General features: G+C 30.7%; 3 protein-coding genes and 1 pseudogene across 7 annotated transcripts; 3 read left to right on the top strand and 1 right to left on the bottom strand.

Annotated features, from left to right (window-relative positions):
- Nucleotides 1-8,595: 8,595 nt before the first annotated feature.
- Nucleotides 8,596-15,625, top strand: LOC114717641 (trehalose-phosphate phosphatase A). Of its 5 annotated transcripts, XM_028902850.1 has the most exons (13): nucleotides 8,596-9,049; nucleotides 9,254-9,420; nucleotides 12,116-12,590; nucleotides 12,698-12,838; nucleotides 12,937-13,008; nucleotides 13,131-13,256; nucleotides 13,363-13,419; nucleotides 13,511-13,612; nucleotides 13,700-13,777; nucleotides 14,082-14,151; nucleotides 14,249-14,319; nucleotides 14,426-14,518; nucleotides 15,163-15,625. In XM_028902850.1, exons 3-13 carry the CDS (start codon nucleotides 12,300-12,302, stop codon nucleotides 15,223-15,225), a joined length of 1,164 nt encoding a protein of 387 aa, XP_028758683.1. In that variant the 5' UTR covers nucleotides 8,596-9,049; nucleotides 9,254-9,420; nucleotides 12,116-12,299; the 3' UTR covers nucleotides 15,226-15,625. The 5 variants fall into 5 exon arrangements, with proteins under 5 accessions (XP_028758683.1, XP_028758682.1, XP_028758686.1 ...); XM_028902849.1 differs by lacking the exon at nucleotides 9,254-9,420; XM_028902852.1 differs by lacking the exons at nucleotides 8,596-9,049; nucleotides 9,254-9,420 and adding an exon at nucleotides 9,455-9,614.
- A 15,749-nt stretch (nucleotides 15,626-31,374) lies between these two features.
- LOC114717639 (beta-fructofuranosidase, soluble isoenzyme I-like) lies at nucleotides 31,375-40,959 on the top strand. The gene is given in 8 exon segments (XM_028902848.1): nucleotides 31,375-31,821; nucleotides 33,787-33,795; nucleotides 37,037-37,893; nucleotides 38,438-38,599; nucleotides 39,007-39,230; nucleotides 40,360-40,424; nucleotides 40,427-40,446; nucleotides 40,612-40,959. Coding segments are annotated over 8 exon segments (1,893 nt in total). The 5' UTR covers nucleotides 31,375-31,469; the 3' UTR covers nucleotides 40,816-40,959.
- A 1,168-nt stretch (nucleotides 40,960-42,127) lies between these two features.
- LOC114717638 (uncharacterized) lies at nucleotides 42,128-53,511 on the top strand. Its single transcript, XM_028902847.1, has 8 exons — nucleotides 42,128-42,845; nucleotides 46,543-46,854; nucleotides 47,245-47,296; nucleotides 47,402-47,690; nucleotides 48,257-48,335; nucleotides 52,235-52,399; nucleotides 52,976-53,035; nucleotides 53,500-53,511. The coding sequence occupies exons 1-8, from the start codon at nucleotides 42,501-42,503 to the stop codon at nucleotides 53,509-53,511; spliced, it is 1,314 nt and encodes a 437-aa protein (XP_028758680.1). The 5' UTR covers nucleotides 42,128-42,500.
- A 1,263-nt stretch (nucleotides 53,512-54,774) lies between these two features.
- On the bottom strand, nucleotides 54,775-55,673 carry LOC114717640 (probable methyltransferase At1g27930; annotated as a pseudogene).
- Nucleotides 55,674-55,748: the final 75 nt, after the last annotated feature.

Here is a 55,748-nt window from a genome sequence, read left to right as displayed (position 1 = left end):
TTTATTTATTATAGTGTAGGTAATTATCTTCTTTAAATGTTGTATATATTAAATAGAGGTAAAGTTATAAAGTTGATACTTCTCTGATCGTATTTATAAGTCGCATTTAACATGTTCACACAGACTAAAAAAAACCTTAAACTTCATTAACTCTCATTTAAAATTAATAATTTTTCAACTTTATCCCTATTTAATATATATTATACTTTATGTAAAAAAAAAAATTTATTCAATACTTTATAAATATGATAAAAAAAAAATTTTTAATCTTTTTGTCCTATAAATTGAACTAAAAATATATTTTAATAAAAATTAACACAGTTAAGTGTTTTTTTGGAGTCATCGTGAAACATATTTAAAATATCTCATAAATAGACCAAATACGTTGAACCGATGCGCACACAGATTATTTTAAATAAGGCGACAGATAACAACTTCTTTTTTCTTTTTTTAAAATAAATTTGTGAAAACCCATGTTGTAGTTACGAATCAAACTTCAATGGCAACAAACGATATAAGGGTCCTCTCAGGAATGACACCGCACGCGTTATGTGAACTGAAAAAAGAATATCCCTAGCCAATGCCTAATGGTAATACTCTAGACAATATAAAATCAGTTAGAAAAATTCTAGATTAATTTCTCATAAAAAAACTAAAAAGAAAGTTGAGTTATTGAAATTTATTATTGCGTTTGTATGTTATCAAAGCTCAATATGAGTTTGTTAGTCAAACTAGTGAACTAATCAATGGTACCTGATCGATTTGGTCAAAAAGATCCTCAATTATGCCTAACAATATTTGCCTTAAATTTTAATACTAGTATTAATTACTAAATTATTAATTACTAAATAATTATGTTAAAACTAAAAATTTGTTAATACATTTAAATTTAAAATATTTCTAAATTTTAATTTTAATCTTTTTATTTGATTAAAAATAAGTATTCTGAACATATAATTTTATATAAAAAAAGCTTAAGTGAATTAATAGATTAATCAAATATTTCATAACGCTGATAAATTGACAACCTATTACTTAAATAGAGATTTAAAAAGATGTCTGGTATCAATTACGGCAAACCGATTTTTAAATTCCTAGTTTGAATTGTAGCAATAACACTTAAGAATTCTAAACAAGAGAAGTAAAGGCTTGTTTGGTTTTTTCTTTTAAAAGCAAAGCAAAGAAATAAAGAAAACTTGTTTGATAAGCTATTTTTAGTTGTTATGTTTAAAAAAAAACAGTAATATGTTTTAAAAACTGAAAAACCAAAACAATTTCTAGATTTTTTTTGTTTTTATATTTTGTATTTTTTGTTTTGGAAATTAAAGTAATCCTTTGCTCTTTCTTTAATTTTAAAAACTTGACCGAAACCGGTCGGTTTAGACCAGAAATTGGTCCGGTTTATGGGAGATCTGCGACTCGTTGGGTCGAGCAGTTTACGGAGTCTTCCTTTTTCATCCAAGAGACCAGCATGGATGAAATTTTTTTTACGGCTTTGGAGACGATGATGGCACAAGAAAAAGAAGGGGGAAGTATAACCAGGTGGAAATTGAAGGCTTTATTAACCAACAATTGTACCTGGAAGAGATTTGGTGAAATCTTCAACTGATAACGATGTGTGATGGTGAGAGAGAAAGATTGACAAGTGGGTGAAAGCACAAGCCACCCTAAGAAGTCATGATGGTTAGCGAGATTGAGATTGGAAGAGATGTTTAGCAGAGAGATTGGATCTAACAGAAGAGATTAGTTTTTCACAACGTGATGAATTAATGTTTGAATCTTATTGGGAGAAGTGTCTATGTTTAATAGACGACAATTTTCAAATAAGATTGTTTTCAATAGAAATATATTTATGTTTTAGCGGAAAAAAAAGAGACAATTGCTTGTGAGGGAAAGGAGGAAATTCTTTAGAAAACCGAGCAACAGAGACGGAGTTTTTCTTCCTTCGCTTCGAATTCGTCTTTCGTCTTCTTCCTCTCTGTTTATGTTGTTCGTTTTTCTTCAGTCGGCGGCCGCCGTCTCTACCTTTTTTGTTCTTTTTTCCTCCGTTCTCTAATCGCTAGAGTTTCGACACATCATCCCCACAAAAGAACCCAACATGAAATATGAAAATAGCAAAAATATCCTTAGACTCCGTAATTCGAATTTACCCAAGAGGAAAAAAAATTAGGATAATAAAATCAATCCATTTAAATCTAATTGATAAGAATCATTGATTTTCAATTATTTCCTAGAGATTTGCACTAGATCAATTATTCACTGAAAATCGGCACTAAATATAACTAATTATTTCTCACAAAATGTAAAACGGCTAATACAATAGAATTTAATTTAATTCTCCATTAACACAGTTTATTACTAAAGAGTTAAATCAAGAGAATAAAAATATCTATAAATAGGATTCATCAATATATCTAACAACTTATTATAACTTCATTTGTTAATAATTCATAAACTTAATTAGAAGTTGTCTTTTTATAGACAAATATGGATATTTTAATACATTTTATTTAAATTATATTTTTTAATGATCACCGGTCTGCTTCGTAGTTGACTCTGATATAATCTATTAACCTTTGACTCACTATCTCGACCGGTTTGATTTTTAATACTTTGCTTTTCTCACTGACCACCTATCCAGCCACACCCTGTCAAATGTGATTTTTTTTATTTTGTATCAAATGTAATTTTTTTAAAAATAATTATTCAAACATAAGTTTTTTGTTTTTTTATTCTGAATACTTCTTTTAAAAAAATTTTATAAAATTTTTTTGGAAATAAAGAAACAAAAAAACCGCAACAAACGATTGTAAGCACTCTTTCCCAACTCCAAAAGGCCAGATTACATGACATGTAATATCCTATTTCTTTCATTATTTTTCAATCTATATATTCAACGTCACATCAGCCGATATAATTAAAAAAAATTACACAATCATTAATTATTTTAAACGATTTTCAACTTGCCTTAATTTTGTGGTTGGTGTGTGGTCCACTTAGAATTGAAAGCCATCACTATTTGATATTGAAATGGGATTTGGAATATATGGGGTCACCTCCACCCTTATAAAAAATGTCAAAATTAATTAAATATTAGTAATTTATTTCAATATTTTTCATATGATTGATACATGTGAATATTTTACTTTTTTTGCCTCGTAGAAGAATCATTTTCCCCAACACATAATTTTGAAAGTGTTCACAGCCTAAAATTTCAGTATTTGATAGGGACTGCCAACTGAAGAGGCATCATTGAAATGAAACTGAGATAGTGGACGTTTCAAATCCAGGCTAGCCATGGTTTCATATTTTATTTTAAAATAAAAATCAAATAAAAATTTTAATTTTTAAAGAAAATTGCAGTTAAGAGTCCTGAATAAAAGTATTTACATAAAAACTTCAAATTTTAAAATTAGGTTAGAATACCAGAATGTTAAAATCAAAACCATACAAAAAATTAAGCTTTAATTTTAAATTATTAGTTCTTGATGGTCTCAAACTAATATTTTCATTAATATATTTCTGTGTAAAGACTTTAAATTATAGTTTTTACATGGATTTTATTATTATAAATATTGTGAAATATTTATTTGTTTTGAATAGTCTCAAATTGACTGATAATTTATTTAATAAAAATTTATATGTTTTTAATGTAAATAAAATAACACAAAAAAAAGAATCTTTTCAATTTCAAATTAAAAAAAAGTAATATTATCTAAATCTTATATTTACTGTTATTCCTTTCTAATATATTTTGAAATAAATTTAAAATGGCGTAGAATTTTTTTTTTGTTATGAAAAAGTATCAATGATATGAAATGATATAAGAGCTCATTATAATTAATTATAAATAATGGCAGTTTTTTTAGTCGCAATTTATGAAAGGGGTAGACCATAGATAGTTAGATACGCCCGTGTGAAGAGTTCATGTTTCATGCCGCGTGACACTTTTATTGTTGGGGTGACCATAGGGGCCCAGGGACAATGGGCCCACTGGCAATGCCACCTCATCACCGTTAGGATATGAGGCCATCATTGCCCGAGAGATGGGCCCGCCAATGCAACTCTGCCACGTGGGACCACCTGACTGGCTGTCTCCAGACAATTCCCATGGTCACCGACGGCTACCGCCCGTTCCCCCAAAGCGACGACGAGACAGAGACTCGCCCGAGTCATAGTGGGCCCCACTCCCCGAACGTGGCCACGTCAACCTACACTCGGTTACACGTGTTTCCACGCGCTCTTGACGCAAAGTCGCGCTTCCACGTGTCCCTGCGTGGGATCTGATTCACTTCGGCTTTCATAAAAATATGTTTTTAAGTCTTTCGGAGAGGAATGCACGTATGAACGTGACATTGTCAAACCCCTTAATTGCATGCATTTAGCTTAGCTCTCTCAGCACGAAATTTAGATATATTCCTCCTATTATTAATCTAAGACCTAATTATTGAGTTAGTTTTGGTTCTAAATATAAAACCTATTTCTCATATTTATCAATTTTCTCTAAATTACCCCTATGGATACTTCCTCAACCATAATCAAATAGAAGAGGGAGATGGAGTATTAAGACAGATGATTATGGTGTTTTAGGAAAAATGCGTCACTTTTCTTATGATTAACCAACTTACCTAACTTTCTTAATCTAATCAAATTAGTTAAATGGGTCTTATATTAAGGATCGGAGGAGTATTATATTATGAAACTACACACAATTTTTCAGTAAGATATATATATATATATATATATATATATATATAGCCAACTTTGCGAGATATATATAAACGGTATGATAGATATTAATAATGATAAATTAATATCAAAATCAGTATGAATAGAAAATGTATAAAAAAAAAGCTACATATCTCCGGACAATGATCGAGATCAACCTAATTTTTCTTTTATATTAAATTATTTTGACTCAATTTTGAATGATTGCAATAATTTAATAAAAAAATCATACATTGTAAATTTAGTTTCAAATTCCAAATGTTGTGACAAAAGTTTCAGCTATGGTATAAATTTATTAAAAACAAAACACACAAAGTTTTGATGAATTAAATACTAAAAGCTCGTTCAAGTTTGTTCTATTAATTTATTATATTAAACACAATTTTTCATCAAGTATTTGAATAAGAGTGTGTATATTTATAAGGGTTTAAAAATATTTTTAAGTAATATATGAATTCTAATTATAGGGTTGAAAGATAATTTAATAATGAATCTATTTTCCATTCATTTTTTTGACTAAAATGATTACTATAGTAATTTAGTAGCTGTTTCGATCAGTTCAAATAAATATTTTTTTACTTTACTAGATAAAACTCTTTTCACATATTTAATTAATTCAAATCAGCATTTAGTTGTGATTTAATTTAACAATAACTATGAAATATTATATTAAAATTTAAAATATAAGTATGTAGAGTACAATTATGAGGATAATCTAATTTTTTAACGGTAATAACAGCATTTATCATATTTGTAAATTATTTAATGCCTTTAGACCCCTAACTACGACATTTATTTATTTATTTTTTTGCCAGCCTAACTACGATATTTAAAATCTAGATAATTTACAGGTTGAAGAAATATCTTTGACTAAATCAATCAATTATATACACATTCTTTCGAAATTGATTTTATTTGATGTGACGTTAGGAAAAAATCTTTTTTTTTAAAATCATATTTACTGATCATAACAAACATAAAAATAAAAACTGAAGGGTAAAATTGTAAACAGATTTGTAATAAACAAAACTCTCGGGGAACTTTGGCTTATTTATGCAAGATATGTTCTTCTAGAAGGATCTCAAATTCACCAGTTGACCTTCTTAACCTTGGAGGGATTTAGTTTTATTCTTTCCTAAGGATGAGGTGATGTCCTAATGATGATAACATCTTGCAATTTAATAGTGTTAATGGAACATTCAGTTAAAAAAACAAAGTTATAACAGTCAATTATCGACTAGACTTTAGAATAATTTAACATAATTATTATTTTTTATGCCACAATATTTAGACCAATCACATTGATTTATTATTAATTTGTTATATATTCTGTTGGAGTTATAAAATTTTTTAAAAATTGTCAGTTTCACCTGTGTCTTTTGTTAACTAGATTTTTGTTTTGCAATTCATGAATAATGCAATGCATTTTTATGAAAATTACAGGATAAAAAAATCTAATAATATGACAGAAAGGACAAAGTGGGAAAATAACAGTTCGAAACATAATTAAATAATTAATGTTAAACATGGATTTTGACAATAATTAAATTTTTAGCTTTTACTACCCAACATTTTCTAATTGAACGTTTCTACTCACTATTAATATTTTTTCCGATACGTTAATAGAAGTACTAGTATACTGCCTTCTCTCATTAATATAGGAGTTAATTTGATTTTCAATTTGGTCCTAAATATAAAACCTAAATTTATTTTATCTTTTATATTTACCTTTTTTTTCTCTCAAAGTTGTCCTTATATTATGATAGTTGTATATGTTAAATGTTCTATCAAATAATAGTTTTAACTAATACACATGATTAGCAAGGGTATTTTAAAAAAGATAACACATATTTATTATAAATAACTAACTTAATTAATTTTCTTAATTTTTTCAAATTATTCAACTAGATCTTATATTAAGAATCGGGTGTAATATTAAAGTGCTTGAATTGTAGAGGCCTCCTAACACCTTCCAAGGAACAAAAAATCAGATCGGATACTAAACTGGTTGAGATCATGGTTCAAGGGTCAGTTGGTCAAACCAAGATTAACTCAGGGTCCAACCGATCATATTAAAATAATATAATTTAATTAAAAATAGCGAAATATAACAAATTAATAATCAATAATAACAAAATATAAGGAAATATGACAATAGTTTGAATATGACAATAACAAAGTATAACAATATTGAAAATTTTGATCTTTATAGTTCATCATTAACTAAAATTAATAATTATTAATACCAAAATTATCATTAAAATTCATTTAAATCTATAGGGGTTAAAATATTAGGAGCTGAATGAAAAAAAAAAAACCAATAACAACCTAATAATCCAAACTAGTTTATTACCGGTTCATATCGGTTTTTTACCGGTTTTCATCAATTCACATCGATTTGACCGGTTCGCCACCAGTTCAACTCCTCCCTAGTTTAATATCCAAACCGAACCGAATCACTGATTGGTTCACCAGTTGAACCGGCTGGTTCAATCCGGTTTTTTGTTATTTGATTTTTTCCTACCTTTACTATCTGTGTTATAGTCTTGAGAGGGGATAAATATGTTAATGGGTAGGAATTCTCTTCACTTTCTTTTTCATTCTATTCCTTTTCTTAACATAATATTAATATTTAAATAATTTATATTTTAATTTTAATTTTTTATAATTTAATATTCTAATAGTAATTTTATAAAAAATAAATTTAAACCATTTAAACATTAATATAAGGATCACAAAAAGAGAAGAGGAAAGATGGGAAAAGTATTAAAAAGAAAAAATTACTATATAGTTTCACACAAACAATTTAATTACTAAAATGTCTATTGATCATAATCTTTTGTGATTTCTTACATCGAATTTGTTATGCTATTTACTTGTGGAGAAATTTCTTAGTAATTAATGCCTTTATAGACTGCACAAAGAAAAAAGAGAAAATGATCGCTTCTTTTTATTTTTTTTTAATCAAAGACACGTATACTAATGACTCAAAGTTATAAGGGATAACAAACTCACAATTTTTCGTCTAGAAACAACTTTTATAATTTCAAAAATATTAATAAAACTAGTTAATTTAATTAATTATAATAAATATGTATTATTTTTTTATAAACTATTACATTTAATTATGTAAATTAAAACTATTTTTTGATAAAATCCTTGCAATAAATAGGATATTTCATATAGAACATAAATTTGAAAGACAAAATCGATTATAATTTTATACTTAGAATCAAATTTAATCTCAACTATCGATCTTATATCTATATAAAATAGCATTTAAAATTAATTATAAGTACATTTTATATAAATTGAGACAAAATTCTTCTTACATAATTATCTCACATTACCTTCGTTTCTGATTATAAAAACTCATTTATAGTACCATATTTTAAACCCCTCACTCCCCATGACTATTATTTTTTTTGTTAAAACATAAATATTTTTTTATTAGAAAAAAATTTTATTCAAGATATTATTAGTCACTAATTATAAACATTTCTTTTAACATATATTTAATGGCCCAGTTTCTGGGTGGAGTGCGGTGTTTCCATTTTAACTAGGCCTTAGGTGTCATCCTCCTTGGGAAAGAGAGTGGTCAGTCAAGGCCCTTACGCGCTCAACCAGGCCCACGGTGGTCACGCGCTCTCGCCGTTGGCAGTTGGGACGTAAATTCACGCGCAATGGGAAGGCTAAGGGAAAGGAGGCTAGCAGGGATTGTTTTGTCATTTTTTATATTTATTTTTTAATATGCTTCCAAATTCAACAACCGGTGAACGTTTCCTTATGGAGCACGTTTAGTGGGAACCGAAACGTTATAAATACCCTCCATTTCTGCGTTCCATCCTTCTTTCTTCTCCTTTCTCTACCTCCTCAACGTTTTCTCGCTTTCTCTTCTGCGCTTCCTTTTCTCTCTCTGACAGATTTGCCGCTTCATTGCTTTCCTTTTTCACACTCTGCCCCCTTCTCTTTTTAAGCTCTGTTGTATTTCTCAGCTTCATTCTCATCTTCGTTGTTCTTGCTCTTACTCGGCCTACACATTACCTTCCTTTCTCTCTCTCCGTTTGGCCGCCTAGAAAATTACCGAGAAAAAGAGATACTGTAGCTGAAATATCCTTACCAAACAGTCAGTGCAATCTATTTTTTCTGGTTGCTCTGTTATTCTGCTGGCTGTCGAACTATACATCGGTTCGTGCTTTACTTGGTGTTAGTTTTGTTACTGGTTTGTTTCGTTTCTGAAGATTTGGCTCCTGGAACCTGCATTCGGAGGATTATGAGTTTTCTCATTTCCTTTTTCTTCTGTTTGGAGCTCGTATATTAGGTGCGTTATGAATTTATGATTAACTTTCTTCATATTGCCGCTTTCTCTAATCGGAATGCTTTAAAAAATTTAGATTCTAAGAGTCCGGTGAGGATTCGTGTTGCTTTTTTTTTTCCCTCTTTTGTTATGGTCTGATTTTGACGGCGTAAATTGCTTGCCATGAGGAGAGTTCGGTGACGTGGAATCTTTCCTCTTGCCTTGCAGTTTAGAAGTATTCGGTCATATTTTGAATATTAGAAGCCGGTCAAAATTGGGCTTTAGTTCTTAATCTTCGTCGGCCTACACATTTCCGTCCTTCCTCTCCCTGTTTGACTGCCGGGAAAGTTACTGACATAAGATTCTTTAATTGATTATTCTACCAAGCTGTCCGGGTATCTACTTTTTTCTTCTGGTTATTCTGTTGTTTTATTGGCCGCCGAACTATAATCAAATCGTGCTTTAATTAGGTATAAGTTCTTGTTTGTGGTTTATTCCCTTTTCTAACGTTTGGGAACCCGGAACCGGCACTCTGAGGATTATGAACATTCTCATTTCCTTGTTCCTCTGTTTAGAGCTCCTATATTATGTACGTTACGAATTTATTTAATCATTTTTTCATCTTATTTCCCCTTTTTTTGCGCAAGAATGCTTTTCAAATTGAGATTCTGAACGTTTCCTGGTTAAACTTTGTTTTTCCCTTCGGGTTATCGTCCGATTTGGACTGCGTATATTGCTTTGCGATTGGAGAGTGCCGTGACGTTTTGGCCCATGGAATCTTGCCACTTACCTCTGCAGTTGATGATTATTCAATTATAATTTAGAAATATTAGCTTGTCAAAATCCGGGCCACCTGTCTTAATTTAAAGATTATGAGTAGTATGCTTCCTTTTTCCCCCCCCCCTTTCTTCCCCTATTCTAACATATAATCATCTTCTTTGACTGGTCTTTAATTGATTGGTTAATTCAGTTTTTTTCAGTTTTCCGACCACAGGATGGATACTGTCGAGTTTGGACAAAAAATTCTGATGTGTCTTCCTTGGAACTATGTTTGATTAAGCTGATGTGATTTGTTGATTGTTTTATGCTTGATTTTTTTCTTTTCGAAGTCTGACAGTTCCTTGTCCTGATCTCGTAAAGTATTTTGAACCATTTAAAAGAAAAATAAATAGGGAAAAGTCAATTTCCGTGAACTCTATATCTTTTCTTCGTCTACATCCTAGTGTTGTTCCCCCCTAAAATAGGGAGCAGTTTCATTTATGCTGGGGGGGGGGGGGGAGTTCTGGCCTTTGTGTTAACAGGCTTCAAAGAACCATTACATACACAATTGTGGATTTTTTTTTCCCCTTCGGTTGTCATGATGCTTATTTGGGATCACAACAGAAGTATGGTGTTCTATATATAAATGGTTACTGGTGATAATCTATGTCAGTTGTCTTTTTTATTGCAGAATCTTTATTTGTTGGGTCCATATGTATTATTGAGTCCCATGCTTTGTAGGCCCGTAATGTGTGGTTGCATAGTTCTTTCCTGTCCACTGCATGGGGTAGGACAGCTTGACAATGTGTACATAACTATTATCTGCTTAGTTATGTTTTTCTAAGGAAATTTCACTTGCTCACAACGAGCACAATATCTATTTTCATTGTCTTGATGGCCTTTTTTTCTTTTTTTTCTTTTTCCTTTCCTTCATCCTTTACTATTGTTGATTTTTAGCTTGTGGTGTAGGTGAATTTTAGTCCTGTGTGATTCCTTCTTTCTGCTTCATCATGTTCTAGTCATTCTTGCCAGTGATTTTTACTTTGTTTTGCTGAGCAAGTTGATGGCTTAGTTATTACTTATTAGGAGAAGGTTACGCTTTTCCTCTGCCAAATAGCTGGAGATATTGGGTCATTTGTTCTATTTAATCGCTATTTACTATATGATAATTAGATTTCATCGACTTTTTCCACTTTTGAACCCTTAACATTATTCATTGTTATCATTGTGAGTATATCAATCCAAAAATTTTTCAAGAAAGTAGAAACCCTTGGTATCAAGCATGGAAATCTCTGTTATGAATTTAACATGTTTTCTAAAACTGAATTTATCTTCCCTGGAGTTGGGAATATGAAGTTTATTATAAAATATATGAATTATAGAAGTAGGCGTACCAGTGTCATGCGCAATATTAGTAGGGTTCAGTGAAACTTCATTTGAAAAATATTTATTCTTATCCTTTTGTTCTTTAGCAGCCATATATATTGATTTTTAGAAATAACAATAGAGAATAATTACTTAGAATGTTTAATTTACTTTAACCTTCAGCATAATATTTATATTGTCATATGGGACTGCAGAATTTCTTTACAATGGATTAACTGAACTGTGATGGTACGTACTGTAGATGCATTTTTCTTGTTCAAAGACAGATAAACTACTCAATTATGGTTCAAGGTGAGCCTCAATAATATTGAGTTGTCCATTAAGGTCTATGCCTAGTCTGTGGATTTCAAATCTTAGGTTTACTGCTTGTAGGATGAGATCCTTACTGTCCTCATTTGGATTTTAGTGAATTGGACAGTTTTAAACCAATCAATTAAGCAAGAACCCATGCAACTTCCTTCCTTTTTTCCTTTTCTTAATTTTCTTCCTTTGTGTTTGTTTTTACATGGCCAAGTGGATTCATGCTTTGCAATTATTCTTCTAATAATAGAAGTTCCAGTACCTGTCTTCTTTACTTTTTTTTCATGCTCCCCACTTTTTCTGGCTGCTTCATATGTTCCATAATATAATTGTCTATGCATGTCAAGCGTCTTTGTCATTTATTGGTTTGTTGTTGACAAAAGCATTTGCATGTGCACTTTTTGTAGTCACATCCGCTGAATTTTCTAGCTGCTTTTCTATGCCTACTTGAGGCTGCATGTATTTAATGCCCCAACCAAATTCCTCTCTCAAAATATATGTCTTCTGGTAGGAGTCTTCTTTAATTTTTCTTTTTTGCTTATGGTAAGATGGAAAGGTAAACTTGAATGCTGTTTGTTTCAATAATTCTGCTGCTTGTGATTCAATGAGTTCATAGAAAATTGATCATATGATCATTGCTTTCAGGAGCTTGGCAGTTGATGGACTGTTACCCTAAGAGTAGTGACAAGAAAACATTGAAGAAGTGGTTTTTTATTGATAAAAGAGTTGGTTGAAGTGAAAATTTGATATTGGCTCAATTGCCGATCAATACGCTACTAGTTTCTTAAATTCCTGCTGCTCTACAAATTAATCTACAAAACTGGATCCAATGGACCTGAAGTCAAATCATACTCCTGTTCTTACTGATGCTGCACCCATAACGAAATCGAGATTGGGCGTGCATTCCAGTCTGTTGCCTTATTCTCCAACAGGGGCAGCTTTTCCATCTGCCCTGCTTCTGACAATCCCTAGGAAGAAGGCAGGATTTCTTGATGATGTTCGTTCTAGTGGTTGGCTGGATGCCATGAAATCATCTTCTCCTACAGCCAAGAAGATAACAAAGGATATTAATCATGGTTTTGCATCGTCTGATGCTGATAGCGCTTACGCTACCTGGCTGGTATTTCTTGTTTCTGCAGCCTATTGTGTTTGATTTTAGTTTCCATTTGTATAATTCTGGATGGGTTGTTTATTGTATTTCATTTTCTATGCTTTTCAATATCACAGCTAAAGTATCCATCAGCACTTACGTCTTTTGAGCAAATTGCAAACTATGCAAAAGGCAAGAGAATAGCATTGTTTTTGGATTATGATGGAACTCTTTCACCAATTGTGGATAATCCTGACTGTGCTTTCATGTCTGACAATGTGAGTAATCTTCTCCAGATTTTGGGTCCAGTATTTGAATTGGGAGCTACTCTTCAATTGTTCTTATTTTGCTGAATTTGATTTGGTAACTTCTTTAGATGCGTGCTGCTGTTAAAAAAGTGGCAGAGCTTTTTCCCACTGCAATAATTAGTGGAAGAAGCCGTGACAAGGTATTTGGCTTCTCTTGAACAGTTTATTGCAATTTTCTTTCTCTTTTTATTCTTCTGTAGCTATATGCATATTTGTGCTCATGCGGAACATTCTAACCTTCTCCACACCACAATTTGCTCAGGTATATGAATTTGTAGGACTAACTGAACTCCATTACGCTGGTAGCCATGGGATGGATATCATTGGTCCTGTCAGACAATCTGTATCTGATAACCATCCTAATTGCATTAGGTCTACTGACAATCAGGTACTAAGGTTCAATCAAAGTTTTGATTTGGTGTTAACTTTTACACGTTATTTTCTCTTGTCTTCTCAAAAAGGGCCTCTTTTAAGATCTTTGAAAAATAATACAGGGAAAGGAAGTTAATTTATTCCAACCTGCTGCTGAATTCTTGCCCATGATTGATGAGGTGGGTATATTTGAAAAATCCTACAGTGAATCAGCTTCCAATCTTTTTCTCTATTGGACTATGGCATTCTGACAAACTCATGTTTGGGCAGGTGTTTAATTCCCTTATTGAATGTACAAAAGACATTAAAGGTGTAAAAGTTGAGAGCAACAAATTTTGTGTCTCTGTACACTATCGCAACGTAGAGGAGAAGGTAAAGGATCCTGTTCTTATGCTTAATATTTTGCTTAGGTACCTATTGCTTTTCATAAAAGATTAACTGTTCTTAATTAAAATGCAGAATTGGAATATGGTGGGGCAAAAAGTCCATGATATTCTGAAAGACTATCCACGCTTGCGATTGACCCATGGGCGCAAGGTACCAAATCAAACTATATTGAATTATGAGTAATCACACTTACCTTGAATGCTAGATTTTAGAAAAATTGGACTGCTATACTATAATTAAATGAGCAAATATTTGGTATTTTATTTTGTTTGAGAAATAAATTGTATGCTAAAATATGGTAGTAGAGTGCAAAACAGTGATAAATTAACTTAAAAGTTATGAAGATGATAATTATGATGGAAAATTTTAATTCAGTTGTGGAATTTTGAAGCAATCTATCCTATTTAGATTATTCAATAACCTTTATCAATAACCTTTATTCCCTATTTTTCAGGTTTTAGAGGTCCGACCAGTGATCAACTGGGATAAGGGCAAAGCTGTCACATTTTTACTTGAGTCACTTGGTGAGTTCATTTCCTATTTGTTTACCTCTGCGTCACTTTATGGAATGTCAGAGATATCTTTGTTTTGCAGCAAGTGACATTGGAAATATATTTACAGGGCTTAGCAACTGTGATGATGTGCTCCCTATATATGTTGGAGATGATCGGACTGATGAAGATGCTTTTAAGGTATGACACTTGACATGCACTAATTTATGTCCCCGAAATGTTTTTTGCTTTCGCCCTTCTTTCTCTTCCCCCCTCTCAATTTTCCTGATCAACTAAATTTTAACAGGTTTTGAGGGAGGGGAATAAAGGTTATGGCATCCTAGTTGCTTCTGCACCGAAGGAAAGCAATGCAGTCTACTCTCTCCGTGATCCATCAGAGGTATTTCTCAGTTTCAACATAACAGCTTAGGAGGAGGGGGGGTGTGTAAAAAGAACTTGGGTCAAAATCGTATAAATTCATCCAAACTTCTCTGGCAGGTATTTTGTGCTCTTTCGGTCCTAAATATAAGACTTATTTTATAGTGTAATTTACACTATAAAATGATTCTTGCATTTAGGACCAGAGGGAGTATTTTATCTGTAAGGAATAGGCTGCTAGCAAAATACACTTGAAATACTACATAGATCTTTAGGTCAAGCACATTGGCATTTGATGTTGGACAGGATTGAAAAATAAAAGGGCTGAACAAAGCTGATCAAAATCAAATATGACGGAGATCTTTTTTTTCCAGCCATGCTTTCCCATTTTAATCAAAGTGGTCATTTTATTTGATGATCAGACTATGTATAAGAAACATACTTAAAGAAACTCTGATCTTACTCATGCCACCATGAAATATCCTTACGCCTGAATACTGATATTGTTTACCCATATAAATCTTAAATTAGTCAATTATTTAAAAGATTCATAAATCTCAAAAGATGACATGATTATCATCATCATCATATAAAATGATAAATCATCTATAATCTTATCTTCACGCAATGTCGCCTTAACTTCTTCCCTGATGTTTATATTTGCAGGTCATGGAATTTCTCAAGTCTCTTGTGTTTTGGAACTCAGGCCTCCTTAAAAGTTACATATAGGGAGGAGAATATAGTCTACTATATATCTAATAAAGATAGTTTTATGTTTCAAGATTTTTGGGTCTCCAAGCAAAGTACTCCAGGAGGTTTCTTGGAGCGGATTTCAGCACAGAAGCCTCTCATGGAAAAGCATAGTCTCTGCCTGTAGTAACTGTAAATTCTTGGCTCATAATTATTTCATAAAGTATTACAGAAATATGTGCTGAGGGTACTTTCCTATCAGAGTATATTAATGTTCAATTCATCTCACTTTCTTTGTCAATTTTGGTCATTTTCTCTGATTGTTCATTCATGGGTTCCACGAGAAACTACTCATTTGTTAATTCTTTTATATGTAGAATGATATACATAAATTACATTTTTAAATAAGCTTAGTGGCCATTGCGTGAATGTTGCCTAAGTAAGGGCTCCCCTTTACCCACTCCCATCTCTTTTTATGTGTCCCTCTGCGATAAAATTACTAGGGTAGACTTTGGCAAAAGAAAATTCTTCTTCTTCAGATGCTTTCAAATAGCTAAACTCTCTGAACATACTTCAGCGTTATGCTAGGTCTAACTTTGGTAATGACTATTTTCATCTATTAATTAGTACTACTGCTATCTTTGAAAGAGCTCATTTTGAAGAAACACAACATCAAGCTTATTGTGGCTTTCCCATTTTTCTTCGCTCACGTTTTTGGTTCCATCCATTTTTGTATTGTACGGTTGATTGTAGAAATTTAGTTGTCTGCCTCCCCCCCCTCTCTTTCGCGGGCCAAAAGTAGAACTATAGAAGAAGGAAATGAATACCATTCAGCCTGTCAACTGACGCCTCATCAATAGAGCCGGGAATCAGGGCTGGCCCGGCCCTCCAGGGCCGGCCCTTCAGGGCTGACGGGCTTAAAAGGGCCGGCCCTCCAGGGCTGGAATTTTAAAAATATCCCAATTTGCTAGGCCCGGCCTTTAAGCTACAGGGCCAGGGCCGGCCCGCGGGCTTTTGGCCCGTTTAAGAAAAAATACTATTTTTTATATTTATCATATTTTTTATAAAATAAATCAATGAAATTATTAATAAAAGACATAAATATGAATAAAATTAAGTCACATATAAAATATCATCATATATAAATATTCATCAACATCTAAGAACATCTAAAACATTCATTAACAAGATAACAACATCTAAAAGTTTTATCTATAATGCAATTGTGCAATAAATAAACACTATTATTAATCTTTTGAAACTTCATCATCACTATAATTAATTACTTTTCTTCATAAGTATACTTTTCTTTCATAACAAAAATATCAAGTTTTTCTTCTTTATAAGAATTTTATTTTTAAATTTTGCAATCTAACTATTTTTTTACTTTAATGTGAGAAACATTGCTGTTAAAACTCATGAATTTCTAATTCAAATTATAGAATCACAAGTTATATAAGTATAAAAATATTCTATTATCAAATATATATATAGTTTAAAAATATCAACGCATATAATATAAATCAAATCATTATTAAAATCCAAATTAACCCATTTTTAAAAATTTAATTGGATAAATTATTATCTAAAACTAAATTTACTTTTAAAATGATAATAATAACTAAATATTTGAAATATTATTAACAATGTAAAAAATTAATAACGTTAATATATATATAAAAAATTTTAAAAATAAAAAAAAATATAAAAGGGCCGGCCGTGGCCCTCCAGGGCGGCCCTTTTAAGCCCTCGGCCCTCCAGGGCTTATGTTTCATTTTAAGAGAAAAATATCAAGCCCGGCCCTCATAATTTCAGGGCCTAAAAGGGCCGGCCCGACGGGCTCGGCCCGTTTTCCCGGCTCTACTCATCAATTGGGGGAGGGAAAAAAAAACCTCCGAAAAGTGTCAACCTCCACTAAGTAAATGGTATTGTCGCAGATTATATGTCTATCGAATTTAACTTATAGAGATAAAAATATCTTAATAAGTAGGAGAATTATAGGAAATAAAAATTTAACACAGGGGATAAAAAGAAAATAAATCATAATCTTTGACGAAAAATTTAAAAAAAATATTTAAAATGACAGATCTGATTTTAATAGATTTCGTACAAAAATATTCCAAACCACTACAAGAATAATTAGCATTATATATTTGTTATTTTGAAATTTAACAGGTATGTTTTTGTCATTTTCTCAACTTTTTTTAAATAAGTTTTATATTTAGGATTAGGACCACAAGTATATAGGAAAAAATGATGTAATAACCAATAGTACTTTCCTAATCCTAAATGTAAAACTTATTTTATAATATAATTTACACTATAAAATGAATCTTATATTTAGAATTAAGGAGTATTTTTTTACTTTTCTTTTTAAGTGAAGGGGTCTTGAACTAACCAGAACCTTTGCCTTCCCTGCTTCCCAAATCCACATGCTTTACAATAAATTCCAGTTACTAACAAGATATTAAGTCCCTTTGAACCAATACACACATCTAGATATATTTACTTTTATTATATTAGAGAATTTAAAAGCTAATCAATTTCCATAGGTTCTACCTTTTTTGAGAAGGCAAAATGATTATCATTATAGTAAAATTAACAGTCTACATCACAATATTAGTTACTTGAAAAAAAAAGTATGAAAGAAACGGTAAAAAACCTATAATCATTACACTTAGAGATAATTACTCTAGAAAACAAAAACAGGAGATGTTTGTTCACTGTCCAATCTCCCTTTCGAGGCTTTACGAACATGAGTGAGATCCACGAGCTGCTTCTTGAAGCAAATCAAGATGAGTTTAGAACCTTCCTTGAACAAGTCTTTCCCATGTGTACTACCCATAGCAAGATCTGCCTCAAAAATTGGTCTACCTTCCATAAGTTCTACTTACTACTTTTGCCTCATAAATTGATCACATTTTTCTCTAATGGAAAAAAGTAACTCTTGATTGGTATAAAAAAAATTAAAAAAAGAAACAAGAAAAAGAAAAAAAAAGGTTGCCTTTTGTTTCCAAACACAGCTTAATGCATGGGAATCATGCAAATACCTGTAAAAGCGATTAAATCACGAGCATAATCATCTGATTCGCGTGAAACCCAGCATTTCATATCCTCTTGATCTCCCTCGTTTCTGTTCACAGTTTCTAGAATCTCGTAATTAAGTCCCACCTAAGAGAATTAAATATAAAAAAGTCATTTGAAATTATGAAATTATTCTGAATTTTCAATGGACTTTTTTGTAATAAATTTTATTTATTTGATTATCAAATTGCCCTTATTATCATTTTTCTTAAGTTTACATTGACAACTGAAAGAGTAGTCGTTGACAACTTAAGGTACAATGATTGACAACTATCGCGGTAGGCATTGACAACACATTTTCTCAGCACATCATAAAATGTAATGCATGAGTTGTCAATACCTCCGTGAAGTTGTCAATCCTTGCACCTTAAGTTGTTAATCACTGCTTTTTCAGTTGTCAATACAAACTTAAAAAAAAAAAGAAAAGGTAATTTGATAATTAAACAAATAAAATTTATTGCAATAAGGTTCTTTGGGACTTCAGAATAATTTCAGAATTTTAACGAATTTTTTATATTTAATTCTCTTGGATGAGACCTAATTACAATTTTTCCATCTCTTTAACCAATTTAAAAAACTGGTCAATTCAATCGTATAGTCCCTTTGGGTCGTTCCTACGGTTCTAGAATGATTTTGGGGTCCAGGATAACTTCTTGAATGTAGATCCCGTCGGGAGTTAACTTATTGGATCTCACAAGAAATTGTAATGCTTTCCAAAATTATACTTGTTAAATTCCCAGAAGACCACAAATTTCCAAGAAGACTAAAATGTTATTTGATATTTAATTTTAACAGAGGGTTAACTGGGAAAAATTGATATATAATATTAAATAAGACATATATTTTGGGACAGGAAAAGTTTAGAAAAAAACGACTTATATTTTGGGATGGAATGAGCATTTTGCATGAGTTTTTGGGGTATTTAATGCCTTTTTCCCGGGGGTAAAAAAAAAAAAAACACCCTCTTGCAAATTTCTGATAATTATATAGAGAAAGTATTTGTCTTGTTAAATTGGTGTTGATTTGGGGTAACAAAGATAAAAACATTTTCAATTTCAAAATCATTTTAATGGGATACTAGCTTTTCTTAATTCCAGTTAATTCTAGCGAGAGTGGTGAAATTAACCTACATTTGTGGGCAGAAGAATATATAGTCGATAAATAATTTTGATTAATATAATTTTTGTTTCTAAAATTTAAAATCAATAGTTTTGATTTTAACATTTCACCTCTTTAGGTTTGGTCTCTGAAATTTGAAACTCAGGTCTTGATTCCTAAAATTTAACTTTATTTTGTTCCTCTTAAAGATTTTTAATTTCTGGAACAGTGTTTTTTAAAGACCAAAACTATTGGTCTTAAATTTGAGGAATAAAAACTAAAGTAAGATTACATTTTAAGGATCAAAACTGTTGGGTTCAAATTTCAAGGAATAAAATCAAAATGAAACTAACAAATTTCAAGGACTAAAGGTATTGACCCATAATTTCATGTACGAAATTGTATGTGTGTGTGTTATACTTTTATCAGCCAAAAGAGTGTGCATGTCTATATTCATATACATACAAAAACACATTTGAATTTTTTTTCATTTTATTTATGTTATATCAAGAGAATTTCACCCCCGAATTTTTTACGCATACATCACAAATATGGAATTAACCTTAAGTGACTCTCTATTTAATATTTTGATATATATGTGTGTGTGTAAATTAATCCTTGTTCAGTTGAAATACAAGTTGTATATCATGGATCTACATGTCCCTTTGGTTTTATTTTATTTTTTTGTTGGAATTTATAGTAGGCATTATCGAAAGTTTCATGCGGTAAACATTTCATCTATTTTAAAGATTATATTTTTACCATTTCAACTGTTAATTTAATAATACCACTCTTTCAAGTAAATGTCATTGAGAACATCATTTAGTTTATCAAAAAAATAATTTTAACTTATATATTTTTAAAATTTTAATCATATTTCAATTTTTTTATTAATTAAATTTATTTATTTAGTAATATTTTAAATTTGAATCACATGTTACTTAAAATAATATATCTACACATATGCATAAAAATCAATTATAAATTTAATATAATGAAAAATAAAATATTCAATATAATTTTTGGTTTTTTATTTCAAGGTAAATTTTATTTATTTAAGTATAATATTTTTAAAATGTATTTAAATATTATTTTGCTTAGTTAATTGTTTCAAGTGATTGAAATTAAAGAGTGGGAATACCTAAAAGAAAAAATGGCATAAAAAGAAGTTAAAAATTGTAATATTCTAATTCAGGCATCTAAGAAGTCAAAATTTCAAAAGAAGAAGTGATGCATGGTCTGGTATTTTACAAATGTAGTTAAATGACAAAAATATTCTTGTATTAAAAAGTTTATTAATAAATTATGAATTAATAATGACAAATTTGAACAATAAATGAAAAAATGTATTAATAATGATAAGTTATTTATTAATAAGTTATGAACTGATAATGACAAGTGTTGGACAACCAACGACAAGAAATATACTGATAACGACATGTTTGATATATTTTTTTAAAATCTGATACAAGGATATTTTACTCATCTGACTATATTTGTAAGATATCAGATCAATCACCATTTTTTTTCTGATATTTTGGCTTCTTAAGTCTTTGAATGGGAATATGGTAATTTTCAATTTCTTTTTTTATGTCATTTTCCTGCTCCTGATGCTATTGCATTTTCCGCTTTCATTTGTATGTGTCAGAGCACGTGGCATATGCCAAAAAAGTTGGGGACTTGGGCGTAGTTTTGCCGTGTACGACATTTCATCCGGACGAGACGAGGGATTTCAATTTTTGAATGAAAATCCCAGCCCCAGTCGTGTAAAAGACAACATTGTTGATACCTAAGAACAAAAGCAAAATTAATTTTTTAATCTTTCATTTTTTTAATTTTTTGGTAAGTCAGTTATTCAATTATCCCTCGATATTCAAACTTTTGATTTAGTCGTGTCTCAATCCTTAATTTTTCACTTTTCTCAAAAAAATAATCCTTATCATCTTTAAATGGGAGAATTACAATCATGTCTCAAGAATATAATTTAATTATCCTAAAGTTTATCAATAAGTAAAGAATAAGCAATGATAAGTTTCAAAATAGAAAATGTCAACAGATTTAGACTGGTTACTTATCACTAATGCTTTTTAATAATTAAATTACTTTTTTAGGACTTCTTGATAATTCTTTTTTTTTTTTAATAAATTAGCCCATCTTGAAGACTGGACTATATATCAAAGTTCTGTATACATGCAAACATAAATTTCTAATTCAATTATAGGTAAAGGGCAAATTTGTTATGAAAGTATTTTGTTGGGTGTGCAATGCACAATGTTTATATGAAAGTTTAAAAATTGTATAATATTGCATTATAGTACTATATTAAAACTTGAACCGGCTTGGCTGGGTTAGCCTAAGAACCGAATAACTCGATTAGTTTGGTAGGTTAACCTAGTTGTTTTTTTTAAAAAAAATTGATAATTTTTTTAAAGTTGTTTATAATTAGTATTTAGTGATTGAATGATTGTTGGAAGAAATATTTTGTTATCTTATGTCTATTTTGATATTTTGCTAGAATGAATATTTAGTAATTTTGATAGTAAATATTATGATTTTAATTTGTCAAAGGAATTGCAAAATTTTTGAAAGAAATTATAAGTATATAATTATTTTATTAGTGATTCGAGCTACTGAATTGATATTTAGTTCTTAATAAAAGTTTAAATTAAATTTTTATTTTTTTCTCATTGTTTTGACTCTTGGGTTTACTCCAGTCTATCTTACTGATCCTTGACCTATTGTCTTAACCAGTTGAATCACCATTTTAGTTTTTAGTACCTTACGGTATAATAGTAATACTTGATGCTAACTTGTAATTGAATAATATTAACAAGGTTAATAAAGGTAATTTTGTCCAAAGAGCTTTTATGAAGGAACAAATTTCAAATAAGAAGATATAACAAAAATTAATCAACCCATTATAAAGTAAAGTTTATTATTACAATATGTGCTTCTTTTAAAATCTAGAAAAATGGAATTTACACATATAAAATTCTAAATAATGTAGATTAAGGGAAAACTCCATGAGTAGATAATTTTTATAGTTTTTTTATTTGTAAAAAGATTATATAAGTTTGATCTTAGACATTAATGTAGCTTGAAAAATCCATTTTTCAATAAAGAAAAATTGACTGAAGTTGGGTCTCATGTCTTTTTAGAATTATAATGGTTGGCTTCCACAATTTAAAAAATATTCACAAAGATGCTTTCTCCGTTGGGTATTAATGCAATATACTTTTGAGCATTTCATTGTGAATTTTTTATATATTAGTTTGTAGATTTTGTCCATTGTATTAATTTTTTTATCAAAACATTTTTTAATTAATGTTTAATCTTTTTGTTCAATTGTAGAAAAGTAGCAAAAATATTGATATATTTATTGTTAATAATTAATTTTAATGATTTCTTAAATTCTTGAAAAATAATTAAAGTTAGTCTTAGATATAAGAATAGATGGAGTATAAATTATTTATTAATGGAGACTTGTTTACGCAGTGATTATATAGACCTCTTTTTAAAAGTATCTTCTCTAATATTTAATCATCAAATTTACAAATAAAAACTTCTCTTGTGGCATGGTGCCATGAAGCAAAGATTTTTGGATCATGTATAATAAAAATTAAGGAAAAAATATTTAAAAATATTTTTTATCTGTGCAAAAAAGACTTATTTGGTAACCATTAAAATCAAGTAAATGGGAATTTTTTTAAATAAAAAATAAAATATAATGCATTATATAAAAGTAGTAGGTAGAGGAAGATTAAAACATGACTCTGATGCCACATGTTGTACATACCATATGAAAATAATTATTAAAATTAGATATGTACTATTAAAAAAATTTCTTTTTAAACCACCTTATCTATATTGGTTGTTACATCAATAGTGTAATAAATGGAGTAGTAACATTTTTGTAAATAACAGTAAAAACTTTACATTAGCTTAATAAATGGCTAGTGTAACTGTCATTATTTACCGCAAACATTCCTATGACTATTGCAAAATTTAATATAAATAATTAAAAAATAAAGTTAACATGATTAATATGATTTTTTAAGTGATAACATGAGCTTATTGTGTTTTAGCTTTCTATTGTTTTCATTACTTACTTTATCAAGCAGTGTTCATAAATTGATAGTTTACTACCTATGAAATAAGAAAATTGCATTCTATTAAAGGAGTTTATATAGCAAGAGATTAGATATAACATGCCTTGTTACATTTGAATGAATTATATTTTTGTTTGTATGAATGCATTAGTCTAGCTTGCTGCTCAATCTAATTTGAAATTTGTATTTGAATACGTCATAAATTCTAACACATGACACGGCTAGCAAGAATGCCTGTAACTTTTATATAAGATATTGCTCCAAATCATGATTAAATACTTAACTACTTAGAACATTTATAATATTGATATGTTTGTTTGGACATTTAGGTACTTTTATAAGAATTACATAGTCCCCAATGACCTCGGTGAAAAATTCAAGTTCATTAGTCCCCACACCTTTGTTAACCACGGCTCTGACATGAAGCAAGACTTATCGAGAAATTTGATGGATATCTTCATTTCAAAGACAGTAAAGAATAGGGACATTTTCTTTTTGACGCCTTATTGCCAAAGGTAAGTATACTAAATTTTCTTAAAATTTTTTTATTTTATAATGGTTTTTAATCGTTCTCATTGTTTTTATTATACTTAGGGGACACTGGATGTTGATTGTAGTCAATCCTTTTGAAGCTAAGGATTTGGTATTTTGATTCTCTTAATGATGATCTAATCAATCAACCATATATGCAATTACTATTTAATAGGTATCTTGAATGTGTTTTTATCACATTGAATTTAATTTTTTCTTTCTATCTAATTTTTGACAATAATTAATATTTAATTTCATTGTATTCTTAGAGCTCTGTGATTATTCTACACAAATCAAGGCTTAAGATGCCCTCGGGTCAAAAGCGACCTATTCAATTCCAGACTCTGATAGTAGGTAGAGGAAGATTGAAACCAGATTTTGATACACCGTATAATAGATACCATGTGAAAATAATTAATTAATTACCTCTCAATCTCTCATCATGTTGTGCAATTTAAGGCAATAATCCCCAATGTTATTGATATGGAATATGGATAACTAAAAACACAAAACACTGTCAGTGGAAAAAGATACCATAGTTTCAATACAATTCATTCCCTAAATTTGAACTTAGTGTAGCTTATTTATAATTTTGACTCAGTTATAACTCAATATTTAAATTTGATTCACTACAACTTAGTCTTTATAGTTTTAAATTTTTAAAATGTTAGCTCCTCAACTTTATGAAATATATAGTTTTATTTTTTAAAATATAGAGACTGAATATTTTAAGTAGTTCAATTATAGAGACTGAATTACAATAAAATTAGCATTATAAAGACTGAATCATACCGAGATAAAACTCAATGATTAAGTTATAATCATATTAAATTATAAAGACAAGTAGACTAATCTTTTCAAAAGAAAAGGTAAAGTACAAATATCTACTTTATATATAAAATCTTGTAATGCCCGGTGATGTCAAAACGGGTTGGGTTAAGCAGTTGAATGACCACTTAATTGACAGTTAATATTATGATAATGATAGAAGAGGGGCATTATAAACACTATTAGAAAAAACAGAAATAGAGTTTCACAAACAAATTATTTACAGAATTTATTAACATCTGATTTATGCAATGTACATTATCTTCAAACTGACATTCAACCTATTTGTTCTCTACCTTTGTGAATTTAATTATGAGAAAATCCCTTAAAAAGACAGCTAAATAACCTAAATTCTTATTTAGGTCGTTAAATTTGTCAAACCCCTAATCAAGTTATATGACCTAAAGAGGAATTTTAAAATTTTATGAAATGACTTTAATACCCCTTTCATTAGAAATAAAAAAAAATCTAAATTAGCATATTTCATTTTACAATTAACACATTTCAATTCTAAACTAAAAACTTTTTATCTTTATAATACATTTACATGAAGCCTTTAATAAAATTTTATTTATTGCAATCCAGCTTAAAAAATTACACAGTTAACAAATTTCAATTTTAAATAATTAAAAGCTTTATATCTCCATAACACACTAACAATAAATCTTTGAATAAAACTTAATCACAATATAATCTTTAAAATCAACATGTTCTATTTCATCGTTGATATTTTTCGATTCTAAATTAACAACTTTTTGTCTCCATAAAACACTTGCAATAAATTTTTGAATAAAACTTAATCACAATATAACTTTGAAAGTTAACATGTTCCAATTTATAATTAACTCTTTTCAATTCTAAATTAACAATTTTTTATTCCCATAACACACTTGCAGTAAAACTTAATCACAATACAATTTTGAAAATTAACACGTTCAATTACATAGTTAACAAGTCTTAGTTCTAAATTAACAGTTTTATATTTGCATAACACGTTTGTAATAAGTCTTTGAATAAAACTTGATCACAATACCTTGAAAATTAACACGTTCTATTTCACTGTTAATACATTTTTATTCTAAATTAACAACATTCTATCTTTATAACACACTCGCAATAAGGGAGAAAAATTTAATATAAAAACTAACTCACCACTACTTACTTGATCGATTTTTCGATTGCAATTGTATATGTCAAGTTTCTCTCATTCAGAGTTCTTAGGCAACACGAGAATGATACAAATTCTCATCTTTCTAGATTTCTAATGAAAAGGATATTAAAGCCATTTCATAAAATTTTAAAATCCCTCTTTGTGTCATGTAACCTGATTAGAAATTTAACAAATTTAACAACTGAAATAAGAATTTGAATTATTAAAGCGTCTTTTTAAGGGATTTTCCCTTTAATTATTTTAATGACACAATAATCGTGGCTGCATTTTTTAGATTTCTTTGAAACTAAACATTGATGTTTTATCAAGGAGAATAATATTATAGGTAGTTTTACTGAAACTTTTTATGTGCAATTAGTATTGTCGTAAAATTGTCAACATTAAATACTTGAATCTTATATTTCATTGTCTAATTCATATATAAGAAAAATAATATTTTTAAAAATACTCCATTCGGTTCAAAATATAACCTAAACTTTATTCGAGGGATTTGATTTTTTTTATAAGATAATATTTACTTTTGTCTAAGCATCTAATAAGTTTTTCCAATTACGCTCCCACACATTCTCTTTTTTTTTTATTCATTTATTACGTCCTTTACTTATATATTCTCTTTATTAGCAAGGGTACATTTTGAAAAAAAAATGTTTTACATATTTATTATTTTAAACTGATTTTAACTAATTTCTTAGTAAATAAGGAGATAAAGTTTATATTATATTTTGAATTGGAGGGAGTAAATAACAAAAGTTAAATTTTCTTTACAATAGATTAAAAGGGAAAGAATATAATAAAATATTTTTTTAGCAGTATTAACTATTTTAATATGTATCATCTTATGCATCGCATGGGGGAGAAAATTCTAGTTCTATTTTAATGCTGCCAAACTAAGCGGGCCAGTTTGTCTTCGGAAGTGGATTGTTTATCATTCATGCTCTATTCAAGTTGGTCAAAAAAACAAAAATTAATATATTCAATATATTTGGTGACATCTTTTAATTATTTTTCTCCTTTTATAGTGATTAGATTATTCATAAAAAATATTTGTTAGTCCTGTAATCAAGAATTTTCATTTTAACAAAAAAAAGAAGAAGCAAATCTCTCAATGAACTCTTATATATATTTTTTTGGTTACAATGAACTCTTACATTTAATAAAGAGGGATTGCTACTATAACTAGGAAAAGAAGACTCGGGAATAAAAAGCAATGAAGATTAGATGTTAATTAAAAGGTTTTTTCCACAAAATTATTAGTGACAGTTCTATATTCTCGCTTTTATGGAAAAGGAAAACCTTCATTTTTTTTTGTATATCTCTTATGGCGAAAGAAAGCTTCTAAATCTAATTAATTACATATTGAAGCATTTTACAACTTTTAAAAAATTATTGATCAATTAGATTAACCCAAAATAAATAATTTTAAGAGAAAATCTAAGCAACTTTCTCTTCCAAAATAGGAAGGTCGAACAAGTTATGTAGAATGACTAAACATAGATAACATCATTAAGTTATGGTTTCAACCATAACAGAATAAGTGGAGGGTTCTCCGGTCAAAAAAAAAAAAGTGGAGGGTTCAAAATCAAACAGTTGCCCGTAAGAAACATATGCTTGACATATATCTATTAAATATTCATATTTTCATTATATTTTAATCTCAGTTGGAAAATTTGATGGCGAAAAGGTAATAATATAAAATAATTCATAAAACACAGTTGCGAAATGATTAAGTAAGGATCAATTTAATCGATTAAAATAATATAATTTAATTAAAATAGACTAAAATATTCTTAATTTAACCCTGAAAATATTTAAATAAAAAGAGATTAATTCAGAAATAAATCGAATATTCATATGTAGAACACATATAATCTAATAAAATAAAGCTATTAAATCTAAATATAATGAATTGCTATGTTCCCCACTCAAAATGACGGCTGTTTAAGGCTAAGTAAATGGAGGGGAGAAAATATGAAATGTAACCCAGTCAAATCATTCAAATCTAGAAGTTTTGTTCCATGATTTTAAGCTGGAAAAAGTGAAATGGATTATTTGGAGAGATTGAGACTCTATTTGGAATTGCTTATAAATGACTTTTTAATTATGATTTATGGAATACGAGATAAATATGTGAAAAAAATTTTGTCTCGATTTACATGAAATATATTTATAAGTGTTTTTGAACGCTATCTCAAATAGGCCATTAATCATGACCCCAAACAAAGCCTAAATATGATAACTATATCAACAATTTCTGCCATAGACGTTATTCTAATCAGTTATATATGGAAGCTCTATTTGAAAAATAAAATAAGGCTTGTAAAATATAGCACTTAACCTCAAGTCGAATGACTTGCGTGTGGGTGACAAATCTGTGAATACTTGATTAGTTCCGTTTTGTAATTAAATTAGGTTAATATATGTTTGGCTGAAGTTTGAGGTGAATTAAAGAAAGGGAGAATTGCAATCTAGTTCCAAGAAAAAACATAATTACCAAAAATTCCAAATAATAATTTAAGTAGCATGTAATAACAAATCTCAAAGTAAAAAATGACAATTTCTAATTTATGATTAAGACTTGTTGATGGTTTTTTTTTTCATTGGGACTTCATTGTAATCCTTCCTGAGAGAATTGCAATTAAGTCTCAAAGAAGAAACATAATTACCAAAAAGTTTCAATAACAACTTAAATAGCTTGTAATGACAAGTCTTATAGTAGAAAATGATAACTTCTAATTTGTCATTAAGATTTGTTGGTATTTTTTTTTTTATTGGAATCTCATTGAAATTCAATCTTTATTATTTTTTTGCCAGAATTCAATTCTTAATTTATGATTCAAAGTAATATTGTTATATTGTATCAAAAAAGGTAATTTATTATTATGACAGGGTGAATTAGTCACTATCTAGGTAATGTGAAAGGTATATGTCCTATATATTTTGTTATTAAACTTACAGATTTTTTTTCAATGGTGAAATTTTTGGCACCAGCAAGCCATTGATCCAAGTAAAATTGACTGTGCAAGATCTTGGAAGTGGAGACAACTTTTTTGGGAGAATTAGCTTTAATTGGGCTTGATTATATTTGAATTTAGTCTTGTCAGATAGCCATATCAAAATGAAAAAAAATTGGCAAAAAAAAATCAATGGTAAAATAATTTAAATAGAAAATTAACTTTTCAATTATCAACTTGTATATGAATGTTGGCAAAAAAAAAATTGTATATGAATTTTTGATATTATATTTATAATACATAATTATGATGATTTAAAAGACGTTTTTGTTACATAGATTTGAACGTTATTTTAAAGTGATTTTTTCCCCATATATTTCAAGATGGATGGGTACACATATATATAATTTAAAACACAATAAATCTACCAACAAGTTGTTGGTTTATATGGTAAGGGATCTCATCCCCTAAGGAGAAATATACAAATTTGAGACTTGGAAAGCAAACTTAGAAAAAAAAATCTATTTAGCCCATGATTAAAAAAAAAAAAACGACAAAATGTCATAGAAGAAAAGGCAAGAAATAAGCATTGAAAATCTTTCTCAATATCCAGCCTTGTACTAATGAGATTATTTTTAAATTTTTTTAAAAGCATTGAATTTGACTTATTAATAAAAAGTATAAGAATCAATACAATTTTTAGTACATCAAATTTATTTTTATTTTGTTTTTGGTGATTTAAGTTTTTTTTGCCTAAAATATTGGTCTATCTAATTTAATAAAAATATAAACTATTTTACCTCTTGAGTCTTGAGAGATTAAAACTCATATGATTCAAAATTCAAGGGATTAAAATCAAATTTTAGGCAAATTTGAGGAACAAAGATTGTATTAACCGAAGGTATATATTTAATTAGTAATTATTTTGTAGCTAGGAGAATTGTATTAATTAATAAAGAATCAGATTGGCCCACATTAATTAAGAAAAAATAAATTATAATTAATTATCTATAAAGCCGTCTAATAACCGGGAATTAATAAATTCGATCAATAATCCAAAACTTCTTCAAACCCCATGAATTGCGTGGAGCCTCGTTTAATCTATCAACGGTCAATATTAAGATTGTGTGCAAGAATTAGACAACAAATTCAAATTACAATGTATTTTGTTCCACGTAATCATCCACGTCATCCTATTTGTCCCCCTTGTCCATAATTTCTCTATAGAACGTATATATAAATATAAAATTAGATGCGCATTTCCTTATATTTTGTTCAAATAACATTTTTCTGTACCTTGAGCACGTGATTATCAACTTGCATAAATTTTAATATTATTTAATGTATTTTTTTAAATAAATATTAGTGATTATTTATGTTGTTTATTTTTGGGCCAACAAACTGAACATATTATTGAGTTAAAACTAATAATTATTTTGTTCACCTCATGACTTATGAGCTTAATGACTTGAAGTTTTAACTTTTACCATTGTTTTTCATTGACTTACATGGAAATGTGCAGCGCTTACATAATTTATTTTACAAATTTTGTGATATATATTATATATATATTTACGTATATAAAGCGCATTTTTTTTTAAAAAATTATAGGGACTTCTATTGAACTTCGTTGAAAATAGATGGGATTATTTTTTTAAAAAAAAGGTTACATAGATTCTGTTTAAAAAAATAACATAAGGCATTCTTTAAATTTTATTAAATATCATTTCATTTTAAAATTTATGTCTCCCCAATTTTATGAAATCTGTGCGTGTTTTAAAATTAAATAAAAAGCTTTGTAAGTAGTTTCAAAAATATTCAAAATGTATTAGAAATTAATTTTTACAATTCAAAAGAAATTTGTAAATAATTTCAATAAAAAACTTAGAAAAAAAAATCAATAGCAACTTATGTCTTTCTTCTGCTCATGTGTCAAAATTAAGAAATCTATACAATGTGAATAAATTAAGAGAAGGTTTGTACAAATGTAAGAATAACACAGTATAGTTACATTAGTATTAATTTTAAGCATAAACTTGCACAAGCGTGTCAATATGTTATGTATTACCCATTGTAGATTTGACTAATGAATGGTACTGTTCATAATTTATGACCAGTAAATAACTTGTTAGCTTTTTTTTTTTTTTTTTTAAAAGCGTATGGCTCGAGATCTCCTTGTCTTTCGTTTAAATGATGTTCACATGGCGCTCTCTCTCTCTCTCTCTCTCTCTCACATATCCAATTTTGTTGAAACCGCCAACTAACTTTCCCATACCTCTTCAATTGAACACCCCCCCTTTACAACTCCCTCATTCACTAAACAATCTTCTCCTATCTCTTCTCTTCCAGATCCTTTCATTCTAAACTTATCACCTTATGATAATATCACCATTAATTACCCACCTTCCTCTCTTGTGTGTGTGTGTGTGTGTGTGTCTTTATATACAAAGTTCTCTTCTTCTTCTTCATTGAGCATCGAAACTCACCTACCAGTACACAAAGCTTGATTCAATGGAGGCCACCGAGCATGCCCACCAAGTGCGCAATCCCTTGCTGGATGCGCCGCCACGCACAGCAGAGACTTACCGGCGGCGATGGCGGGGCGTCATGGTGGCGGTCTTGTGCTCGTTCGTTGTGCTGGCATCGGTGGTTGCATTGGTGAGAAACAATAGGGAGCAGAGAGAAGAAACTACGTCGTCTGGAGAGAGGTGGCGGATTCCGAGAGGGGTGGAGGAAGGAGCATCAGCCAAGTCCAGTCCGGCACTGATGGGTTCGGATAAGCTTTTTTATAATTGGACCAATGCTATGTTCTCTTGGCAACGAACTGCTTATCATTTTCAACCCCAAAAGAATTGGATGAACGGTATGTGTATTTTTACTGCCATTTGTTTTATTTTTTATGTGTATATTATCTTGTAATCTCATATCTTACTACCATAAGTAATATTTATATGTAATATAGGACATTATTGCAACTTATTTTTCAAACTCTATATAGCTTATATGGCCAAGCTCTTCAGCTCATTCCCCGCATTAAAATTTTCCACGTCATGGTATAATTTGTGGCTTTTATTTTTGGCTAAATCATACGAAACTCTTCTAAATTTTGGTTAATTTCACATAAACTTCTTAATATTTTAAAGTTTAAATTTGACCTCGTAACTTTTTTCTTTTTCTTTTTTTTTTAACCATGAACTCTTTGTCATTAAGTGATCGTTATCTTTTTTATGGAAATTGCCATGTCATATTAAAAAAAAAGACACATGACATCCTATTCAAATTAATAATTTTATAAAACCCCTTAGATTTCAAGTCAATTGCATGAAATTTCCTGAACTTTAACATATTAAATTTACATTTTGAATTGTCAAGGTGCATATGCAATTGGTCTAAAATTCAAGAGGTTTTTATAAAATTAATAACTTACGGATGTTGCGTGTCTTGTATTGATTTAACGTGACGATTTCTCTCAAAAAGAAATAATAGCAAATAAAATATCAGGGAGGCCATGTTAAATCTAGACTTTAAAATATTAAGGAAATTACATGCATCTCGCTCAAAATTTAGGGAAGTTTTGTCTAATTTACCCTATATATACATACACGAACATAATATCGAATTTATAAAAAGACATTATTTATAAATCATGATCATGTCAGGATATAAAGTACAAGCAGCAGTACAGATAAACATGAGTCCTACAAATTTGAAAGGAAACCAAAACTCTTTTCATGCTCATTTTTATTTATAAAATGAAGAAATAATTTTATTCAGAAAAATCAAATATCTTAAGTATCTTATTGAAAGAAATCAATAAAATAAAATTAGCTTACATCATAGATAAACCACATATTTTTAATTTACAGTCATCCTCGAGAATTTGAGCACAATCATCGGCGAGTCAAAATTTTGGTTATTTATTGATTTTTTTTTTCATATTTGAAATGATTTGTCAGAATTTGAATGGCAGGTGAGATCCGCCTGGTGGCTCGGGGTCCATGCTTTAACCTTCCAAATTTAGCTATCATCTAACTTTTGTTTTTTCAGCATATTGATTGTAAATAAGTTTGCCTTTTAAAATTAAAATTACTAGTTGAAGAACAAAATATGTTAAACTATATAAGAATTATAACTCAAGCGCGTAAAATACTTGGGAGCACATTTCATGCTCATAATTGTGATTAGCATGAAGTGCTTACTTCAATTAATTTTTTATTTTAATATATATACAATTTAAAATAAAGATAATCGTACAATTGACACTTTTTTAAAAATAAATTTATGATTGAAAAATTATATAGTAAAAATTTTAATATGAATCATTCATATCAGATTTTGAATTATCTAAATTGTATTATAATGAACAATGAATGATGACACGTTTTCTTTTATTAAACTAAAAAGAAACTTCATGTTTTGTATAGAGTTTAATGGGAATCTCATTGGTCGTGACTTGTGAACAAGTTAATTCTTATAATAATATATATTGATATATTGATATTAATATTAATGTTGAATAAAACATGAATCTTATAATCTTATGCTTCATATGAGATTTAAATAAGAATTCTTTATAGTATTGTATAGATGATAAGGACTAATATAGTAAATAATATGCCACATGCATGATACTATTGTTTACAGTGCATAATAACATATAAATTTTTAATTTATAAATAGCATAGTTTTTTATACTTATATACACAGACGATGAAGACAAACATGTTAACTAACAATCTCTCTCTGTTTTTTTTTTTTTTTTTTTAAAATGGGTTCCTGTTTGGTGTGGTGTCCGTACATATCTCTTTGGTTGGTTCTTCGTCTTCAGATCCTGACGGTACGTATCTCTTTAATTTTTTTTTTTGGCAAAAATGTCTATATATTTTTCTGTATTTATTTTAATTAATATATTATTAGAAAATCCTTAGTAATTTTTTTGGCCAAAAGAAAAATCTAGTAAGTGGTCTATCAAGTTAATGTTCACTACTGCAACAGCCATAAAAATTATAATTATTTTAAATGACCAAACGGAAATTAAAATAAATTACTGAATTTCTTAAGGTTTTTTTTTTTGATGAGGTAGTAGTCTCTAAAAATGTGACGTAAACCAATCTATTATCAGTTACGTAAATAAAAATAAAAAATAAAAATATATGTGGTTCTAGATCATTGAAGATATATACAAGTTGTTGACCAATATATACACCAATTAAGATTAAAAAAAAAAAAGGAAATTATTGGCCACATTAATTTGATGGTCTGAACCTTTTTCCTTTTGAAGCCACTATCATGCATGTGACTTTGCATCTAACATATCCCCCTCATTATCGTGCAATATCTTTTTGAAAGAAAAATTTATATATGCAAAAAACTTTGCATAAGATTTTGTTGGTAATATAATATACCAATGTCATTGATTTAAATATTGAGCGTTTTCTGTTTTAGTAATATTTTTAGTTGTTATATAGTTTATTTACTATTAAATATAGAATAATATTTATTAAATAATTATTTAAAATAAATCTTCTTTAAATAATTAATTTGAGTATTTTTGCAATCGTAAAAAGATCTAATAAAATATTAAGCTTAATCCCCAAAGTTATAGATTAAGTTTTCACTATTAGCCCATGATAATCGAAAATTTTGGGCATGAGAAGTATATTTCGCCAACGAGAGAGTCTAATCTCTTTCAAAATATTGCCCTCCGTGGCTAGATAGATAACTTTTTCTTCTACATTTTATTAGATGAACCTCAAAATAGGGACACTGACCCAAAAAAAGAAAGCTGGAATTTTGAAAATACCAAATAAGGAATGTCAAGAAAAATTTGTTGACATTTGCAAATTTAGATATGTCAATATTAAATAAAGTTGTGTTATCAAACTTGATTTAGAATTTGTAATTTTCAGCTTCTTTTTTTGTCATTCTCTCCCCAAAATATGAAAATTTACTTTATTTTATATTTAGTTTTTGGTTTGTTCTCTTAACTTCAAAATGTATATTCTTAATTTTGCAACCTTAAAACTGTTGACTTAAATAATTTTTTTTGGTAGTAATTATGTTTGTTTTGAAAACTAAACTTAATATGCAAATATTTAAGAATATTTTATTAATATTTAAGAATATTTTATTAATATTTAAGATATCAATATCATTATTTTTTATTAATATTTTTATGATTAAAAGACTAAAAGTATTATTTTTATAGTCATGAAACCAAACTGAAATCATGCATAAAGTTAAAGAACTAAAAGCGTATTTTTGCTTCTTTTTTTTTCATTTGATATGCATATTCTATATTTTAATTGCAATGGAATTATGTCGACATTTTTTAATTTTTAAGATTTAAAAAATTTTCCTTCTAAAACAAAACGTCTACGTTTCACTTAGTTTTAATTTCAATTTCCTATGCATAACATAATTTTCTGATTGAATACTTGAATAGCTTTACTCATTTTATTTTCCCATCAACATAATTCTCAAACAAATAGGCACATGTGCATTTCTTTGACAAAATAAATGAAATTTGGTTAGTTTACATTGGCTGGTAATTAAATATTATTTTTTATCTAATTAATTACTAACTTCTTTAAAAGCTTTTTTTTTTTTTAATTTTAAGTTTTCAATGGAAACTCTAACACGACGCATTATGCAATTTCTTTATTTTGAGTTTGGATTTTTATAATGAAGGTGTGAAGTCAAATTTGAATTGTGAAAAGTACTATGGAAAACTCCAAAACAAGTAAACAACGAAGTTTAGGTTCTATCTACCAATTCGCTTACATAGTTGACTGTTAGATAGGGTCGTCGTCATGTAAGTTTTCAAACTTTTTATGGTCATGCAAATAATTTTAGGCCAATCTTTATTAGGACAAGCACAAGCACAAGTCTATGACTAGATGCAAATTTTTTAACACTTCTAATCTAATTCTAAATATAAAATCTAATCAAGGGATTTGTTTTTTTATCTTAGATTTAGGGTGTGTTTGGGTGACACCCCAAACCATGGTTTGGGGAATAATCTACCCAAACACCCCCTCCAAAACCAAAACCATGGTTTTGGGTCAAACCATGGTTTTGACCCAAAACCATTTTTTGGAAAAAGCAAAATTTTTTTGCTTTTGGAGAAAGAAGGGAGAGTGTGAGGGCCTATATGATATGTATCTTGTTATTTTTTTAAAACATATTTTTTATAAATATATTTAATCTTATATTTTATAAATATATATACACATTAATTATTTATTAATTATATTATCTATGTATTATTAATTATGTTGGTAAAAAACATATTATTAACAATTTTATTCCTTCAAATTAAAATATATCATAAAATCTATTTTTTCTGTATTATCATATTAACTTATGTCTTTTTTTTAGTAATTTGTATATATAAAAAGTGCTTCTGATAACACTATCCAACACTCTCATTCTCAGAATCACTTTTTCAAAATCTATCTTCACAGATCTATTTTCTCCAGAATCTATTCTCTAAAATCACTTTTCCAAACCACCCCATTAGCAATTCACTTTATATTCTATCCTAACTTTATAATTTGTTTTTCAAATTATCTTTATTAATTGCAGTTATTGAGAGAGATCTTCTTGAAAGAATACTTGCTAATGCAAATGATTAAATAGGTATTTTAAGAAACCCATCATATATTTCTTTAAAAGAAATTAACCTAAACAATTTTCTTAATCCTTATAAATACTATTTTCAGTCTTTAATATAAAAGTAAGATAACTAATTTATGAATAAGTTAGCTATTTGTAATAATTGATGTTATATTTTCTAAAATAATATTTATGTTATTGAAATACTTTTTTTATTTATCAAACTTCTTAACACACGTTAATTACTATAGAGGCTATTAGAAACAAAATGGATAAATATTAAAAACAAATTAAATTGATTATTGTATTTAGGACTAAATTAAATCTTCAACTAATATATATTTAGAGTTAAAGATAGTAGGTATTTAGTTTTTTAAGTTTAGGAGCCGTGGAAAAAACACGAGCACAATAAAACAAGATAAAAATTAATGTTACGTGGGGATTGTTTCATGCGGTGGCAGGTCCATTGTATCACATGGGGTGGTACCACCTATTCTATCAGTACAACCCTGATTCGGCAGTTTGGGGCAACATCACATGGGGTCATACTGTATCAAGGGACCTGATTCATTGGCTCTACCTTCCCATTGCCATGGTTCCCGATAGGCCATTTGATATCAATGGTGTATGGACTGGATCAGCCACATTGTTGCCAGATGGCAAAATCATAATCCTCTACACCGGTGACAACGCTGAAAAGGTACAGGTACAAAATCTCGCTTACCCTGCCAACCTATCCGATCCCCTTCTCCTCCATTGGGTCAAATATGCCCATAACCCAGTTTTGGTGCCTCCAACCAACATCGGCCCGAGAAATTTTCGTGACCCATCCACCGCATGGATCGGGCCAGATGGGCAATGGCGAGTAACCATCGGGTCAAAATTAAAAGAGACAGGCTTTTCATTTGTTTATAGGACAAGAGATTTCATCCACTTCAAGAAAAATGTTCACCACTTGCATTCGGTTCCTGGTACGGGTATGTGGGAGTGCGTGGACTTCTACCCGGTTTCACTAAATGGGTCTAAAGGCTTGACCACGTCAGCATATGGCCCAGGAATTAAGCATGTGTTAAAGGCTAGCATTGATCATGCTAAAGTGGATCATTATGCACTTGGGACTTACTTCATTGAGAATGATACATGGATACCCGATAACCCGAAAGAGGATGTGGGCATTGGGTTAAGAGTGGACTATGGAAGATACTATGCATCAAAGTCATTTTATGACCCGGTCAAGGAGAGACGTTTGCTTTGGGGTTGGATTAATGAAACAGATACCAAAAATGATGACTTGAAAAAGGGATGGGCATCTGTTCAGGTATGATTTTTATTGATTTCACATTTTGTTTTGGGTTACTTGAAATATTTTGTCGGTCGCATATAACACCTCAAAGTATTTTGTGATGCATCAAATATTTTGAAATTTTTTTTATGTGCATCTAGTACTTCAAATGTTTTATATTTATTCAGCATCTTAAAATATTTTTTTAAATGCATCCAACACCATAATAAATATTAGAAAAAAATTTTATAATGCTTGACATACATTTATTTACTGAAACTTTTGAAGAGTTAATGACAAAATCAAAATTTGCTCATTAAGTAAAATTAAATCACTAAATATTTTACTTCAAAAATATTTTACACCTTAACCCTTATTGTTTATATCACTATTTTTACTTGCAAGATCTTTCTTTCTCTATCACTCCAAAAATATTTGAAGTTCACATGATGGAGATCAAAGTATCAAATGTAGTCTCATGAAGGAGCCATACTTTTCTCACCTACACAAATTGAAACTCAAACAATCTTTTTCCTAAATGAACAATACTTATGTGTGAATTATCCATTGTTTGTGGCAGACTATTCCTAGATCAGTTACATTTGACAAGAAAACTGGAACTAATATTCTTCAGTGGCCAGTAGAGGAGATAGAGAGTTTAAGGCTAAGAAGGTTTGAATTTGAAGGCATCGTCCTCAAGCCTGGCTCAGTTTTGCCCTTGAACATAGACTCCGCAACACAGGTAATAACATCAAGTTTTGAAAAACATTCATGTTTTGTGTTTTCATTCAAAATTTTTTAGGGAACACATACAAGTTACGAACCCAAGGTGTTTCCTCTAAGAATACCTTATACTAAAAAGAAGGATTTTAGTTACATCTTGCTTTGGCCACAAGATGTTTGTTGAATTGCCTCAAAGTCTGTTGACTGACTATTAGAATTTGAAATTAGCAAACACATTTCATGTTTTCATTCAAAAGTTCATTGACAAACACATAAAAACCATGAATTAAGATCTTTCCTGTAAAGATGCCTAATAAGAACCACCATTTTAGTCACATATTGCTTGGCCCTCAAGGTGTTTGTTGAATTGGTACAATTGAAGAGTCTACTAATGAACTGTTTGGATTTGTTGGAAACTTGATCCAGCTGGACATATTTGTTGAATTTGAGATTGAACCGTCGGGTTCCCAAGAGATTGATGAAGACATTGAGGGCTGTGGTGGTGGAGCTACTGATAGAAGTGCTTTGGGACCATTTGGCCTCTTGACTATAGCTGATGATACACTTTCTGAGTTGACACCCATTTATTTCCGTCTCTCTAATACAAGCCATCAAAATTCAACTACTTTTTTTTGTGCTGATGAAACTAGGTATGTACAAACTTTCATTTTTTGGTTCTGATTTTCCTCTTTCTTTGAAAAGAAATAATTCGATTAAGATGATGTTAGAAGCTTGGTATATTAGTTTTATGGTGCACCCATATTGAGAATGCATTAATTACTGATACAACTTTAGTATTATACAATACATAAAGCGTTTTGCCCTCAAGTTTGGTTTGGATGTATATTGAGGATAATGTGCATGTCATATTCTCTCATATGGGAGAACGAAACAAGTACTAGATCAAAATAGATATTATATATCTTTTCAAATTTTGTGTGAGAGAAGAGAATTCACACACAAAGCAGATGATCCACAAGTAGTCATGTTAAGAAAGAAATTACACAGAAATAAGGTGGAACACAGAAGAAGCGCTATGCATATACTAAATGCTAGAAATTGACATGATGCTGATCTATGCCTATGCCACAGATGTGCTGGGGTGTTGGATCATGTGGGTCTTCATCGGATTTGTGTGGATTTATACTGGTGCATAGGAAATTAAAAGGATTCTTGGAGAGAATTTTCTAATGTTATTTGAGAGGCTGTGTCTATATTCCTTAGTGTCTTGTAGGTGTCTGTTTCCTTTTATAGACCCAAAAAGTCGTTTTTTTCTCCATTTATTTGCAATGGCAAGTAGGTAACTCGCAAATTTTTTGGGTTTATGTTGTTGTTTTCCCCAAAATTCTCTTCACTTTTGCCACATGCTATCATTTTGTCATTATAACTTTGTTAAAGTAACTTCCCTTCCCTCTCCAAAGCTGTCGGTTGGGCTTAGACCAAAAGTGGAAATACAGTGCTAACCATACTAAGTATAATATACATATATGACTCTATAATATTATACACTGTTTAGTTGTAGTAAGAACAAAACAGGTATGAGACTAGGAATCTCATTGCTTTTCACTAAGTTCTCTATATACAAATGCTATGGAGAATTCATATTAAGTTTCATGCATTCAACAATAATACACATGATTGCATTAACAACTATGGTATCTTAGTCTAAAATGATTTTGTTGGAATTGCATGAATTTTGAATTCATTTAGAAACCTAAATCAGTATTTAGGTATGTACACAAAACCAATAGCTTGAATATAAATTGTTGGATTATGCAGGTCATCTAAAGCTCCTGATGTCACAAAGACGGTTTATGGAACTGAAGTTCCAGTGCTCAATGATGAGAGATGTCGATGAGGGTATTGGTAAGTGAAAATCAAACACTAATTGCTCTTATGTATATATACTGGAAATGTCTTTTGAATTTAGTTGTTGAGACACACACACACACTTAGCCCTTATAGTTTATAGATTTCACATAATGTTGAAGTTAATGAGAATTAATGTCTTCAAACTTTGAATGCGATCAGGTTGACCATTCAATCATTGAGAGCTTTGCTCAAGGGGGGAGAAGAGTGATCACATCTAGGGTTTATCCAACAGAAGCAATATATGGAGCAGCAAGGTTGTTTCTATTCAACAATGCAACAGCCATTAACATGAAGGCCACCCTCAAGATTTGGGAATTGAACTCTGCTTTCATACGCCCTTTTCCTTTTGATCAGAGTCAATGAAAGGCTCTAGTACTAATATTATGTGCATCTTATTATGGTAATATTTATTATTTCCATGGGAAATATAAAATAAATGGTCATAATCTTGTGGTGGAAAGCTAAATCTTTAGTACAATAAATTAATTTTAACTAATTAATCCCTTTTCAGATGATTGTCAATTATATATTTTTTAGGCCAAGAACAAGTATTCTCCCACTAAATGTAGGCACCTCTTTAAATGAGAATTCAAACTTTAATTCGCAATATTGTGAAGATTAATCTCTTCTACTAGGTTTGATAGCCACTGTCAACTTACCAACGGACAAAAGAATCTCATGCTTTTAAATTGGTGAAACTCCTTCCAAAAAATTAGAAATCAATAGAAGCCCAATGCAACTTTTTTTTTTTTAAAATGAAAGGCACAGTATGTGATCACAATAAAACCCAATGCATACTTGGGCCATAATCAAACATCAAGATACAAGCTTTTTCTTTGGTGCTGAACTTGATACAACTATAATAATATTTACTACTTCCTCTATTTCTTATTATAAGAGACAAAATCAAATTATGTTGATAAAAAAAAATTAAAATTAGTTGAGAACATTAATATGTAAAAAGTATAATGTTTTTCCTAACAATGCCCCATTATAAGGAGAGAGAGTATGAGAGACAATTAAATTATTAAAAGAAAGAGAATGAGAGGGAGAGAGAGTATGATTGGAGACAAATAAATAGGAAAAAATAGGAAATCAATACAAAAAATGAGACAACTTTTAAGTGTCTCTTATATATGGGAACATGTCATAAGCATCAATGTCTCTTATAATAAGGAACGGATAGTATTATTGAAGATATTTTTTTTTAGAAACATGACTCACACATTTATTATACTTGTTATATAAGATTTGAACTTATAATCTCTCTGAAAAATAACTTGATGATAGTGTTTGGTGTTAATGTAAACCTTGACTACTATAATTATAAACTTGAATCCATTAATTGATAACGTGAAGCCCAAGCGCAATTCATTCAAACTCTATATGAATCACATAACTTTAGATACATGAATCACATAATACTATGAGTCAGGTTCAAAAGTTTAGATAAGAAACCAGGTCCCCCAAAAAAAAAGGTTTAAATAAGACTTGCTTTATTCATTGATTGATTGATTCGTGGATGATTCTAATAAGTCAAAGATTCGTTGAATAGTGTGAAATTTCGTCTTTTAAAATGCGTCATTAATTAATCCCCCATAATTCACACGCTATACAATTTTCATATATAGTTATGTAGATGTTGTTTTTTCATTCTAAATGTTTTCTCTGCGAGCTTGGAGACCCAAAATGGCTGCCAAAAGAAACACGAGCTCTCCTGCAAATGAGACGCTAGGTCAGTCTCTCTTTCTTCCGTCCCTCGTTCCATGCCTAATTGGTTCGGCTTTGTTTTTGGTTTGGACCCAAGAAAAGCTCGCAGTTCAGGCCAATATAGTCATTTCCAGTTTTCCCGATTCCTTTTGCAGTGCCAGTGATGGTGAGCGGAATTATTAGGAATTTCAGTATCTTCCAGACGCAGCGTTTTCTGAAGCCGCTTTGCGACAAAAACGGGGTGAAATACTTCTAGAATCTTCAAATTCTTCTTCTGCATTTGAAATTTTCTGCGATTCTTAGCTTCAACTGCAAGCTTTTCTTGGTTCCAAACCAAAATGTCACGATCGGAGAACGAAGTCGCGGCCGATGATGCATCAAAGTTCAATGTCGAGTTCAGGAGCCATGACGATGAAGCGTGGTACTCCGTGAGGGTTGTGCTGGAGCAAGAAGAAGTTCTGAGACTGAAGTTCCTGAATTTCGGCGACAGTCACGATAAGGTGTTTGAAGCTCAATGCTTCAATAGCTTGAAGGAGGTGGAAGAGTTCGAGAAGCGGTTCAGACCGGTTTCGTTGCAGCTCCAAGACGATGAGTGCCGCAGCATCATACCAGGAACGACCGTCTGTGCCTGCTATCAGTATAACTCTGAAGATGTTCGCTTCTACGACGCTACTGTTGTTGCGGTGAGTACTCCTCCCATTAGCGCTACAGTATCATTTCTTTTAGTGTTATTTTGACGGTGGTTGTGGTTATTTTATTATAAAAATTATATTTAGAGAATTTAACTCAGAATTGAGGTGCGAATCTATTAATTTAATATTTTCTCACGTGCGTCTCACATAAGTTTTGAGCGTAACATAACATATAAAATTCGCCTGCTTTAGTTTAGCGTGGTTTATCATAAAAATAAGAGACATGACATTTTTGCTCCGTAAACGTTAACTCAAATATAATGATATAAAGAAGAAAGATTAAGATGCAAATTGGTAGTATTTTCTTATGGACATTTGAAAGGGTTCTTTGGTGCAACAGTACAGATAAACGTTCTTAGATGGAGGGGCTGTTTGGATGGAAACAAACATAGTTTTAAAAGCGATTTTACAGTATACAAATAAATACGTGGAGGAATTTATCTCGATTTGTGAAAAAATATTTTAAAAAGCACTTTTACAGCTTCCCAAATATTGCTGGAGTAAAAATGACGTCCATTTTTTATGCCTAATGTCCGTTACGTTAGTAGGATGGGACCTACTTGATATCTATGTATTATAAGGTTTTGGATGCTAGCTACATTTGATGGGCATGACATTTTTACTTTATTTGAGGAGGATCATGTGTGCAGATAGACTCAAGAACGCTTTATGGTCTTAAATGTTTATGAGGGAATACTTTATGAATAAATTTGCATTTTAACCTAAAGAAACAACGTCCACTAAGACTGAAATTGAACATATCGCATTTTGTTCTCTTAATCATATGCATATGTTTAACCTTTTTTTGTTCCAAATATTTTTGTTTTAAGGGTTAAGATGTAGTTTTATCCTCAAAATATTTTTTCAGTAACATTGAACACCTTAATTTGGTATAATTTTGCTCTTAGAGTATTTTCTTAGTAACACTCAATACCTAAAATAATTTTTGATTAATTTTTTAAAAATGCATTTTCTCACTAGCAATGAGTATTTTTTGGCGTAATCGTGGTCATGATGTTTTCGGGTGTTGAGGGTTATCAATAAAATATTTTGAAAAAATTGTGCCAAAAATTACTTTAAGGTGCTTGAGTGTTAGTAAAAAAAAAAAAAAAACTTTAAAGACAAAATTACAATGAGTAGTGTTGTTGAGAAAATATTTTTGGGTTAAGGTGCAAATTTGTCATGAAAGTTTTTACTCAGGAGCGTTAGTTATGCTGAAGTTGTTTGGGTGCAACTTTGTACCAAAAGTTTAAAATTGTAGCAATATTTCTTCTTACCATTAAAAAACTAAGGTTAATAGTTAACATTTTTAATGTTCAGTGGTAGTTTTTAATTGGTAGGGGCAATATTACTACGATTTTAAACTTTCGAGACAAATTTGCACCTAGAAAGTTTACGGGTGCCTAGCATTCCTGGGCGATAACTAGTGTTACAATGCCTAGATGTGAAACAACGGTAGAAGAAATCCCTAAATTCATGTTTTTTGCCGATAATATATTTTTTTTGGCTGAGTCAAAAGCTGAGATTAATTCTCTGCTTGAGTTGTGGAGAAGAACTTCGGAATCAAAGGGTTTTCGCTTGAGTAAGACAAAATATGTGCATTGCAATTTTGATAAGAGACAAGCTTGAAATGATCTAGAGGTTCAATTTGGAGATCAAATCATCCCACAAGTAGCAAAGTTTAGATATTTGGGATTAATTAGAGAAAAAAAAATAGTGAAGTTGATAGAGATGGAAATAATAGAATCCAAGTTGGGGGGTTTAGATGGAGAAAAACTATTGGAGTTATTTGTAATTGAAAAGTACCTGATAAGGTAAAAGAAGAGTTTTATTGTACTATATAAAACTAGTAATGTTATATAGTAGTGAATGCTAGGCTTTTATAAAGTAGGGGTCACCAAGATGAGAATGCTGAGGTGAATCATAGTTATACAAGAAAAGATAAAATTCGTAATGGATATTTATGCGGAAGAGTTTGAGTGGCACCTATTGAAGAGAAAATGTTAGAAAATCATTTGAGGTGGTTTGAACACGTTTAAAGAAGGCAATTAGATGCATTAGCAAGGATGGTTGATCAAGTAGTATGGAATCTTCTTAAAAAAAGTAAGGAAAAACCAAAGAAAGCATTAAATGAAGTTATTGAGTGAGATCTTTTAGTTAATAATCTATTTAAAGATCTGGTTATTGATAGAATATTATAGTACTGTTTGATTCATGTAGCTGATACCACCTAGTGTGATAAAGCTTTGTTGTTGTTATATTAAAGGCCTACATTTTTGCTAAAAAAGAATTGAGTAGATCATTTTTAAGCCCATGAAATGATAAAAAGGCTTGGAACAACCTTATGATTGGGTATTAAAAGAGATGCTTTGGAAAGCTCTAAAAGAAAAGGTGTTCATGTTTCTTATATTAGGGCTGTAAAGGAAATCTATGAGTGAGCAGCAACTAATGCAAGCATGCTTAGGTGAGACAGAGGGCTTCCTTATGGGTATTGGTTTACATAACGAGTTATCCTTGTGTTCTTATCTGTTCAACATGATTTTAGATGCTCTAACTAAGCTCATTCAAGAGGAAATGAAATCCCAAGTGCATGCTCTTTACTAATGACGTAATCTTGATTAGGAAGTCAAGAGAGGAGGTTAGCTCTAAATTGATTTGTGTTACGGAGACAAACTTTAGAATCTTGAGTAGGAGCAAGCCATAATACTTCAGAAAGAAAAATGTCAATGGCTAATCCTTTATATAAAGAACATTAGTTTAATACTACTTTTGGTCCTTAAGATAAGAGCTAGATAACTAATTTACAGATATAAAGAAAATTAGTAAGTTAGTTATTTGTAATAAATAAATATTTTCTTTCATAAAATACTTTTATTAATCATGTGCATTGGAACTACTTGTTGATGAAAACTCTTTAACATGTTCAATTACATTACTTGGGGGCAAAATAGATAAGGATTAAAGACAAAGTGGACTGGAGTCTTATATTTAGGACCAAATTAAATCTCCAACTAGTTCTTATACTAAGGATTTGAGGTAGTATCATGAAACGGCAGATGACCAAGATGAAAGTGAAGACAATTCTTATCACGTGTGGACTCAAATGACTTTGAATGAAGAGAAGAGGGTCACAAACTTTGGAGCTTACTTCATTCATTTTACTCGTCAAGATAATATAAACCATTATTCACCTTACCAAGTTTTATTATCCTCTTCATTTCCTGTTCCTCATAATATAAATGAGTTGGGTGAAAGGCTACACTGCAATATGAGAATTGGTTGAGTTTGTGTCAAAATAAGATTCATGCGAGCATGAATGCATTTTTAAGCATCTGCTTCTGCAACGCCTAAAGTACCTAGATTTGGCCTAAGCTATATTTTCATCTCTCTTCAGTGGGAAATGGGGTGGGGTTAATTTATTCTTTAACATATACTCTGTTGTTGGTGGCTGCTGTTCTGTGCATTCAAGCTATTGAATGGCCTACATCTAATGACTAATTTCTCAACCTATTTAATATTTTTCTTCTCCAACTCTTCTTGAGCTGAGCAATATTTGATTTTACTCTTAAAATGACATTAGTACTGCTGAAGTCTAAATTCTATTAGAATGCAAATCTGACTTATTGGGGTGGGAAGGTATTTCCAGGAATGTCTTACATGCTCCCTTCTTATTTGCTTGATCTGGTAGGTGCAAGAGAAGGAACATTCTTTCAACGGAGGAGAGGAAGAGTGCTTATGCACCTATACACTTCTCTGGTTACATGGACCTGTAGCTGGAATTTACAGTAATGCCACTGTAGCAGATGTTTGCAAAATTCAGCCAACTTCAGGGCTGGATCCCGTAGTGGCTTCATTTCTGAAGATTGCAAGGGAAAGAACTAAAGTTACTGCTAATTCTATTTCATTTTCCAAGGGAGCTAGTGGATTGGAAGTGGTACAGCCCTGCAATGGAAGCCAAAATATTAAACAGAAAAGTAGTTTTCTTGAGCGCCTATACATGGCAAGTCATATGCCTCTTTATGTTTGTTGAAAGCGCTAACTATTACTTCTTTCAGTCCTAATATAAGAATTAGTTATGAGGTTTACTCTATTGTATGACCTCAATTTGTCTTCTAAGGTTATAATGTTTTTCACAAACTGTCCCTATTGAATTCACATTTAAAGGGGGGTTTAAGGGGTGGTTTCAATACAAATGATTAAAGAGGGTATTTTAGGAAAATCAACACACATTTTTAATTAACAACTAGTTTCTTTAATCTCTATTAATTAGTTATCTTGTTACTATTTTAAGATTGAAGGGAGTCGCTTACATTCTGACAAAATGTATTCATGTTGCATGTTCTATTTTGTGGTTATTTTTTAGTGTGTAATATCTTATTTGGCTGTGTAGGATGCTCGCTGTACCAGGCGGTCAATCAGTAAAAATCCATCTTCATGTGAAAGTTCGTATATGTCATATTCACCACCATTTTTCTTATTCATTTAACTTAAATGTGATGCATTTTCTTTTTTGTGTTGTTTATTTTATTTTTTTTGAATTAAAGCAGATAGGATTGCCAAGCTTCTTAGCAAAAGACTGGAAGATAGAGATCTTGGTGGGAAGAAAAACTTATTTATGATATTAGTTGGGAATCTGGATAAAACTTTATCTCCACCAACAATTGAAGAATTCTTATACAGACACATCTCTGTATCACCCAGAGTGTACATTTTTCCGAGTTTATCGTCGGAGTTGTTTACTAGAGGGGCCTTTGTCTTTGATAGTAAAGGAGATTTTGAAAAGCTTCACAACTTTTTGAACGACCCCACTCAGATAGTGATGTCTTCAACAGGAAGGTGTGTTTGGAATTGACAGTTCCCTTTTTTGGTGTACAATAGATTACAAAAATAGGCAGATTTACCATGCAAAGCTCTCCTTTATAATTGCTTCATCTAGTGGACTGGCGCTATATGCAATCTGCTTTTTTTCTTAAATGTTAGTTTACATTTAAGAGATATTTCAAATGTTGGACAGTCAAATTGGTATGACATGAGCTAACTTTGTATTTGAGAGTTAAAAATTCTTGCAGGTTTACGAACTAGTTATTTGTCATGCATTTCAATGTAAGAGCTAAAAGTATTATCATTTTGTGTTGAAAATAGTGGCTTTAATTGATTTTAGATTCTTTTGTGTTTATGATATTGATTTTCGTTAGCCCAATATATATTTGATAAACATGTTATCTTCGTAATTAAATATTATCATTTTGGTTTATAGTATTCTAGTTGATTTAGTTGTTCTGCAAAGTGGTTGTCTGTGTGGTCAATAATGTAATCGTTACGAACTGATTATAAAACGTGAATTTTTAAAATTAGGCCATTTATTTGTGAAGTGGCGAGAAATGTACCTTTATCTTTTTCAGGCCATGGGTGATGACTGAAGAGGTGGTGGGGCTTAAAAACATCAAAGCATCAATTGGAACATTAATGCCTGCATCTAAGGTAACATCGTATCTCGCATCTAGCCAATAGAAAATTCTTTTAGAACGCCTTACGATTTGTTCTTATGGTTTAAAGTGTCATTCAACGCCTTTGTGATTTGTCTATGTTATTGCTTAACCACCTCGTGCTACTGATTTAAAATTTGGTGGAAATAATTATGGCTAATAAATAAATGATTTGTTTCACATGTATGCAAATTTTTGTGGTGTTTTAATCCATTATTCGAAGGGCTAAAGAGCATTCTTGCCCGGAATAGTTTCATGAGGAGCACTGGCTATTGTAGATTATTCATTCATATAATTTGGTTCAATTAGATTTAGGATGCCACACAAGTTGTTTGTGAGACAACTAAACAAGCTATGAAAGAGTTTGAAACGCTCGGATGTGTTAGGTGGCTAGTTTACCCAAGAGAAGGGGTGAATTGGGTACTTAAAATTTCTGTACAGATGATAAAGAAGTGATAGCACAATATAAGGTCTATGAAACAAAGTATAAAATGTGTATATACTTGCAAAGTAAGATAGTGCGAGATGAGGAGATCAAACACTAGGTTCATTTGGTTCAAATTCTCAACTTGAGCCTACATCCAAACCCCAAGCTCCTCACTTGAGATTTTCCACTAATTCCACAAGTTCGATTTGGGTACTTGTAAAGCCACAATACGTTCACTTGACCTCTTTTCTAGGCCAAATAATCCTCACTCCCTTTCAATGGAGTAATCTTTTCCTGATAATCTTGTCTCGGGATAGACGCCTACTGTATATTTTGGAAATAATTGCAGTAAAGTAGTAGACAACTAATCATTGAGTAGGCAAATACTAAATCTTCCTGAGAGCATCATTCAAAGTGTTAGCACTACACTCAGGACGGGGTGGATTGGGTTATTATAAAAATGTGAATGAAACTTGAAATCAAAGACTTAAATAGTAAAGAGATTTCAATATATTTTATCTATGTCTAATCCCCAAGAACCTCTTGAGATTTCAATATATTATATCTTTCAAGTTTAACATGGTATTTGAGTTAATGGGTACTTGTGAAGCCTTTGCACTCACATCAGATCCCTCAAGTTTGTAATGTAACCTTCTTGCAACCTGTAATAAATGATTGCAATGACTGAACTCTTACTTTCAAGAATGAGTAATGATGAACGCTGAAGCATAGGGAGTATAGGTGTTGGAGCTTTGAATGTGACATTAATGAAACAGAGTTTCAGCACGTTTAATTTTTCAAGGTTGTTATTCTGTCTTAAATGCTCTTTTATTTATAGTTGAAGCTGGTTGAATAGCCATTAGACTCAACAATCTTTCCATTGGAGCTAAAGCGTGTGATTGTTGAGAATTATTAAATGCATCTGTCTGTTTTCATAATAAATCCATTGCTTTAATGTCGGTAAAATGTGTTTTAATATGTTCTCATATGTTATATGACACTTAGACACATTTAGGGAAGGCTTGGAATAGCTTTTATTAAAGTTAGATAACATTTGAAAAATCCAAGATGTTGTTATGAGATACAGAGCATTCTGACTCGGTTGATATAAATCTCACTCTAGTTGGCTATGAACTAAGGCACAAAATCTTGATGTTTTTAAATGATACAGTCAAGTAATGTCATCGACGGTAAGTGTTTTAGATATTTGAGAGTGATAGCGATAAGATTAAGTCAAGAATATTGGATGGCTCAAGTTTTCTTATAAGCAACTTCCAATTAGAATTAACTGACTCCAGTTGTCTATGAAGAATTTCTAGGGCGCGGTGCTTGGCTTGGGTTGACCTCAGGTTGGATAAGATTTGAGTTACACTAGAAGAGAGTAACTTCAGGTTAGAACAAACTTGACTTGACTTGAGCAAGGCTATTCTCAAAAATGGGTTTATGGCTCGAGTTGATAAAGGTTAACCTCAGGTCAAGCAACAACCAGTGACCGATAAGCAATAGCAACTTGAGGTTGAATGCTACTTGGCTCGAGTTAACATAGAATAAATTCAAGGTTAAAGTTGTAACTCTAACAGCTATATCACAGTTTATTAAGCTCGATTCAATAGTAGATTATGGACAAGTAGGCGACTGATGAAGCCATCCGAAAAGTCATTTAGCTTTGTAAGAAATGGCTAGGTGAATGACCTTGAATAGCTTCAACAAATTCTTCATCAGAATATTTGACTGTGTTAAGGTAAATGACTAAGCATGGTTAATACAAAGATATTGCTCTAAATATTGAACTTGTGTAGACGATGAAGTATACAGGTGACTGAGTTGATTTTTGAGAAATCATTCTCAGTTCAAATAGAATAGTAATATTCGAATATTAACTCATAGATTTCTGTTATGAACTTCTGATATCTTAGAAAGTCGAAATCAAATACTTCAACAATAAAACAAAGTTTTGTCAAATCCTTCAGCATGAAACTTGACAAAAAGCATAGTGAGAACAACTCCGAGCTTAAACTATAACAACTACTATTACTAGTAAAGATGATAAAGATTTATGAATCCAATCTTCACCTGTTGATGTATTTTTCAACCACTTCAAATGATCTGATCTGTCGAGCACAATTTTCAAAGTTTTGTTGTCATCAAAATCTTGATCGTTCACAGGATGCTTAAGCTTAAGCCACAAGGTGGAAATTAATCTTGGGCCAAACCTCAACATAATATATAAGCTTGCTGGGAAAGCATGATTTATCCTGTTGTTTTGGAGTTAGGACTGAGAAGACTGGAGAAGGGAGGAGAAGTGTTTTCAATTTAGGCATTTTAGTTCAATTATTCATTTTTCCTTGTTCCTACCAAGGTAACAAAGTTGCAGATTGCTTAGCAGTTGTGTGTCTTTATCAGTTACCACCATCCCTTTTCTGAGGTCCTGTGATAGTGTGAAGCCTATCTTGGTAGCTGCTGTAAGGGATGTATAGGCTGAGGATATGTAAATCGTGTTTTGCTGGTTTCTTCCGTTTTGAGTTCTGTTTCTCGTCCTTTGTTGCTGTCATATGTATGTTTTTGGATTGAGTTGTTTGCTCTCTGTTTCGTGTCTCTCTCTCTCTCTCTTATTTTTGTGGTTCTTTTTTATTTTTGGGTGTTTTGTTCTTTGGATGGATAGGAGTATTTTTAGGCCGCAAAAACTGTTATATGTATTATTTATATGTTCAAAAAATCTATGGCAAATCATACTGTTCACAATGTGTGAACAGTCACAATTAACACGGTCCGCTTAGTTGTTACTTAATTCATTCTAATCTTTTTATGACTGTTTGGAATATTTGAAGGCTAAGAAAGTAATATATTGTCATTTAAAACATTTTAGTTTTGATTGATAGGAATGTACTTGGATGTTTTATTTTGTGAGAAGTTCCACTTTGCCTCTCTGCATTCATGCTGTGAGAATCCTCTTGTTTTCTTGTTATAACAAACCCGTAGTATAAATAGCATCCAAAGGCGATGAGCTGGGGGCTTTGTTCTCTTATTAGGCTAAAGATAGTCCACTTCATACAATTACATGTAATTATTGTTGGTAAATTGTTTTGAAAGTTTATTGTCGCAATCTTTGATCTGAATACACTTAGTACTTTGTCTCCTGCAAATGAACAAGTTTGAAAATGACAAATTTGAGCCCAACGCAATAGAAGTCATCTAGACATATGTTCTCATCATCTAAAGTTGTGTTTTGAAAGTTGATTATACGGAAGTTAAGAATTATCAATTGTCTCTTTCCTGCAAGGTGTAATCAAAATGTTTGATTCAGAACTGAATCGTTCAATAACTTGCAAAGGATCGTGGGCTCTAAATATGGGATTTGGAGTGGGTTTTACACGTAATTATTGTTGGTAAATTGTTTGAAGGTTTATCGTGGCAATCTTCCCTTCATTGTGTAGTCAAAATTTCTGATTGAGAATTGCATTCTTCAGAACAAGACATTGCAAAAAGAATGTGATGGAAAGAGAACTGATTTAAAGATTGTTCGTGTTGGAACTCGAGAGTTCAAGATGGCCAGTGACCTTAGGGATATTTTCATGGAATTTTCTGCTCACCAAAGGCAACTCCACCAGCGGCTCGCATTTGAGGAGAGAATGGTACTTTGCGACTTTTGATATACTTGATCCTATCTGCCTACACAGTAAATAGTAGGGCGTAGAATGCCATTCTCTATACATGCATAGTGTTCACTTTTTTTTATTTTTCTAGTCAGTATGTGAATGTTTACTCTGTAAATATCACAATGCTGTTAGGGATGGATTATAGCATTATAGCATTACACCAATTGGATTTAAATCCTCTGTATTTAATTAGTCAATGCACGATGTAAGGAAGAGAAGAGATGACAGTTACATTTTCACTTGTCTGTATCACTTCTTTTTAGAAATCTACAATATTAAGATCACAGTTGATATAATTACTTATTATTACATGGGATTGAACAAACCCATGGAAGTGGGATTGGGAAATACCATTTCCTTCTATGGTACTTCTTAATTCCACTTATATGGGTTTGTCCATTTTGATATAACGAGCAATTTTTCTTGCTAAACATTTTTTTAATAATTTTTTTTTAATTTTAATCCCTATTCATACTTTTTATTTTCAATATTTCATACCAAATGGGATCTAGAGCTAAAGGTACCTAAACATTTTCACTTGTATGATCTCAGCTTCCTGCAATCTTCAGGTCTCTCCACCAAGACGTTACTTTGAAATCAATTCACTGTCAAGTCCATTGGCTGATTCTGGACCTTTCGTCAACGGGGCAGCATTTGTTTTGTGATTTTATTAAAAAATTTAACAATTTATTTTTCGCAAATAATATAATGTGTTTCACTTCAAGATTATATATAATAAAATTAATTCATGAATAATAAATTTACCTCTATTCCTCTGGTCAAAATTTTTTACCTCTATTCAAGATTATCTACTACATTTAAACTATGATCAACCTCATGCATTGACCCAATAATTAGATGTTGGGATTGCACCATGATTACACAGAGAATACACCAAAATTGCAAAAAGATTATATAAAAATTAAAGAGAAACTGAATTAAAACAATGTTAAAACAATATATAGAAAATTTATGGATTATATAAAAACATTTCACGCACACGATTTGGTCCCTGACCAATTTAACTCACGTTTAAACAATGTTAATCTAAAGCTGATGTGCATGTACATGATTAGTATGGGCATTAATTGAATAATTTTAGGATTGGTTCTTTCTTGAATAGTTTTCTTTCTAGTCTATATTCTTGGCTTGTTTGGAACTGCATATTAAGTATTTATATACTTATATCATATTCTGTAAACCATAATGAAAAAGCTGCTTTTAAAAAATCTATCGTCATTCTAAATGAGCACCTAATATTTCCCGTATTTCATTGCATTCTTTATAAGTCTTTTCATTTTATTATCATTTATTTTTACCTATCACCATTTTTAGATTTAGATTGCTTGAATCTACTCAACAAGTGAATTCACCAAGGGGTCTAATTATAGTACTCATTTCGCTCTTTATTATAAATATAAAGAACTTAATAATAACTTGACATATAACTAATGCAATTAGTTAAAATTAGTTATTTCTTATAAAATACTAGAATTACTTTCAATAAAAATCATTATTTAGACAAGTTTGATTAATTAGTTAAGTTTTTATAAAGAGATGCTAGGTGGAAAAAATTAAGCTTTTAGACAAAACGCGTTATGATATAAAACATGTCGTAGGTCCTCATTGCTCCCTCTCCTCTAATATATAAGAGTTACTTAAGTAATTTAAATAAATTAAGGAGTTTGATAAATTAGTTAATGATAACAAATATATAATCTAATCCCCTAAAATAACCTTATATAACATAAGATTATGTGTCTACAATTGATCTGAAAAAACAATAAATATGAAGGATAAAATAGAGTAAATTATTATATTTATGACCAAATTCAATCTCTAACTGCACTTGGCTGGGTTCATTAAACATCTAGTCAGGGGTTCAATCCTTAGCGATATATGTGGAGAGAGCCTTGTGGCCAGCAATAAGGCCACTTCCGAAAATTTACGATACGAGAGTATTAGTCACTATTGCTCGTAGTGGATACTCTGAAATAGTTTGGGTGTTCATCACTTCAAACTCATCAGATTTGGATTGTCCAGATCTAATGTGGATTGTCAGATTTGATTTTTTTATTTGTTTAAAATAATTATTTTAATGGGTATAGAATCTAAAATAAAAATAATCTTTTAATCATCATTTTTTAAAAAATTTATTTTAACATAATTAATTAAAAATTTTAAATTTGAATTGTTCAAACCAGATTTAGAAGGTCAAGATTTATAAGTTTGAAATGCTTATCTGGGTGATGAGCACTCCTTCCAAAGAGTAATAGGATTGAAAAGAGGATATAATTTAGATGCATTAGTTTGTAATTCCATTGATTTGTATAAAAACTTAAAATTCATTATTAGCAAAAGCCATGATCGTCGAAGTTAATGGCAGGAGGGATGACGAAATGCCAAAGCCTCCCAACCTCACTAACTTTATATTTCAAACACAGAAACTCCTTGGCGTATGTTCTCTCCACCTTCCTATCCACGTCATGAACAAACACGTGCGTCACCCCGGCTTCTTCCGCCCACGTGCCATCACCGCCGCCGAATATATCACCGCCATCCTCCCCGGCAACGACGCCTCATACCCTCTCGGCCCGTCGATCAATATAATGTCCCAATCCTTACTATACACCTCCTCCGGCATGTTGTTCAGAGCCAACTTGCACCCTTCGTTCCCTTTCAATCTTACCGTAACATTAGCCCCCCAACAATCCTCTTTGTAGGAGCTGAGGAGAGCGTCCGCGTCGGAGAGGCGAGTCCCGTAGCGCATTATTCGGACGTCTAGGACCGGGAATCGGCGGAGAATAGACCGGAGCCACTTGGGGTCTTCCTCGAGGAAGAGAGTGGTGCCATGAGGGTTGAATGAGTCCCACATGAGAGAGTCATGGCCGGAGCCGAAGATGAGGAAGTTGCAGGGAGCAAGGGAGAGGAGGATGTCGAAAGGGCCTCGGGCCTCAGCCAGAGATAGCTGGGGAGTCACAGGAGAGGTAACGTAGTGGAGGATGGCGACGAGAGGGCTCGGAGTTTTCTCAAACTCCGCCGCAATGAGGGCGTCGGCTTCGGTGAAGGGCACGTCGGAAGAGTCATAGCATAATAAGGACGCGTTGGACGATGATCTTGTCAGGTAGAGAATGAGGAAAGTGACGGCGACGGCGCCGATGACCAAGACGGTGGTTAGTCTAGGCTTACCGATAAGAATGGAAATGGGAGGTAATCTCTTTCTGGAGGAGTCCTTTCTGATGTACTGCATAGTGCACAGTTTATAATAATGTCAGGGTTTAATTTGTGTGAAATGTGAGGGAAGGAAAAGGAATAGAATGAAGAT

The sequence above is a fragment of the Neltuma alba genome, unplaced genomic scaffold (assembly GCF_004799145.2).
Source record: "Neltuma alba isolate B1F8T4 unplaced genomic scaffold, ASM479914v2 tig00011758_pilon, whole genome shotgun sequence".
NCBI classification, from domain to species: Eukaryota; Viridiplantae; Streptophyta; class Magnoliopsida; order Fabales; family Fabaceae; genus Neltuma; species Neltuma alba.
This window is presented reverse-complemented; position numbering and strand designations above follow the sequence as displayed.

Excerpts from the sequence above, each read along its gene's own strand:
- LOC114717638 (XM_028902847.1), top strand. The coding sequence starts at position 42,501 with ATGTCACGATCGGAGAACGAAGTCGCGGCCGATGATGCATCAAAGTTC. Across the intron at positions 47,297-47,401 it reads AAATCCATCTTCATGTGAAA|ATAGGATTGCCAAGCTTCTT; the intron begins GTTCGTATATGT and ends GAATTAAAGCAG. Across the intron at positions 52,400-52,975 it reads TCGCATTTGAGGAGAGAATG|CTTCCTGCAATCTTCAGGTC; the intron begins GTACTTTGCGAC and ends GTATGATCTCAG.
- LOC114717641 (XM_028902849.1), top strand. The coding sequence starts at position 12,300 with ATGGACCTGAAGTCAAATCATACTCCTGTTCTTACTGATGCTGCACCC. Across the intron at positions 12,839-12,936 it reads GTGCTTTCATGTCTGACAAT|ATGCGTGCTGCTGTTAAAAA; the intron begins GTGAGTAATCTT and ends TAACTTCTTTAG. Across the intron at positions 14,320-14,425 it reads CTGATGAAGATGCTTTTAAG|GTTTTGAGGGAGGGGAATAA; the intron begins GTATGACACTTG and ends AAATTTTAACAG.